The sequence below is a fragment of the Cannabis sativa genome, chromosome 9, assembly GCF_029168945.1.
Source record: "Cannabis sativa cultivar Pink pepper isolate KNU-18-1 chromosome 9, ASM2916894v1, whole genome shotgun sequence".
In the NCBI taxonomy this organism is placed as follows: Eukaryota; Viridiplantae; Streptophyta; class Magnoliopsida; order Rosales; family Cannabaceae; genus Cannabis; species Cannabis sativa.
The window spans coordinates 7659848-7731936 of NC_083609.1; the positions used below are offsets into that span (position 1 = coordinate 7659848).

General features: G+C 35.3%; 3 protein-coding genes and 1 non-coding gene across 11 annotated transcripts; 2 read left to right on the top strand and 2 right to left on the bottom strand.

The window, feature by feature from the left end:
• Nucleotides 1-7670: 7670 nt before the first annotated feature.
• LOC115722164 (vesicle-associated protein 2-1) lies at nucleotides 7671-10892 on the top strand. Of its 2 annotated transcripts, none has more exons than XM_030651296.2 (9): nucleotides 7671-8053; nucleotides 8978-9030; nucleotides 9137-9207; nucleotides 9358-9439; nucleotides 9589-9704; nucleotides 9790-9972; nucleotides 10093-10290; nucleotides 10411-10488; nucleotides 10587-10892. In XM_030651296.2, the coding sequence occupies exons 2-9, from the start codon at nucleotides 8982-8984 to the stop codon at nucleotides 10698-10700; spliced, it is 891 nt and encodes a 296-aa protein (XP_030507156.2). In that variant the 5' UTR covers nucleotides 7671-8053; nucleotides 8978-8981; the 3' UTR covers nucleotides 10701-10892. The 2 variants fall into 2 exon arrangements, with proteins under 2 accessions (XP_030507156.2, XP_060959555.1); XM_061103572.1 differs by having other exon boundaries at nucleotides 7733-8053; nucleotides 10590-10892.
• A 6904-nt stretch (nucleotides 10893-17796) lies between these two features.
• Nucleotides 17797-17903, bottom strand: LOC133031598 (small nucleolar RNA R71). The gene has a single exon (XR_009684701.1). It is a non-coding gene; the product is annotated as a small nucleolar RNA R71 (small nucleolar RNA).
• A 13673-nt stretch (nucleotides 17904-31576) lies between these two features.
• LOC115721964 (sodium/hydrogen exchanger 1) lies at nucleotides 31577-36723 on the bottom strand. Its single transcript, XM_030651086.2, has 14 exons — nucleotides 35624-36723; nucleotides 35403-35521; nucleotides 34992-35089; nucleotides 34849-34908; nucleotides 34715-34761; nucleotides 34438-34632; nucleotides 34308-34354; nucleotides 34144-34210; nucleotides 33934-34034; nucleotides 33724-33825; nucleotides 33064-33202; nucleotides 32924-32986; nucleotides 32730-32813; nucleotides 31577-32651 (listed from the first exon to the last, which is right to left on the bottom strand). The coding sequence occupies exons 1-14, from the start codon at nucleotides 35798-35800 to the stop codon at nucleotides 32343-32345; spliced, it is 1608 nt and encodes a 535-aa protein (XP_030506946.2). The 5' UTR covers nucleotides 35801-36723; the 3' UTR covers nucleotides 31577-32342.
• Nucleotides 36724-65173: 28450 nt separating this feature from the next.
• Nucleotides 65174-72053, top strand: LOC115722687 (uncharacterized). 7 transcript variants are annotated; one of them, XM_061104472.1, is made up of 13 exons: nucleotides 65174-65557; nucleotides 65945-66159; nucleotides 66343-66429; nucleotides 66682-66728; nucleotides 66948-67005; nucleotides 67513-67626; nucleotides 67843-67968; nucleotides 68342-68453; nucleotides 69118-69194; nucleotides 69877-69984; nucleotides 70227-70435; nucleotides 70811-71012; nucleotides 71658-72053. In XM_061104472.1, the coding sequence occupies exons 2-13, from the start codon at nucleotides 65961-65963 to the stop codon at nucleotides 71708-71710; spliced, it is 1392 nt and encodes a 463-aa protein (XP_060960455.1). In that variant the 5' UTR covers nucleotides 65174-65557; nucleotides 65945-65960; the 3' UTR covers nucleotides 71711-72053. The 7 variants fall into 7 exon arrangements, with proteins under 7 accessions (XP_060960455.1, XP_060960454.1, XP_060960453.1 ...); XM_061104471.1 differs by having other exon boundaries at nucleotides 65980-66159; XM_061104470.1 differs by having other exon boundaries at nucleotides 65174-65484.
• The last annotated feature ends 36 nt before the right edge of the window (nucleotides 72054-72089 follow it).

The following is a 72089-nucleotide window of genomic DNA, read 5'->3' on the forward strand; positions in this document are numbered from 1 at the left end:
TATAGGATACCTCAACTATAAAATATTAAATCATAATAATTGCAACAATCAAACAACTTTTTTTACAAAAAGAAAAAAAAAACACAATAAAAAAAACAATCAAACAACTTTTTTTAAGGAATACACACTATTTTATTTAAATTCAATATATATTAATTGAATTGAAAAGAAAAAACATGTATGTAATCAATTCCTAATAGTAATAAAAAATACAAATTTTTGGTTATAGACTTAGTTAAGTGATTTTACATTTCTTCTCATAAAGAAAAAGTCTCAAATTCAAATTTTCCTCCGATAAAGTCAAAGAAAAAAAATATAAATTACTGTAATAAATCCCTTAGTCCCATATGCATGACAATAAGTGAGACCACATATAAACAATTTTTTTTATTATTATTACAATATATCAAAGACATTTTGTTGCAGTAGAAAAAACAAATCTGCATTTTTTATTTTTTGTCAGAGATAAGTATATCAATAAATACCATGAGAAAATAAATAAACATAAAATTATTATTATTATTATTATTATTATTATATTGATTAAATCTGTAATAAACAAATAATATGTAACAAATGATAATATACATTAAGTTGTAAATATTTTATAAAATATTGAAATTTTGTATTTTATAATTACCTATTAATTAATTTAATTAATTGTGGAATAATAATATTGGTACTAAAATAATTATTCGGTAGCTACGTATAGAACACAACTCTGTAATTGAAGAATAAATTTGAAAACAAACAGTGTAGAAAAATAAAAACTCGCAAGGTTTTTATACGTAGTATCAACAATTCTTTCAGATTGTGTTACTAGCCCACGGGATCACGCCCAGAGATAAAATTCATTAAATAGGTCTCACAAATACAAAATAATTGACTTATGCATAAATAGACTCCCTCTTATTATATGCTGCAAAGCTTGATATATTACTAAATTTTGCTAAAATTTCAAGTGCTCGAACTCTCTTCAATCACCTTGAAGAGTGCTTCCTTATCCCGAGTCAACACTCTCCCGAAAGCTTGTAACCTTCTCCCAAAGGTAGCATTGTTGCTCTTCTTCTTTTGTAGAATTGAATACAGACTCAAGACAATACAAAATATATAAACATAGAGGAAGACAAACACCCTATCCTCTACACAACAAAGACTCTCTTTCTTACAAAATATGAGTGAAAGACAAAGATGTGAAAGAGATACAATACCTAGTTGTTATATAATGTGTATTTATAATCAATATACACATTATAGATAGCTCATACACGGTCTAAAAAAGACCACAACTCATAAGAACCCCATGGTTTATGACCAAGCACATTAAATTTTTTCTCATCAGTAAAACTCCTTCCCTTATAAAATTTCATATCTCTAGTATGATCAATATAATAAAAATAATGAGAATGTGGCATGAAGTTTTCAAGAAGAATACTAGTAGGCCTTTTTCTCTTCAGATGAGGAGCAGTTTTTGGAGGAACCATGGGACATTTGCCTTGGGCTTTTAATATATTTATTAAAATTACTAACTTAGAAATAAAATAATTATAAAATTAATTTTATATCCAATGTATAAATTTTAATCTATATTAATGAAAATTACTAACTTAGGTAGTTCTGAAAATAAATTTATCTTGGGTATAAATTTTTATTTTAAAATAAATTTCTATAAAAATTACTTAATTTAGGTAGGTTCAAAATTAATAAATTAACTTTCTACCCAATAATAAAATTTTCAATAAAATTAACACTTTAGTATCTTAAATATTAATTATCAAAATTAGCTTTCAATATTTAAGTATTAATTTCTATCAAAATAAATGTATAAAACAATTACTAACTTAAGTGGATCTAAAATTAATTAAGAATTAACTTACAACTTAAGTATTACTTTTCTATCTATTTACTTTAATGTATTTATTTTAATATTAATATATTTATTTAATTAAAATTACTAATTTAGATAAATCTAAATCTAAATTTTAATTTAATATTTATAAAATTATAACTTAGGTTGATCCAAAAATAAATAATAATTTATTTTCCATCCTTAGTTTAAATTTCAAATAAATATTATGAAAATTTCTTAATTTAAGTTGGTCCAAAATTAATTTTCAACTCAAATTTAATTTTTTATAAATATATTAATCAATTTCGAAATCCATACATATATATTTTGAAATTCATGTATTAAAATGAAATAAATTTTAAAAATTATTTTAATTTATCTTGATCTAAAATTAATAAAAAATTAATTTTCAATATAAGTATAATTTTTTCTTTTAATTAGATGTCTCAAAAATTATCTAATATTTAAGTATCTTGGATTTAAAAGAAAAAATTACTTAGTTATTTATTAGTATTTTTATCTACGTTAAATGAACTCTCACTTTTGTTTTCGTTGTCAATGTTATTAGTTTTTTAGTATGTAATGTTTTAATATTTCATATGAAATTTCTTTAGTATATTATTATGTTCTTTTATGTTAGTTCTATTAATATTTAATATAAAATTATTTTATAAAAAATAATTTAAAATCTAATTAATAATTTTTTTAAAAAATATATTTTTTTTAGTGAGAACAAATTTATCACTAATAGTGTTATCAGTGACGATAATAAATGACCTTATAATTAAAAAAAATAAACATTATCAGTTATGACAATGTCGTTACTAATGTTTATTTTTCAATCACTAATGGTCATCAATGACGAAAAAGACCTTCGTCAATGACGAAATCCTCATTGATATCTATTTTTGTTGTACGTAGTGACAATTGATTAAATTAATTAATTAATTAATAATTATAAAAACGAAATTTTAAATAATAATAATAATAATAATTATAATAATAATAATAATAATAATAATAATAATAATAATAATAATAATAATAACTGCAAGCTTCCAAAACAAGTAAATGATTTGAAACAATCATTTTTCAAGAGAAAAGCTTGAGTGGAATATTAGTTTACTCTACAACTAAATATCAAAATGACAATGTTTTTTAATCTATTCAATATTGCTATAATACAACTAAGAAAAAAATAATAATAATAATTAAAATATAAAATTTGAAGAGCATGAATGTTTTGATTAAGACAATAAATTATATTTTTGGTCAAAAAATTTCTGAACACTTTCTTTTTCCAACACATAATCAAAACTTTTGGGCTCTATTAGTTTTGCTCACTTTCTCTCTCTAACAATATATACTTCCTCTAATATTTTTTCATCATTGTTCATTTTCATCCTTAATTTGCTCTCTTTCTCTCTTGTATGGACTTATTCTTTACTTTCTCTCTCAACTTAAAGGAACTTTCTCTTATATGCTCTCTCTCAAATCAATTTTCTTATTAACAATCCCTAAACAATAAAAGAATAAATTTTTAATTTAATTTTATCAATTAATATTGCAATGACACATTAGTCCCATTAACATTTTGTTAGCCAACATAAAACTTAAAACTTAGCATAAATCTATATTTTAATTGTGTATAATTTGAGAGAAATTTTTAACAGATCATAAGAATTTAAAAGTTGGAAGATAACAATCTTAAATATATAACTTTTTTTTTTTTGTTTTCAAAATGAAAGTTTACACACATAAATCTTCTTGTTTCTATTAAAAAAACACTCACAATTTATATATCCATGAATTATTAAATAAAGTTCATTAGTGAAAGAGGTCAAATGCATAAAAGAAATAACTTTACACTACACGTTGATAATAAAGTGAGAAAAAAGGGATCCAAATAGACAAAGATAATGTTGTTATTGCCTTCACTTTGCTATCTTTTTTGCTTTGATTAGTAATTAATAATTAGTAAGAGATCCACAATTGATTTGGTTACTTCCTAATTATTTCTCATTTCTAATTCAAAACTTTAAGAACCCTAAGAAAGAAGAAAAAGTAAAGCAAAAAAGTTTAAAGAAGATGATATAATGGTTTGCCTTTGTACCTTCTTATAAAAATATTATATATTTTACTATTCTTTTCTCATATTTTCCCGCTTAATGAAAAATTAAAAAAAAATGTGTGCTATATATATATAAATATTATGATATAAAAATATCCAATTCAAAAATATATTATTACTATTTGGTGATGCACTTTCGGTGAATTATTAGTTAGAAATTTGCATGTGGTTTGCAGAAGTAGACCATACCATACCACCAGTTAGTCACTTAGTGTGACTGTTGAGCAGCTAATAAGCTGGCTAAGGCTAAGCCATCCAACTAAGTTCACCAGAAATATAATTAGACTTTTTTATAAAAATACTAAATTTTGGGTAATTTTTTTTTAATTTTACTGCAACACGATAGAAATTACATTTGTATTGTCCTTCTCTTTTTTTTTTTTCTTTTATATTGTAAAACCAAAGAAAAAAAAAGGTCTCCATCTTCCACATCCACAAATAAAACCATCACAGTAACACCAGAACAGTCAGAAAACAACAATTAATTTCGGTGAGATTGAACAAAAATATTGAAATCGACGTCAAATAAATAATCATGACAAAACAACACTAAAATAAATCAAAGAAAAAAGGAAAAAATGATTAAAAAAACTAACAATCTTTTGCACAGTTTTTACACCAGATGCAATAGTGGCTATATTTGCAAGTTCAGTCCTAAAAAATCGGAATAAAAAAACTACTAAAACAACACAAAAATAAATGTAAAATAATGAAGCAGATATAACCACTTAGAAAAACGTAAAAGAACCACACACCTAGATTACACTCTGTACCCACTTTTTATTTTTACCTTTATTTTATTACACTTTAATTTATACCCAGTTTTATAGGTCATATCCCTATTATGTGCATTAAAATTCTAATTTTAATAAGTTATGTAAGGTTATATTTGATACTTTGATTATAAAAGAGAGTATTTATTAATTAAAATTATTTTAGAGTTATATTTGGTTAATGTATAATAAAAAAGGATAGTTTTCAACTTATCCCTCAAAACTCTTTTACCAGTGAGCTCGTCAAATGTATTTATAGGAGAACTAAAATAAAAAATTATAAAAATAGCCAAAGTGAATGAAGAAGAAATGTATTTATTACCTCCATCTTCCACACCCACGGACATAATCACCACAGCAACACGAGAATACCCAGAAAATAATTATTAATTCTAGCGAGATAGAGCAAGAACAATGAAATTGACGTCAAATAAATAGATCATGGCAAACAACTGTAAAACAATCTTAAACAAATAAAAAAAATGAAAAAAAATGATTAAAAAAACTAACCATTTTCTGCACAGCCTCAATACTAGATGCAAGTGTAGATCATCTATAGAGGATTTTTGACTGTTAGGATTGTAACAATGGATAATCATAACGAATCTATATCGTTGTACATATAGAGCGTTCTATATAATTGAGAGTGTTATTCAATTCTAAATCTATAGTGGCAAGGCAGAATTAATAAGTTAGCGAATGTACTTGGTAAATTCTAGCTCTACTTATTGAAAGTTCGGTTATATAGGCCATGGTCCCCTTACTAGTTGAGATAAAACTGTTTGCAGACTCAGTCAATTGATTCTAGTTAATCAATTATAATTCTAAAATTAGACTATGTCTTATTTAAGAATTTTCACTAAGCAAGGGCTTAATTGTGAAGAAAAGAAGTTTTGGGGTCAATTTATTAATTAAAAGAATTTGTATGGTCTAATTAATAAATTAAATAAATGACAATTTTATTTGATAATTAATTATAATTATTAAATAAATAATTTTGGCATTTATAAGATTGAATTAGAAAATATGGTATTATTGAAAAAAGAATAAGTGGTTGAAAAAAGTGACAAAATTATAACTAGAGATTGATTCTTTATGGCCGACCCTTAGAGTGAATTTTTGCCCAATATTTTATTCTTTTTTAATCCATATAATTAAATGTGCTTGACTTGGAGTAATCTTGGGATGGGAGACCTCTTGTGAAGTTTTTTCAGAAAGCGTACAAGTGAGGACAAAGTACGCTGGAAACACTTATATTGATTTGCAAAGCCAGTCTTCATTCTAAGAAGCAAGTAGAGTGACGTATTGTATAAGAGCCATAATTTTATGGGTGTAAAGGTCCAATAAAAACTTAAAGTGAGGGCATTACACAACAATAAAGTAAGATAAGTTTGATACAGTTTATTTTTTTTTTTTATTATTATTTTGTAATGTTCTTGGTGGGACAAAAAAAAGTAAAATAAGAATTACCTTTTGAGATATTAAAATTTAAGCTTTTAGGGCATCTCTTTCTGATGTAGCAATAAATTAGCCAAACATACTTGAAATTATGTAACATTATTATATTTTTATTATAAAATAAATATGATTTTACTCTCGAACTATGACATTTGTCACAACATTCTTACATAAAGTTTTGCTCTTGAATTATTATAACTTCTTTTTTTTTTTTTTTGTAAAAAATTCCCCTCAAATTTTAGACATAATTGTAAATTTGCTCATTCGGTTGTATTTCTTTAATTTTTGCTAACATTTTTGTGATGTAAAACTAATCCCGAGCTAATCTACTATAATTTGAGACTCTTACAAAAAATAATTACATACATCTGGCTCATGACTATATTATTAAATTATTTTGAAAAATGAACAAAATACAACCGAAGGTTAAATTTTGTAATTATTTGGATAATTCGAGGGATTTTTATTACTTTTCTTAAAAAAAATAATTTAAGACGCAAATCATATGATTATCATAATTTAAAAAATAAAAATCCTATTTATTGGTTTACTTTTCTCCTATTTTTTTTATTAACTTCCCTTAAAAATACTTACCTCGCTATTTTTTTTTTTTGTAATAAAGAATACGTTTACTGAAAAAAGAAATCAAAATATCATACAAATTTCAAGTATTCTACCATACTAGTTCTCTATCTATCCGAAGAGCATGCCAAGCCAATCTATGTGCAGTTTCATTGGCTGTCCGATATACATAAATTATGGATACTTTAAGAAAACTAGACATTAAATTAACTAAATCCTCTAATAAAGAATCAAGTTCATTGAGGAAAGAAGAACATTTAGAATATTTACAACTGCTAAATAATTAGACTCAACAAAATGTAAAGAAAGACCCACAGTAAGAGTCCAATCTAATGCTACAACACTTTGTTTGGACAGCTAAAACCTGCAAATCATCAAAACTAACATCAATTTCCAAAAAACTAGTACAAGATAAATTAACAAAACATAATTGTTAGCTTATGCTAATAAAAACAATAAAAATAAAAATTATATACGTAAAAATGTAAACAAATAAGAATATATATACTTAATAGAATCATTTAAATTCCTTATTATAGCTTTTATTTCAATCCTTTGTGTATGATTATTTATTGTTGCATTAACATTTAATTTCAAACAACCTAAAAAATGACCATGTAGCAGTCGAAGAAGAAACAGACAGTTTCCCAACTTATACCAAAACACAAATACAAAATACTAAAATCAAATCATAAACATATATTTATTATTGTTGTGACTATACCAATTCTTTTTGATATCAAGAAATAGTTTGAAAACATATATTATTATTATTATTATTATTTTGAATAATGTAATCTTGTGAATTTTTTTTGAGAATAGTAATGTTGTGAAATTTGATAAAATGAAAAGCTGTCATTTTTCTAAAAATGGCTAGGTTGGGATTAGAGCCGAGCCGAATATTAAAATAGAAAGCCGTTGGCCACTCCTAAGAAAAGATGGCGAAACTGAAAGAGAGAGAGAGAGAGAGAGAGTGGAAGTAGTACAACGAAACGGTTCACAGACATAGACCCACCCCACCCCAACCCAACTCAACAACGTAAAGCAACCAACGACACTTTCTCTCTCTCTTGCTTTGTTTTCACTTCTCTGCTTCACAAACACATTATCATCTACACATTTTAGTGTTTTTAGATCACCAAACTCTCTCTCTTTCTCTCTCTTTCTCTCTCTGTTTTCCTTGGACTTCACTCTGTGTTCCTGTTCCAAGTTTGATTTACAACCTTTGCTTACTTTTAGATCTCTGTTCTCCCAATTCAGGTTTTTCTCCACCACCCTCTTGTTTAAATGTGTTTTTTTTTTCAAAAAAATTAAAATTTAATAAATAAGTAAAGCCCTGCACTTGAATATGTGTTTGATTTCCTGTTATGGTTTCTGGGTTTGAGCCCTTTTGTTATCTTGATGAGAAAGAAAGTTTACTTTTTTTTTTTTGGGTAGTCGTGCTGTACAGAATTTGGGGTTCAAAGATGTGGGTTTTGTGTGATTTGGTCAATGCTAAGTGAGATTTGGTTTGTTTAGTTGTTTAAGGCTCTAATATGGCATTTGTGAATTGGTTGAGTAAATATGGATGTTTTGGCATTGTACTATTTACCACTGCAGTGGGAATTTGGTTCATTGCAGTACTTGAGTTTGTCTTACAAGAATACAATTGAAGTACATTATAGGTCTATATTGTATAAAGTTGAATAGCCTCTTTCCAATTGGCTTGTGTGATTTTATTTATTTATTTGTTTTAAGAAATATGACCGTACACATTGTAAAGGTTGATTCTTTTTGAAGAATGCAAGCCATTACTAATAAAGATTTATTGAAGATTAAACCGGTTTTGAATCACTTGGCACTTGAATTTTATATTTTTGGTTGATTTGATTAGTTATTTTTGAGTGTCAGGCTTGTGTTTGTTAACATGTGATCTACAAGTTTTTGCCTTTTAACTTGGTCTGTATTTAGATTCTCATTTTAGTGTGAACTTTAAAATCTTTAAAGTGCAACTTTTATTCTAAAACACTTTATTTTGTGGCATATCATAACTAAAGTTTTGCTATATGAGTTGTTGAGTATTGACTGCAATTTCATCGGCTTTGGTATTAAGGTGGTTATAGCCATTAGTGCAATTAAAGTTTTGTAATAATTGTTATCATTCATTGACTTTAATTTGATTGGTTATGGTGATATGATGATTAGAGCCATGACTACAGAGCTCTTGGATATACAACCTAGTGAACTCAAGTTTACATGTAAGTGAAAGTTAATAAAAGTTCTTTCTTTCAATTATTTGTCATTATTTTCCTTACTAATTTCTCATTTTAAGCCATTGATCTTGACATCCATTTCTTTTGCCAGTTGAGTTGAAGAAACAAAGTTCTTGTGCAATCATTCTTGGCAACAAGTCTAATCAATATCTTGCTTTTAAGGTATAATGATTTGTAATGTTTTCTATATTGGAAAGTTCAGCATTGTTTTTCTTTATAATGACTGATATGTTTCCATCTAGAATTCACATGAAATTATAGGAAAATATGGTTGGTTGTGGTGTTTATATGAACTTCAAAATGTATTTGCAGGTGAAAACTACTTCTCCCAAGAAATATTGTGTAAGACCGAACACAGGCATCATAAAGCCCAATGCAACATGTGATTTTACAGGTTTTTATGGCACTGCATATCTTTTTCAATTTACATTCACAAAATCATATTATACAACCAAAATAAGTTTTGCTATAAATATGTGTAATTGCCTAATATCTGCTAAGAAAAAGAGGGACATAGTTTCACTCTTCATTTGGTTGGTGCAGTGACTATGCAAGCTCAGCGTGTAGCTCCGCCTGATTTGCAGTGTAAAGACAAGTTTCTGATTCAGTGCACGGATGTTTCGGCTGAAACTACAGAAGAGGATATTACATCTGAACTGGTAGGAGTTTGTTGTGATTATTTGCTTTGGAAATATTGATCTTATTTATGTACTTTTCCATACCAAATTGTTCTTCTTTGAACAGTTTTCAAAAGATGGGGGGAAATATGTTGAAGAGAGGAAGCTAAGAGTCGTGCTCATCAGCCCCGCACCTTCCCCAGTATTGCTACCAAAAAATGGAGAATCAAAGCAAGATCAATGTTATGAAACTTTAGTTTTAAAAGATAAAGTTCCTAGTGGACTTGAAAATGTACCACCACCTCACAAGGTAAGATAATTTTTTTGGTAGTTTATTATGTAGTCTTAAACAGTTACTAAAAATCCATTTTGTTAACTAACCATGCCGGTATTGATTCTGATCCTCCATTGTTCTTTTTCTTTTTGGAAGATTGTTAAAGATTTTGAAGAATTTGAACCAACTTCAGATCAGAGTGAGTTAAGAGCAGATAATGAAATGGAGGCCAGAACCACTAAAGAGGATGTGGAAGAACCAAAACCAGCAAAGGATGGTTCATTACTGAACCTAAACAAAGATTTCAAAGAGTTGACATCAAAGTTGAATATAGTGGATTCAAAGCTAAAAGAGGTCAGCTTTCTCCTCCTATAAACTCCCATCTGTTTACCTTATTATCTTTTTGTATACAACTGTATTGTTGGATGTCATTTTGAGCAAGTTTTGATTGAATATGATCATTCTTTCTCTCAGGCTGAACTTACTATCTTGAAGCTAACAGAAGAGAAAAGCAAGAACATCAAAGAGAGAGAAATGCTTAAGCATGAATTGGTAAGAATTATCTTGAGCGAGTCAAGTACTTTTAATAATAATGTGACATTTCTCCCATGTTTTCAAGTTTCTTAGTATATTGCTTCTTTTTTTGGCAGGAGATGTTGAAGAGGAAGAACAACAAGAAAGATGTTCAAGTAGGATTCCCCCTTTTCTTTGTTTTTATGGTTGCCCTCGTCGGTTTGGTGGCCGGGTACTTCGTTCATCCATAGGAGAATAACTAAGGTGTTGAGTGACTTGGTCTCTCATCCATAGGAGAATAACTAAGGTATTGAGTGACTTGGTCTCTCATTCATAGAGTTGTTTGGTTTTTAATTGTATTTGATCTTGTAATATATGGATTCTCTTCTAATTTGTAATGTGCAGCTAAAATAAAAGAAAAGTTTAGCCTATTTGTCACGGAATTGCTCTTTCTTTTTACTGATACTATCATGTTTTATATAATTTAGCAGGATTATAATATTTAGTATTGAATCAACATTTCATGATTACTGTCACTTAATTTTGAAATTGAATGTGGTATGTGAATTCTTAAAAACTAATTCTCCAAAAAAAGGGAACACCAAGAAAAAAGTTAAAACTATCTCATTCATTGAAGTTTTTTCTAAGACTCCTTGAAACTCTACAATTCTTTGCGGTATTAGAGCTATTTTGACCATGTTAATGGACTCGTCTTCTAACCCACCAACAACTGTAGTTTTGGTAGCGGTTCCTGCCCTTTCGGCAACCAACACAAATCAACAATAGAATCCCTTCTCAAACTCACTCACTTCATCTTTAACTATTAAACTCGATCAAGTAAATTTTTTCCCCTGGAAATCCCAAGTTGTTCCGACCGTGATCAGGCATGATCTTGATGAGATCTTATTTAGCAATGTATCTCCTCTTGAAAAATTAATCAATGGGCCAGATTAATTCTCTCTTCTCGCAATACAAACATTGTGATCAACTCTTTTTGTCTTGGCTTCGATCATCCATGATAGACAAATTATTGGTTTTGTTGCTGCATATTCCACTTCCTGTGAAGTTTGGAGAGCTCTTGAACAAATATTCGCAGGGCAATCAAATGCAAGGCTTCTTCAATTGAAGAGTCAACTCACCAACATCTAGAAAGATGACACATCCGCCTCATATTATGTTGATAAAATAAAATCTCCGTGATAATCTTGCTATAACTAAATGTACAATTAGTTATCGAAATGTGGAATTACAACTATTGAATGGACTTGGACCTAAATATGATCCAGTTGTGTTTGGTATTACTTCCAGTCTTGAGGAAAGCCAAGCTCTGTTAATGGCTCATGAATGCAGGCTTGAAAGGAATCATTCTATAGCTAATATTTGAAACAAAATGTCTTCTAATCTCACAACAAATGGTCCAATAACTTGGTTTAATCAGTATCAAAGCCCTTCTCAGTACTCAAGAAGACCAAATCAGAATGGTCAGTCCAAAAACTATGGCAGAAACTACTCAAGATACCCCTCCACCAAACAATTCAAGGCCTATCTGTCACACTGCTACAATTTGTCATTACATTTTTGCCAAATCCTTTACTCCATCCAAGAACAACTCTGCGATTGGTAATTATGCACCTCATTGAGCCTTCCTAACTAATAGGAACTAGCTGAGACACCAGATCCACAAGCATATTCATCCACATTTGTCCTTGGTTTTGGAGATGATTTTCTCTATTATGCTGACACAGGGGCAACAAATCATGTTGCAATTGAAATGGAACATCTAGATTATGCCACTCTGTGCACTTGATGTGAATCCCTAGCAGTTGGTGATGGTAAGAAAATCTTAATTTATCACATAGGCACTTCTACAATCCCTTCTAACCACTATACTTCTCTTAATCTTAATTATGTTTTAACTGTTCCTGTTATCAAGAAAAATCCAGTTAGTGTATCCAAATTAACTAATGGTAATGATGTATTTCTTGAATTTTACAAAAATTATTGTTTTGTTAAGGATAAGGAATCAGGGAAGGTTCTAGTCAAAGGAAAAATTAAACATGGCATATATGTGCTTGGGAAGGGATCATCTACTTCCACACTTCAGTGACATCTTGCCACAATCTCCAATTCTGCTAAGGATCAAAGTTATAGTTGTAGTACTAGATCTTCTTCAGTTGATTACAATGTTCAATGTAATACTTTGTTAGGATTTTGTGCCCTAAATAAAACTTATTTTCATTGTAATCTTATTTACTTTTAATAAAGATCATAAATCATACCATGACTTAGTCATATGTTTTGTTCACATATTTTATACATGATTATAGGTTTAATATATAAGATCTATTAAATCCCGAACATATAGTTATTCACAATTATAGTGATGCCATCATAGTGAAAAGTTATTATGATTATATGTCTCAAGTTATTTAGTCCCACGATTTATCAGTGCACTAAATTTACACTGAAGTGACAATCAATGATGGGGGTTTGCTTACACTTGGATAAAGTGGAATGTCTTTTCCAGTATATTAGTAAAGTAAACTAGCATTGGATGTATCGACTATACATTGAACTAGAACGATATTGACAGTAGTAAATATATCATAAACTTACCGTTGTATCTCTTTTAAGTCAATGTCACTTAGTTGATCATAGATCATTTGATCTCAATCTTGAGATGGTTAAGCTCTACCTTAATGTATTGTGCAAGTTCTTTGACTTGTTCGTTACCAGCTTACCAGTTGAACTAGCCCATACTTACATCGTAGGAACTCAGTAGTGAAATTGAGTGGAAGTATTTATTATAGATATGGAAATCTATTACTTTTATGTCTATTAGAAGTGAAATGCTAGTTTCCTTAGAGCTTGATGTAACGCGATAAATGATAGAGCACTCATTTCGGTAATTATATTAGTTTCCCAAAACATCATTTACAAGTAGCTAAGTGTTTTAAGGATAAAATACATTAAAGAATAAAACGATAATTTTGTTCCTACTCAATTTATACCATCTATAGAGGATCAATGATTATTGTAATTGAAACAATAGATAAATTATAGCGTATCTATACTTTGTGTATAAAGTGTTCAATGTAATTAGAAGTACAATTCTGAATCTATAGTGGAGTTAGGAGGAATTAGTAAGTTAGAAAATTCATTCGGTAAATTTCAAGATCTGATTATTAGGAGCTTGGTTATATGGGTCATATTCCTCACATTGTCTGAGATAATATCATCTTGTAGACTCAACTAATTGATTTAATAAGTCAATTAGAATTCAAAAATAGATTGCGTCTTATTTGAGAATTTCACCAAGTTTGGGCAATCTTGAGAAGAAAAGAAAAATAAGTGTTTATTTGTTAATTAGTACTCTTTGTGAGTCTAATTAATAAATGTATTGAAATTGTATTTTATTTGATAATTATTAAAATAAAATTGGTATGTAAATAATTAGATGAGAAAAGTACTAAAATTAGAAAAGACACTTTAGTTTTATTAGTTGAAATAAAGTGGCACAAATCTAACTCAAAAGCCCATAATATATTTGGCCCTAAGAGTTAGATATGAACCCAAGTTTTTACTTAAGTCATCTGATCTAACCTAGCCCTAAGTGAATGCGTAAATAAGGAAAGTGATGAGAAGAAAAAATTAACCTCTTAATTTTATGTTGGACAACTCTCTTCTCTTTTTTCTTTGTAGTTTTTGAAATTCACTAGTAATTCTCAATCTCTAAATTTTTCAAAGGTGATTTTAGTATCAACCCACATTATTCAAGTTGATACTCAAGCCTTTGTGGAAGACTGTGATGAGCACAATCGAATGAGGAGAAGATTCAAGTTCAGATCTTGAGTATACTCTCCTGCAGACAGGAATCAAGAGTTAAAGATTTAAATGGAAGGAGACATAATATTCTTTTGTACCCAATGTAAGGATTTCCGTATCTCTTTATGTGTTTCTTTATTGTATTAGAATTTTCTATATTAGGATGTTAGATTATAATTCTAATCTAACATGCATGAATAGTAAATTAAGATTCTGATTAAAGTTTTTCCAACATAATTACATTGTTGCTCAAACATGTGCAAATAAATGTAACTATAATCACTCATCAATAAAATAAAGATTCTAATTTTGCTATTAAAAATCCTCAACTGTTATTCTCTGCTACTAGTACTCATATAAATCTTTGGCATGTTAAACTTGGACATCTATTACCTCACACTCTTCATAAAACACCCTATTCCATGTTCTATAAAGAAATTAAATTTTTTTAATGCTTGTTAAAAAGGGAAAAGCCATAAACAACCTTTTCCACTCTCAACCAATCATTTTACTCAATCCTTACAACTTCTTCACATAGATGTGTGGGGACCCTCTCCACCCTCAATAAATTGCTTTAGGTACTACATTCATTTTATAGATGACTTTAGTAGGTTCACTTGGATTTTTCCTTTACACCTCAAGTCTAAATCCTATTCTGTGCTCTTAAAATTCAAGTGCCTAGTTGAGAAACAGTTTTCTTTACCTATCAAAACTGTGCAATCTAACTGGGGAGGAGAGTATAGAGTGTTTACTCCGTTTCTGCAGGCTCAAGGTATTCAGTTCCAACATCCTTGCCCTCACTCTCATGAGCACAATGGAAGGACCAAAAGAAAATATAAGTACATAACATAAACTTTTTTTAACACTTCTTGCACATTCTGGTTTGTACTTATCTTATTAGTGTCATGCCTTTCAATGTGGAGTGTACTCCATAAACAGATTTCTAACTAGGATTCTTGACAATATTAATCCATATTAATTCTTGTTTGGAAAATAACTAGACTATTCATCTTTGAAGCTTTTTGGTTGTATTCAATAGGGGTGTACATCGGTCGGTTTAGTCGGGTTATAGCATATTTTTATTAATCCAATATAAATATCGGGTTGCAAATATTTAATCGTAACCCGCCCAATGAAAATTTAGAAAAAGTTCAACCCGCCCAATGATTTTGTCAGTTTGGTCGGATTAACCTGTCCAAACCTTTCTTTTTTTTCTTTTATAATTGTTATTGTTAGTTTCTAGAATTCAAGTAATTAAATTTTAAAAAAATAAAAATATATTATTTATATTTCAAGCTAAAAAATGCTATAGTTTAAATTAATTTTAAGAACTTTAATATAAGATAAATATAATTGAGTAAACAAAAAATAATTGAATAAAATAATAATAAAAAAAAAGTGACAAATACACTAAAACTTATTAACTGTAAAATCTAAGTTTTAAGTTAAAAATTAAAATGTGCAAACTTTAAATACAAAATAGTTTAACTAATAAATGTAATTTATATAATATAAGATATACCCATTTATTAAAAAATATATAAATCGGTTTAATTCGGTTTTTTTGGGTTAATTGAGCGGTTTAGAATAATTTGTGTTAGGCTATTTTTAGCCTATGTTTTGGATCCAATTTATGTGCATTCTTAGCTGTGTTGGGACGGAATTACGCTTGTTTTCTATGTTTTCAGGTTCTTTGGAGAAAAAGAGGTCTCGGGTGCAGAAATTCATTGAAAGACGTGCTGAGCCGAAGAAAAACTTAATTTCTGAGTTTTTTGCATATCTGGCCGCGGCGATGAAGAGGCTCGCCGCGGCGAGATTCAACTTACAGAAAGTCCATAAATTTGGCACATTCTCGCCGCGGCGAGAGGAAGCATGGCCGCGGCGAGATCCCGTACGGACCGGGGGTATTTTCGTCCATCGAACCCTAAATTTCAAGTATAAATAGAAAACTGCGATTGGAAGTCAGAGGGAGCGATTTGGAACCCTAAAACACAGCTGAGAGCGCAGGAAGAGCATAGAGATTCAAGTGAAGATCCAGAATTCATCCTCAAACAGTTCTTTTCTTTATTCCTCTTTAATTTACTTATGTTGAATATTGTTATAGGAATGGTTATGGATTTATTTCTGAACTAAATTTCCCATTTAGGGAGGATGATGATTGTTGTTTAATGTTTTGCCTAGTTAATGTTTAATTACCATTCCTCAATTCTTGTGTGTGTGAAATTATCTTAATTTGTGTTTAATTTCATGTTTAAGATTGATCACCTTGTGCATGCTCTATGATCTCAATTCAAAATCTGAAAAGTGAGAATTGAGAATGTTAAAATTAAGATAATCGATGTTCTATGTGAAACGAAAGTATGCACATGACTTATGTGACGAGTAGATTATTGCTTAATGCTGATTTCATGTTAGTTTAATTAAGGAATTAATTAGATAACATGTGATTTAGAATCGAAAGATCCGAAAAGGAGAGCTAGGTTATTTTATAATCTGTCATTCACCTCAAGAATAGGATAGTAATTAATCATTAACAATTTGGGTAAACAACAACAGGATTCTCCTCCCTATTGTCTCATCTTGCTTAACTTTAAATTGTGTTATTAAGTTTTCTGAATTTCTTTCATAGTTTACTGCTTTTAAAATCGTAATTGCTTTTGATTTACCGAATAGAATCATAAGTATAATTTAGTAGTACTTAATCCAATTCCCTGTGGGATCGACCTCACCTGTGTGAGATTTACTACTTGATTGCGTATACTTGCGTAGCGCTTAAAAATATAGCAACAAGTTTTTGGCGCCGTTGCCGGGGAATTGTTTAAAGATTAATATTACATAAAATTATACTAACTTCTACTTTGGTATATTTTCTCTTGCTGATTTTTCTAACCTTTTTCTTGCAATATTTTCTTGATTTATTTCAGGAATCCTAAGTGCATGCGCCGTCAAGGACAATCAGTCATATTACCAGTTGATCCTGAAATTGAGAAAACTTGCGGGAAGAATCGAAAGAACAAGAGGCAAGAAAGAGTTTCGGCAAGAATCGCCGAAACATCAGAAATCATGGCTGCCAATGTGAACAATAATGTTGGGAACAATGGGCGTAATAATGGTAATAATGGAGGCGCTGTGGAAGATCAAGCTAATGGCCGAAGCTTGAGAGATTACATTCTCCCTACTCTGACGGGGTGCCATGTATTAGGCCACCGCAAAGTGGATGCAAACAACTTCGAGATCAAACCCTTGCCATCCTTCAAATGGTGCGGTCCTTGAGTTCCCGATTTGGTGGTCTCCCTTCTGAAGATCCTAATTTGCATCTCTCTAACTTCATGGAACTTTGTGAAACTTTTAAAGTTAATGGAGTTAGCGACGATGCCATTAGATTGAGGTTGTTTCCATTCTCTCTCAGAGAACGAGCCAAGAGTTGGTTGAATTCTTTGCCACCGAATTCTATTGCTACATGGAATGATCTGGCAACAAAATTCTTGTCAAAGTTCTTTCCTCCAAATGCGTAAGTACGCAAAGCTGAGAGGAGAAATTAATAATTTCTGCCAACAAGATAATGAATCTCTCCATGAGGCCTGGGAGAGGTTTAAAGATACGATCGGGAGGTGTCCCCATCATGGTATAGAGAAGTGGATGCTGGTTCACAACTTCTACAACGGGTTGGTTGGTAATACTAGAACTCTAATAGATGCAGCAGCTGGCGGAGCTTTTATGAGAAAGAGTGCTAATGAGGCATATGATCTATTGGAGGAGATGGCTCTAAACAACCAAGAAGTTGGCCAACTCGAAAGGAGTCAATCCAAGAAAGTAGGCCGGTGTGTTAGAAGTCGATGCCATCACAAAGTTAACAACAAAGTTGAGGCATTGACTAAAATCATTGCAGCAAGGCTAAGCAAGCCCAAATTGTTTTGTGAGCTATGTGGAGGAAGTCATCACTTTTCTGGAGTGCCAAGCGAGATGTGGATGATTTGCCAATGGATGAAGCTAAGGCCATTGGGAATTTTTCACGTAACAACAACAACAACAATTATGGGTTCAACCGGAATAACAACCGAAGAAATAGTGGGTTCTATCAACAAAGAAATCGAACCAACGGTTTAATCGACAACAATCCTGCGGTGGAAGTTCTAGTTTGAACCATTTATGCCCAATTCATGACCGAAACTAGATCTTCAATTAAAGACCAACGATTCAGATGGGCCAGCTAGCAACTCAGGTAGCAACCCGCCCTCAAGGAAATTTGCCTAGCACCACTGAAGTCAATCCTAAAGAAAACTGCAAGGCAATTACCCTGAGGAGCGGTAAGAAGTATGATGGGCCTGAGTTACCACAACCAGTTGAGGTAGATGTAGAAATAAATGCTCACCCAGTGCAGACACCAACACCGACAGCAGAGAAGGCTACTGATAGCCCATCACCACCACAACAGTCTCCACCGATTAGTATTGATCATCATGTAAAGATACCATATCCTCAGAGGCTGAGAAAGTCAAGCTTAGACAAGCAGTTCACCAAGTTTCTAGAAGTCTTCAAAAGACTTCACATTAACATTCCTTTTGCTTTGAAGCTCTAGAGCAACATGCCAAGTTATGTGAAGTTTATGAAGGAAATTTTGTCAAAGAAGAGGAAGATGGAAGACTATGAGACGGTGGCTCTAACCGAAGAGTGTAGCGCTATTCTACGAAGAAACTCCCTCCAAAACTCAGAGATCCAGGGAGCTTCACTATTCCTTGTACTATTGGTAAAATTGAAGGGATAAATGCACTATGTGATTTGGGAGCCCGGTATTAACTTAATGCCCTTGTCGTTGTTCAAAAGATTGCGGCTAGGTGAAGCAAAGCCAACTACCGTAACTCTTCAATTGGCGTATCGATCGCTAGCTCACCCTAGAGGAGTCATTGAGGATGTGTTAGTAAAGGTGGACAAGTTCATCTTCCCACTGATTTCATTGTTTCCGCAGATATGGAAGAAGACAGTAATGTTCCTATCATCCTGGGGAGACCTTTCTTGGCAACAGGGAAAGCACTAATTGATGTTCAGAAAGGAGAGTTAAAGCTAAGGGTACAAGGAGATGAAGTTGTATTTAATGTACTCAAAGCAATGACCTATCCTACAGCTAGTGACAACTGTTTTGCAATTGATGTGGTGGACCAGTTGGTGGAGACAAAGACACATGCTGAAGATCCTCTTAATCTGACTTTGGTACAAGAAGAGGTGGTAGAACAAGATGGTAAGGAAGCTTATGAATATGCTATGTGGCTCGATTCTTATGGACCGCTGAATAGAAAGTATTATGAAGAGTTAGGAGTCATACCAACAAAGCCTACCCCATCTACTGAAAAGCCTCCTCAACTAGAGTTAAAGGTCCTACCAGAGCATCTCAGGTATGAATATTTGGGTGAAAATAAGACACTTCCGTTATTGTGGCTTCTTCCCTATCTTCTGCGAGACAAACATAAGCTATTACGGGTTCTAAGGAAGCATTCAAAAGCCATTGGATGGACTTTAGCGGATATTAAAGGGATCGGCCACTTCAACCGTGATGCATAGAATCTTAATGGAGGAAGGAGTGAAACCAACCATTGATGCACAACGTAGATTAAATCCACCAATGAAGGAGGTTGTCAGAAAAGAAGTCTTGAAGTGGTTAGATGCAGGGGAGTAGCGTATCCTATTTCGGACAGAAATGGGTGAGCCCGAGTTCAAGTTGTTCCAAAGAAAGGAGGGATGACGGTGGTGAAGAATGAGAAGAATGAACTCATCCCAACTAGAATCGGCTATCACGGGATGGAGAATTTGCATTGACTACCGAAAACTCAACAAGGCCACAAGAAAAGATCACTTTCCACTCCCATTCATTGATCGGATGTTAGACAAGTTGGCGGTGACGAAGAGTACTATTGTTTCCTTGATGGATACTCGTGGTATCACCAAATAGCTATAGCAGGAGGATCAAGAGAAAACAACATTCACATGTCCATATGGTACTTTTGCTTTTCGACGAATGCCATTTGGGCTATGTAATGCTCCAAAGCAACATTTGAGAGGTGTATGATGGCTATATTTTCGATTTAATAGAAAAGTGCATCGAGGTGTTCATGGATGATTTTTCGAGTGTTTGGCTCATCGTTTGACCAATGTCCGAGTAACTTGGAGTTGGTTTTAGAAGATGTGAAGATTCTAATTTGGTGCAGGGGAAAAGTGCCATTTCATGGTTACGGAAGGGAATAGTGCTGGGACATAAAATCTCAAAAGAAGGTATTGAGGTTGACAGAGCCAAAGTATCTACAATTGAGAACTTGCCTCCTCCAATTTCAGTGAAGGGAGTTCGAAGCTTTTTGGGTCATGCCGGGTTTTATAGAAGATTTATCAAAGATTTCTCCAAAGTGGCCAAACCGCTATCCAATCTTCTTGCTAGTGGAGTACCTTTTGAATTTGGGAAAGATTGTCTTGAAGCATTCCAAATTCTCAAGGAGAAGTTAATCTCAAGACCGAGGTTGTGACTACACCAAACCGGGAATTACCTTTTGAAATCATGTGCGATGCCGTTGATTATGCTATTGGAGCGATCTTGGGACAACGGGTTGACAAGGTATTCGTAACCATTTATTATGCAAGCAAAACCTTGAATGATGCCCAACTAAACTACGCTACTACTGAAAAAAGAGATGCGGCTACATAGTGTTTGCATGTGACAAATTTCGACCCTACTTGAGTGGTAATAAAGTGATAGTGTATACAGGATCATTCGGCAATCAAATACTTGATGAAGAAGAAGGATGCCAAACCACGGCGATTCGATGGGTTCTTCTTTGCAAGAATTTGATCTAGACATAAAAGACAAGAAAGTGCGAGAACTTGGTGGCGTATCACTTGTCAAGACTAGAACTAGAAGAAAGTCGAATACAAAAGAGGTACAAATAAATGAACAATTTCCATGAACAACTCTTTAGTGTGAGGGAAAGTCCGATGGTACCATGGTATGCCGATTATGTTAACTTCTTGGTACCAATATCACTCCTCTACGAGCTATCTCGACAACAACTAAAGAAGTTCTTTTCGAGGTGAAACATTATTATTGGAAGAGCCAATCCTCTACAAGCCTTGTGCGGATCGATTAATAAGAAGGTGTGTGCTGAAGAGGAGATGTACTCTATTCTTAATCACCGTCATGCTTTACCATGTGGGGGACACTTCGGTGGAACTAGACAAATGCCAAGGTGTTGCAAAGTGGATTCTTTTGGCCAACGCTTTTCAAGGATGCTAGTACTTTTGTGAAGGCATGTGATCGTTGTCAGCGTACAGGAAACATCTCAAGGAGAAACGAAATGCCTTTGACAGGAATCTTGGAAGTAGAGTTGTTTGATGTATGGGGGATAGACTTTATGGGTCCTTTTCCTTCATCGTTTAGCAATCTATACATCCTATTAGCTGTGGATTATGTGTCAAAATGGGTGGAAGCTGCAGCCACACCAGCTAATGATGGTAAAACAGTCCTTCGGTTCCTTCAAAAGAACATATTCACTCGGTTTGGAACTCCCCGAGCAATCATAAGCGATGAAGGGAGTCACTTTTGCAACAAACAATTCGAAGCACTCCTTTTGAGATATGGTGTTCGTCATAGAACAGCTCTACCTTATCATCCGCAAAGTAATGGCCAAGCTGAGATTTCTAACCGTGAAATAAAGATGATTCTGGAGAAAACGGTGCAGAGATCAAGGAAAGATTGGTCAAGAAAGTTGGATGACGCATTGTGGGCTTATAGAACAGCGTTCAAAACACCAATCGGGATGTCACCATATCGGTTGGTGTTTGGAAAGGCGTGTCATTTACCGGTGGAACTAGAACACAAGGCTTATTGGGCAATGAGAACTCTGAACATGGACTTAAAAGGCTGCTCACTGCGTAAAAGACTACTACAGTTGGATGAGTTGGAAGAATTTCGAAATGAAGCTTATGAGAACGCCAAGATTTACAAGGAAAGAACTAAGAGATGGCATGACAGAAATCTAGTCAGAAAAGAGTTTCAACCTGGTCAACAAGTTCTACTCTTTAACTCAAGACTAAAGTTGTTTCCTGGTAAATTAAAATCAAGGTGGTCAGGGCCATTTACGGTGATCAAAGTGTTTCCCTACGGAGCAGTGGAACTAAAAGGTGAAAGTCCTAATACTTTCAAAGTGAATGGACAGCGATTAAAGCTCTACTTGGGAGGTCAATTTGATCAAACTAAGTCCGCCATGATTTTGGCGCCACTTTAAAGATCTCGATCAACGTCTAGCTAAGCGACGATAAAGTTAGCGCTAATTGGGAGGCAACCCAAGTTTTCTTTTGATTTAGTTGAACTCTCTTTAAGTTTACTGTTATTTTTTCTTGATGTTCATTCTGTTTCGTTACTGAAAAAAAAAAAATAAAATAAAAAAATAATTTTGGGTCAGTGGCCGCGGCCATGAGATGTCTGGCCGCGGCCATGAGATGTCTGGCCGCGGCCAGAATAGTCTTACAGAAACAGGCCAATTTTGGAGATTTTTGGCCGCGGCGAGGGAACATGCCGCCGCGGCGAGATAAGACTTACAGAATCCTCTGTATTTTCACGGATTCTCGCCGCGGCGAGGCTACAGGTCGCCGCGGCGAGATGGTCAGTTTCCCTTTTTAAATCCCAAAAACCCTAACATTTCAAAATCACACCTCATTCACACCCTCTCTTCTCCACGCCGAAAACACCCCTTTTCACCATTTTTTTCTTCATCTAATCCCATTCTAAACTCTTTTCCACCAAATCTAACCATAAACTTTCATCAACAATCATCCTAAACCCTTATTTTTCACATTAAACACTATTTTCCACTCAAAATCAACCCCAAATCCCTAAAACCTCACCCAAATACCTTATTCATTTTTTTTTTCTCAAAAGCTTCAAGATGTCAACAATGGAGGATGAGTAAAGGAACATTGTCATTGAGGTATTGATTCTAAGACTTCCATTCCAATTTTTATTGAAAAATTTGTGAATTTGTTGGATAGTTTTGAATTATTTGGTGGATATTTGGGATTTTTGCTATATACATTGTTGAAATTGATTGTGTGAATAGAATTGGGTTAAATTGAAAGGGATTTTAATCCCGGGAAGTCAATTTTTAAGGGGAAGTGCTGTCAAAATTTTGAAAAATCTTGAGAGTTAGAAAAAAAATTTGGGAGTTATGGGTCCAAAGAGGTCAAGGGTTAATGAAGAGGGAGCTTCATCATCCAACCCATCTAGGGGACGCCCTAACCTTGATAGAGTTAGGTTTGCCAACATGGAGGCTCAAGGGAGGTTTTTAAAATTGAAAGATAGGGCGTTCATTGAAGATAGAGGGATAGACATTGTCAACCTAAGCCAAACTGCCAACATTCCCCCTGCTTTTGCATCTATTAGGGATCAAATCCTACAGAGGCAGTGGACTAAGTTCGTAGATGTCACTGAGCGTGGTAATCAAACTCTAGCTTTGGAATTTTTAGCCAACTGGCCTGAAAGAGAAGAGGGCAAAGTTAAAGTTAGGGGGGTTAGAGTGCCTGCTACCGCAGACGCTATTCATGCCCTTTATGATCTCCAAACTTTCACTTATGAAGAACAACAATTGAAACAACAATTCTATGAGAGAAGTACGAATTATGTGGATATGGCTGAGACTCTAGGGTATCCTGGCCTTAGGTTCCATGAGCTTAGTGGAGTACCATACCAATTGTACCGATGTGAACTCAACCCAGTGGCCAAGGCTTGGCTTTACTTTGTTAGTGCGAGGATGCTCCCCAACAAGCATTTTTCTGATGCTCAAATGGACAGACTTAAATGGGTTTACGGCATTATGAAAGGGTATAATTTGAATGTGGGGGATATTGTTCGAACGACCTTTGACATCATGGTTGAGGGATCTTCCGGTGGAGGACTAGGGTTGGCTGGAATAATCACTGACCTATGTGAGAAACATGGAGTACCACAGTACTCATATGATACAAAGGTACCGCCCCAGCGCCCTATTAACTTGGCGGCGTTTCGCGCTTCAAACCTCCTCATCCTCATGGTCAACCGCCGGATTCAAGGAGGTCCTCCGGCAAGAGAAGAAGAGGCACGTGAGGACATCGAACCACCACGTCTTGTCGGGCCTCTTGACCCCCGCCATGCGGTACACTCACAATGTCCGAATTATCGATTCGTAACACATGCATATGCAAAATTACATGGCCCAGCGGAGTATCTTCGATGAGCAGCAGGTGGCTCAATTGAACACCCTTGTCACGAGGATGAATATCGGTGTGGATGATCCAAACTATTTCCCTATGCCACCCCGTTTCAACCCTTATGACCAGCCACCGCCGCCAAACCCCTTTTAAGGGGCTCAGGTAAGTTTCTCTCACCCTGGTTTATTTTCCCACATTGGGGACAATGTGCATTTTAGTTTGGGGGGGGAACTTAATTTATCTTTTCGCATTTATTTGTTTTAGTTTAGTTTGTTTTAGTTTTTTTTTAGTCTTGCGTGATAGCTAAATTGAAAAATGGATTGAATTGTTGTTATTCACTTGTGCAATGGATTGAAACATAACTGTGTGCTTGACTTGCAACTGTTTGAAGTAAATTGGATGTGTGCTAGGAAGTGATTCATGTAGGTTTAAAACATTTGCTATTCTCACATATCACTTGTGTTCTATTTGGATTGTGGAATGACTGATTGAACATGGAATAGAATTTGTTTGACATACTCTCTTGAAGCGAAATCCTTGATGATTTTTGTTTGGAAAATGATTTAGGCAAATTTTCTTTGGATCGATTGAGCCTTTCAAGCCCACCTAGAAATTTTTACCATAGTATACCCAAAGTTGAGCCTTAGCCTGTTTGAAAAATTTTTTTCACCACTTAACTGAGCTAAATTCGTTATCTTCAACTCTTTTCACCCTGAACATATCTTATTATGCCATGAGCCTTGAAGCAAGTTTGGGGGGGAATAAGTGCTGTAAGTGAAAAAATATAAAGTGTAGGAATGAGAGATTGAAAAAAAAAGAAAAGGAAAAAAAAGAATAATATTGTGTGTTGTGCCTATAAAAAAAATGTGTCTTCTTGGAAAAAAAGTTAAGAAAATTATGAGGTACACACATAAGAAAAAAATTTGAAGAAAAAATTGCAATCTCTTATTTCTGTTTTTGGGATATATGGAAAGTAAGCAAAATAAATGTCTAGGCTTGCTTGGTTAATTGTGCTTATGGTATAGTATAGCCTAAATGACTTTTTACCTACCCATGTACCTAAGCCATGTGATTTTAACCGAAAAAGACCTATTGATTCCGAATAGAAATTTGTCAACATTAGTGGAGAGGAGTATGTCATTCAAACTTATTGATCATGTGTTAGTGGGAAGTTGGAAAGTTAGAACAGTTGTGATATTGATGGGAATTGCGATGCTTTGTGTTTGTATGAATTACTTACTTGTAAATTGCACATTCAACTTAGTTCTTAGAGTTGGCAGGTTGAAATTCTGGTTATTGATGGATTGAAGTTGTGCAGGTGGTGGTAACAATTAAATTGTTGGAAAGTTCAGCTATCATTGTCAGTTTTCTTAGTTTAGTCTTAGTTTACTCGGGGACGAGTAAAGAGTCAGTTTGGGGGAGTTTGTTAGGCTATTTTTAGCCTATGTTTTGGATCCAATTTATGTGCATTCTTAGCTGTGTTGGGACGGAATTACGCTTGTTTTCTATGTTTTCAGGTTCTTTGGAGAAAAAGAGGTCTCGGGTGCAGAAATTCATTGAAAGACGTGCTGAGCCGAAGAAAAACTTAATTTCTGAGTTTTTTGCATATCTGGCCGCGGCGATGAAGAGGCTCGCCGCGGCGAGATTCAACTTACAGAAAGTCCATAAATTTGGCACATTCTCGCCGCGGCGAGAGGAAGCATGGCCGCGGCGAGATCCCGTACGGACCGGGGGTATTTTCGTCCATCGAACCCTAAATTTCAAGTATAAATAGAAAACTGCGATTGGAAGTCAGAGGGAGCGATTTGGAACCCTAAAACACAGCTGAGAGCGGCAGGAAGAGCATAGAGATTCAAGTGAAGATCCAGAATTCATCCTCAAACAGTTCTTTTCTTTATTCCTCTTTAATTTACTTATGTTGAATATTGTTATAGGAATGGTTATGGATTTATTTCTGAACTAAATTTCCCATTTAGGGAGGATGATGATTGTTGTTTAATGTTTTGCCTAGTTAATGTTTAATTACCATTCCTCAATTCTTGTGTGTGTGAAATTATCTTAATTTGTGTTTAATTTCATGTTTAAGATTGATCACCTTGTGCATGCTCTATGATCTCAATTCAAAATCTGAAAAGTGAGAATTGAGAATGCTAAAATTAAGATAATCGATGTTCTATGTGAAACGAAAGTATTCACATGACTTATGTGACGAGTAGATTATTGCTTAATGCTGATTTCATGTTAGTTTAATTAAGGAATTAATTAGATAACATGTGATTTAGAATCTAGAAGATCTGAAAGGAGCTAGGTTATTTTATAATCTGTCATTCACCCCAAGAATAGGATAGTAATTAATCATTAACAATTTGGGTAAACAACAACAGGATTCTCCTCTCTATTGTCTCATCTTGCTTAACTTTAAATTGTGTTATTAAGTTTTCTGAATTTCTTTCATAGTTTACTGCTTTTAAAACCGTAATTGCTTTTGATTTACCGAATAGAATCATAAGTATAATTTAGTAGTACTTAATCCAATTCCCTGTGGGATCGACCTCACCTGTGTGAGATTTACTACTTGATTGCGTATACTTGCGTAGCGCTTAAAAATATAGCAACAATTTGTAAACCACCCAATATATTCATTGGGCGGTTTGGATTTTCATTGTATTATTTCGGGTTGTATTTTTTGTCGGTTTATTCGGGTTTGGCGGTTTGTAAATTTTATTGAAGACCCCTAGTATTCAATGTCCTCACTTGAGTCCATATAATTCTCACAAGTTGGATTTCAAGTCTCAACCTTGTAGATTTTTGGGCTATTCTCCTAACAGGGAAAGGTAATTGTGATTATATGCTTCAAAAGATTATGTCCCATGATTCATCAGTGTACTGGACTTACACTGATGTGATAGTCAGCGATAAAGTTTACTTACACCTTGGATAAGTGTTATGTCATTTCCAGGGTATTGGTAAAGTATGCTAGTATCGTATGTATGGAGTATACATTGGACTGGACCGATATTGAACTTGGTAAAGATATTATAAACTTACCGTTGTATCTTTCTAAGTCAACATTACTGGTTGATCTTAGATCAAAAGATCTTAATCCTGATATGGTTAGGTTCGATCTCAAGAGTGTTATTTATGTTCTTAGAGTTGTTCGTTAAAACCTACCAATTGGTTCGGGTAACACATACATCTTGGGAATATGATAGTATAATTGAGTAGGAGCACAAATCATAAATAAGGAATATATAACTTCTATCTGGACATAAAAGTAAAATGATGATTTCCTTCGAGCTTGGCTTAATAGAGATAATTGGAAGAACTCTTATTTCAATAATTATATTAGTTTACTAAAATATTATTTATTGGAAGGTAAGTATTTTAAGTATGAAATACATTAAGGGGTAGAACGGTAAATTTGTCTCTACTCGATATAAATCATATATAGAGGATCTTTGATTATTTGGATTAGAACGAAGAATAATTCATAACGTATCTATATCTTGGAACATGTAGAGTGTTCTATATAATTAACAGTGCAATTCTGAATCTATGTGGCACAAGGAGAAATTAATAAGTTAGAGAATTTACTTGGTAAATTTTAAATCTGCTTATTGGAAGCCTGATTATATAGCCCCATGATCCCCACACTAGTTGAGATAAGACTGCTTCTAGACTTAGTTGATTGATTTTAATTAATCAATTATAATTCTAAAATTAGTGAGTGCACCGGAAAAGAGCGGGAACTGGGTCGATCTATTCTATGGCAAAGCATCAGAAGCATAATTGCACACTCACACGATCTTTGCCAAGAGATAGGAGCATTCGGTGGAATCGATGAACTACACTTGCTTCTGGGTAGATGTGTGGGATAGAGAGCTCGTGGTACCAGCTGCCCACGCTTTCTTCTCTACTTTGAGAACCGTGTGAACGGAGAGTGGGCAGAAGGGAAGGAGGTCCTCATACGTTAGACTATGTCTTATTTATGAATTTTCACTAAACAATAGCTTAATTGTGAAGAAAAGAGGTTTTATGATTTATTTGTTAATTAAGAGACTTTATTAAGTCTAATTAATAAATAAGTTAAATGGCAATTTTATTTGATAATTAATTATAATTATTAAATAAATAGTTTTGACATTTAAAGGATTAAATTTGAAAATATGACTATTAGTGAAAGAAAAGATAAATTGTTGAATAAAATGACAAAATTATAACTAGTGAGGCCCATTGTATGGTCGGCCACTTAAGGAGAATTTTAGCCAATTTTTATCTTGTTTTTTTTTTTTTTAATTTCATATACTTTAAATCTAACCCTAGGAGAAATCCTATATAAGGAATAAGATGGCACTCATTCTTATCCAACCTAATAACCTAGTTTTTAAACTTAGCCAAACAACTAGAATTTGAGAGTCTCCTTCTATAGAATTCGAATCCCCTTCTCTCTTTTTCTTCATATTTTTCGAGCCTATAATGAAAGAGTACATGCCAACCCATAGCAAGTCAAGTACTCAATCATAGTGCGGAAGACTGTGAAGAATCCAACACTTGAAGGAGAATCGGGCTTAGATCTTGATAATACTCTGCGACTGAATGGAACAAGGGTTAGAAATCTGAGTGGAAGGAGACATATTATTCCGCTGCTACCAATGTAAGGTTTCCTAAACTTTATATGTGTTTAATTCTATTGTTTTAGAGAATTCATATTTAGGGTGTTAATCAACATACATGTTAGTAAATCTAGATCCTAGTAAAATAATCTCCAACAATTAGTATGTTGTCATCACGACACATGGAGTTCCTCTGAGTAGAACGTTACAATATAGAATTATATTTACAGAATTCTTACTTATAATCTATTGATATAATCAATATATAAATAGCTCGGCCTCCAATTCTTAGTTCATAATTAGAGATAGTCAAAATTATCGTTTTACCCTTCTAATTATCTCTTGATTCCTTATGTACCATTAGTTTAATGTAAACAGTTAATCTATAATCTAATGATAGACTTGGATCCAACTGTTAGCACTCAACACTATAAGGGAACTAATATTCAATCCTTTTGGAAAGCTTGGATTCTATTATTGTGTAACATGTTCTTAGCCACTCATGTCATTAAGCTCTCAAAACAGAAATTGTAAGAATCATTTTCTCTGAGAAACTTTAAAGAGTGAATAAAAAAACTCAATGAACACAAATAGGATTTCATATATACTCGGGATTCAGACTCATCTACTAATGATCATCGTTGTGATATGAATAACTCTTTCATGGTAAACGACATGTTAATGAAAGATGTTATTTCATATCGGTCTAGTCATGTATAATCAAATTATACACAATACATTTATTATATGTCTATCCACATATGTGATCCGAATCAAAATCACACACACTAAAGTACAGTGTATAGTAAATCGTACTTGATAATTCTATATTAAAGATCCATTTAATACACTATCAATTTGTTTTATTCATATTGTATAATCTTGATTCTCTTGTACAACCTTACAAGATTATACCATCTCTAATAATAATTTATGTATTTATTTATCTTATAATTGTGTTTTATATATTCTATAATATATTATCCATTAAATGCTTGCTATTAGGACACAAATTTTAATACTGGATTCTCTAATGCAGATTGGGCATCTTGTTAAAATAACAACAAATTAATTACAGGGTATTATGTGTGTTCATGAGAGACTCTTTGGTCCTCTAAAAAGCAAACAGTAGTGGAACGATCGAGCACTGAGTCAGAATATAAAGCTCTAGCTCAACTTGCCGCCGAACGATTATGGTTGCAGGGTTTACTCAAAGAGATGAAAGTCAATCTTCCAAGTGCACCTATTATTTGGTGTGATAACATGAGTGCAAGTACTTTAGCAGCAAACCATGTATCTCAACATGCTAGGACTAACACATCGAATTAGATGTAAACTTCATAAGGGACAAAGTTATGCAAAAGGCAATTGGAAATTTGATATATTCTATCACATGACCAAGTGGCAAACTGCTTAAATAAAGGATTGACACCTACCAGCTTTCACTTTCTTATAGACAAACTTCAGTTGATGGAATCTCCCTGTCGTTTGAGAGGTGTGCTAAGAAATGATAGGTGACCTTACAGTCTAAGCTGGCACTCCCAATGGGGATTGTCTATCCGAATATTCTAGGCTCAGTACAATTATGTTAGTATATAATTCAGCAATTTGTCAGCCTAGTTTTCTGTGTAATTCCTTTTGTGTAATCAGCCTACACATATCAGTTTTTAATGGCTGAGATCAATGCATTCATTCATTCATGCTTAATGAGTTGAGATTTAATCATTCAATACTTTCCACAATCTTTATTTTTAACTCTTAGGAATGTTCGTTTGGTACGCCGTATTCAAGACTGGCCCTGAAAATATATGGGCCCAAGACGAAATAAATTGTATTATAGGATTTGAACCCATGACAGACATTATGCAATCTACCTCAACCAATTAAGCTATAAATATTTGTTGTTTATAATACACTTAAATTTTACTTAAATAAAAGCCTAATAATTTTTTTAATTTTTTTATTTTGGGCCCCCGAAAAGCTAGGCCCGTGCCTAGGACCGGCCCTGGCCGTATTGTAATGTATTGTATTGTGTTGGATTGTGCCATGTTCTATTGTATTAGTATTATTTAATACAATACAATATTTAGTATTGACTTGTATTAATTGATTGTGTAAAGTTATAATATATTTTTAATACACTCGATTTCAACACTAACTATGGGTTCGGGTCCCGTGTACTGGGTCTGAGTTCGGGTCCCGTGTACTGGGTCTGAGTTCGGGTCCCGAGTTGGGTCCACGTCCTATGTTCGAGATCCAGGTTCGGGGTCCGGGGGCCGGGTCCTGAGTCTGAGGTCCAAGTCCTGGGTCCGGGGCCCGGGTCCGGGTTGAAGATTGGTGTTGACCTCAAATCCTTTGTAAATATTGTAATACAAGCTAATACAGACATTAAATAATATAACATAACATACATTGTATTAAAAAATTTGGTCGTAATAATTAATACAATACATTGTTTAATCTAAACATAGTGTTATTTATTATTTAATACAATACGACCCTTATACGGCGTACCAAATGAGCCCTTAAGGAGTGGAAGTGCTAGTATTTTAATTCTTGTTAGTTGGTAATTGATTGAAGTTAAAATTAAGAGAAATGCTGAAGAAAATTATTTGAGTGGTCACATAGAGTTGACAATAGTTTGGTCATTACTTCAAAATCTCTTTGTCTCAGGCTGAACTTACTAAATCATGATGAACAACAAAGAGAGAGAAATGCTTAAGCATGAACTGGTAGCAATTCATAACTATGTACTTTTAATTAGTAATAATTTTCTTCCTACACTTCCTTTTTGGAAGACATGAATGATTACTCTTTGTAGTCATCTTCTTTTCTTTACTGACACTAACATGTCAAATTCCTAAAAGCTAATCCTCTCAATTAAATGTCAAATTCTCCATTCTCTCATATTAGAATATATGTCAATCAACCTTTTGCAAAACCAATAACACAAAACTAAAAAAAAAATACATGAAAGACTACTAACTCCTCACAAAACTATATATCACACACCAAAAATAACAACAAAAAACTCAAACAAATCATCACTCCAAACAAAAACTTTTTCTTTCTCTTTTTTCGTATAGAATTATACCCACTCCACCCTATATTAACATCTATACACAAACCAAAAATTAGTGCTTTTCTTCTATTCAGAGTTGTTTTGTTCTTGAAAATTTCTTCAACTTGTGAGTTGGTGAGTAAAACTGTACTGATGAAATGCACTGAACACACTTAATGAGGATCAGTAGGCGAACCAGGGAATAAAGGAACAAAACCACGGCCACCGAAAATCGGACGCATATAAGAATTGTCAAATTTTCTCCAGTAACGGTGGACAGTGTGAGATGGTATGCTTAGAAGCATCCTTAAACTGGTGGGACGAGGTATGTTAAAACTGGAAGTTTGATAGTCGGCTTCTAGATCATCAACAGCATAGCCCAGCAGCGGTACTCCTAAAGATTTTGAGCTAGGAGAGGAGGGTTCATGTATTGAACACTGGAGAAAAATCTTCACAATTGGTTTTGTCATCAAACCAAACACCTGCATACATAAAACTTCAATTGTTATAACTCTAATTCTTCTATTGATTTCTTGTTACCATAAGAAAATGTGTCTTACCACTGTGCTGAAAAGAACTACTATTATGGTACTGGTGATCATGAATGCATTCTCACGCAAATGAGTGTGGCCTGATCTGGTAAACTGCACGAATAAAAGTTTAGAATTATTTTGTTGTCTTAGGTTGACAACAGAAGTACTCACACCAAAATATGTTAAGACAGAGTAAATAACCAAAAAAAAAAACAATCTACCTGATTATAGGCTAGTGCCATAGAAACAGCACCACGCATAAGACCTGACCACCAAATGGTAATCTGCAACAAAAAGAGAATTGCAAATCAGATTTTAAATAGTTTTGGAATATGAGAAGCCAAATGTTAGAGACTTATACCTGTTGTTTGAAGTCCAGTTTGTCATCTGGAGAGTCCTTAGTTAAGTTGGATAAGAAAGAGAGGGGGAAAACAAAGGCTGCTCTTCCAACTAGAATTAGTCCCAAAAGTATTGAACTCACACCAATTGATGTCCCAGGACTAAAAGCAAAGAAAAAACAAAAATTAACCCCGTGCTAATTGAAGAACATTGCTATAAGATACAGTAGTGATACCCAACACCACTATATATTGATTGGTGTATTTGAGTAGCAAGTCTCGTAGATTCTGTTTTAAATCAAGGCTAATTATGATTTTTGCACCTAAACTTTGACATGTATCAAATCATAAATTTCAGTGATTTTTTATGTACTAAACCATGTTCCCTAGATTTTGATATATACCAAATCATGCTCCTCGAACTTTGAAATATACTAAATCATACCCCTAAATTTTCATCCATGTTAGATTTTTTTACTAAATTGAACAAAAGTCTTTAAATTCAACAATCTCAATAGTTAGGGGGCATTTTTAACGACCTTAAAAGTTTAAGGGTATAATTTAGTACATATCAAAGTTCAAGGAGCAAAATTTCTAATTAGCCTTAAATTAATAAATCAAAGTACAATATGGAACTTGATAGTAAGGTGGTGTTGGTAGAAGATTGGCTTATGAAAACGTACCTGTCGCTTACAATTTTCCATTTTTCTATGTCCAAGGCATCTATACCAACATACACAAAGATAAATATCTCTGCAGCAAATGATAGAATAGCAAAAATATGTCTGCATTAATTTGTTCAAAGGATTGAGATGTCAGATGAAAGAACAAAAACTGGCTAAACATGAAGATATGACAGTTGTTTTATGAGGTGTTTGTGAATATTAACGTACTTGGTTGTCACTCTTGAGCTTTCAGTCACGTTATGCCATGCGTAATGAGACATAACAATTCCACAGAAGAATACAGTGAGGATGGCACTTAGATCAAATAGCTTCAAAGTATATATCACATTTTAAAATTCTTTGTTAGATATCTTTTCATGTATAATAAGCAAGAAAAGAGAAAAATAATTGCCCTACTAGTAGTGTGAAGACTCTTACTTGAGCTGTCATGTATGATAGATAAGGCATGAGTATCATAAGAGCAATCTCACGATCAGTAGAGTGCCTGGTTTACCAAAAAAATGACACCAAAATAGTTTTTGACATAAACTTAGAATTTTGCTCTAATAAAATGTATTTGATAAGAGTTTTAATTCACAAACCTGCCTATATAGAGCTTTTTGATAATATATGCGGTTAGTAATCCAACCTGCAATAATAATATCAATCAAAGTTATTGATTTGGTAAATGGTAACCTATGTTACATTATAGGCACAAAGAGTGATACTTACAAATACTCCCAGCACTGTACTGGCTACAAATAAATACATAAAATTTTCAATAAACTTTAAGGCAATGGCTGTATTTATATTAGTGAGGTCAAAGCTTTGGATTGCATTGAAAAGCACCACTGACGTGGCATCATTTACTACGCCTTCTCCAAAAACTAGGCTGTATAATAAGGGCGTCTCATCTTGATTAAGCACCTAAAATAATGACAAAATGATATTATTATTAATTATTAGAAAGGAGAGGACCACAGAATATACGAAAAATGCCCACAAGTACCTGCAAGGTGCAAACAGAATCTGTAGCAGAAAATATGGCTCCAAGGGCTGCAATAAAAAGGAGAAGATAAAATTAAAAACATGTTAAATTAAATTAAAACAAAAATGTTCACATTAAATCAAAATTTAACATACCAAGATAATCTGCAATTTTGAGAGGACCCACGTTCATTTTTCCAAAGAAGTGTATAGAACCTATGTGGAGAAAACAAAGTACTTGATGAATAGTACTATTCATAATTTATGCACATAAGTTAAAGCAAATAAAACTTGTGTACCTAAAGAGATTATGGCGGATGATACGATTGTACCAACAGCTCCATTTAGCATTATGGTCAAGAAATTACGAAAAAATTGCTTTTTCTTCACCCGGAACCTATTAAGTTGGCAAGTCAGTCAAAACTAATTGCTTATGGTACGAAAAAAGAAGCATAATATGAATCACCAAAGGGAATATATAACTGAATAATACACATTAAAGCTTAATAAAGAAAAGCTAATTGACCGTTGAAATTGCAACCAGACCCATTCCCTATATTTACTCATATTTCTATTAGTAAAGTTGTTTGTGTGAAAGTGAAAGTTAATGTCAATTTTGGAAGGATTAAATAAATAGAAGCATTTTTTAACTCAATATATACCAATTCAAATAATAATAAGAAGAAGAAGATGGCAAAAAATTTTCGTACCCAGCATTAAAAATAATTGGTGGAAGAAGAAAATTAAAGAAAAGCTCTCCATTAAATACTAATAAGTGTGAACTTCTTCCTCCAGTTGTATACAGTATCAAACATCCAGTACAAAGTCCCTGCATTCATCATAATTATACATTCCTATTATTCATAATTATACAGTATATATTTATATATTTATATATTTATATGAAGGCATGAAGAAAGAATAATCTTACGATGGTAAGTGCAGAAATAGATTCATTGAGCCACCGATTTCCTTCGAGCAAATGACCAATGACAATGCAAGCAAGAAAAAGAACCACGAACAAAGGAATCACATAAGAATGGTGATCATCACTACCACTGCTCTTCAACAAACTCACCGATTCTGCAAAAAACCAACTCACTTCCATCGCTTTACTTAATTTCAAAAACGAATCAGCTTCTCTTTCTCTTTCTTTCTTCTGTTTGGTTGCTGAGAAAGTTGATAAAACAAAATTCAACTAAATATATTGTATATTAATCAAAAAACATACTTCGTTCGTTATGAAACCTCAAGTTTATATATAAACACTAATACATATATATATATAGTTTATATAATAACATAGAGGAAGATGAAGAGACTGAAACATATTTATAGGGGTGTTAAAACTCAGTAAGAAACTTTTTTCGATCAGAAAAATTACTGACCGTTGATTTATGGTGATGATGGAATAGGAGCTGGTTTTGAGTGTAGAGGATTAGCCACCCAATGTTGGAGGGAGAGGTCTACCTTTATGATTATGTCGTTCAATAGAATCTTTTGGAATTTATTACTTAATTAAAAGTGGTTTCAAATAAAATTAAGTAATTAAAAGTGTTGAAAAAGCTCTAAACAATAAAAGCTATGTGGAATGAGTGTAGGAGTAGGTACTTTTCATGCATATAAAGGAAAACCAAAGACAAAAAGATAAATAAATGAAATTAAATAAAAAAAAAAGATAAAAAAAAATTATCTTCTCGAGTTTGAGCTTTTAACAAACATATTATGTTTAGAAACAAAGAAAGAGGAGGTTATATACTTATTTCTAACTCTGAAAAAGGAATGTTACATCATTCCTAATCCTATTCTTAACTGAAATTTATATAAATTCAAAAATAAAATATTATAAAAGCTATGTGGAATGAGTGTAGGAGTAGGTACTTTTCATGTATATAAAGGAAAACCAAAGACAAAAAGATAAATAAATGAAATTACAAAAAAAAAAAAGATAAAAAAAAATTATCTTTTCGAGTTTGAGCTTTTAACAAACATATTATGTTTAGAAACAAAGAAATAGGAGGTTATATACTTATTTCTAACTCTGAAAAAGGAATGTTACATCATTCCTAATCCTATTCTTAACTGAAATTTATATAAATTCAAAAATAAAATATTATAAATATCTTTATTTTTTTTAATATCAAAATATTTAAAAAAAATAAAAACCATTACGTTTTAAATATATATATTTTCATAAATTTATATTTACTCTATAATTTATACTCTACTTTAGGGGCGGAGTCAGGACTTAATTATTAGAAGGACCAAGCGGCTAATTATTAATTTTTTAAAGAAAAAAATCTATAGTGCACCTCTTAAAAGACTATTTCGGTTCACTTTTATTTATTTTACCATTTAGGATATGATCACATATGTTATAGTATTTTAAGACCACTTATAAATTTTTAAAGAATTATGAATAGTTTATAGTGTGAAAATAAAGTTCAAATAGTTACTAACCATACTTAAAAAATAATCACGAGTGTAATAAAATATTTAAATCTTATTTTCAACATTATAAATTATTCTAATTTTTTAAAAAATTTACATGTGATTCTAGAAAAATACAACGTACATAATCATGAACTAAAAAGTTCTTCTGAATGCAATACAATATGAAAAATAGATCAAAATGACCCTTTTAAAGGATGTACAATAGAATTAACCAATAACTTTTGTAACATGTAATACATATAAAAATATATTTTATAATATACACACTCCTAAAAAGGTTGGTTTGGTACACATTTTAGCATCTAGAAGAATTTTTAGTCAATTTTGTTTTCATGATCGTGCATGTTTGTAGTTATTTAAGACCATCGATTGATTTTTTTTTTTAAAAAAAGAAAAAAAGTAAATACCATTTTAGACCATTTGTTTTGCAAAAGTTATCGATTGGACCATCTGATTTGTTAAATGATAAAATGGATCCTGTATTTTCCAAAATGGTAAAAATAGGACCCTGAACTGATTTTTTGTCAAAATAAAATTTAATAATAATCCAATCTAAAAGTGTTATGACAAAATTGTTTACATATTCTATATTTGTTCGTATTTTTAAGTTGGTTGTATTTAAAAAAAAAATTGTCAAAAATTAAGTTAAGGATTTTATTTGTACCATTTTAGAAAATACAGGATCTATTTTGTCATTTAACAAAACAGATGGTCCAATTGGTAACTTTTGTAAAACACAGAGTCCAAAATACAATGCCAAAAATAAAATACAAATAGTTTGTTGTAGTCATAATTATTTTTTATTCTATGTGTGGTAAACAGTTGTTTGAACTTTATTTTCGTCATTGTAAACTATTTAGGATTTTTTTGAAATTTACCGATAATATTAATAAAGTACAACAGACACAATTATAAAATAAAAAAATTGTAATTATAATAAAGATTACAGAATAAAATTATAATCTCCATAAAATTTGAATATATTATTTAAATGATTTATTTTTAATTATATTTAGAAATATCTATTCATCATAATTATATTTACACTAATAAAGTAATCACACAAAAAGATAATGATAATAGTACATAATGATTTTATTATATGTCTTATAAATATTTCCTTATATGTTAATATTTTGATAATTATTAGCTTTTTCTTTGATTGGAATATATGTGATTAACTACACATATATTATACATAATTTTTAACAAATTAAGGGGGTCAGGGCCACCTCACCCTATTAAGTACATCCATCCGTGCTACTTTATCATTATATTACTTGATTCGATTGTGTATATTTGCGTATCAATTTTACAATAATTATCTATTTTTTTGGCAATACATACTTAATTTTGCTTTTTTTTTATTATGTAAATTTAAGACGTCGGTTAAATTTTATTATTATATGCCAACTTTTTAGAATACTTTTTATAATATTTAAACAATTAAAATTACTTAGAGACCAATAAAAATATATGCTACGTACGTACATAAAATGGCATAGTCATTGATATTTAATGGTAAAATTTAACTAATGCCTTAAATTTGTATATAGAAGTGAAGTTAAGGGGTATTGTGACAAAAAAAAAAATCATAGAGTTAATTGTATACGAATTAAAATATATGGGCACTTAACCGCAATTACTTATAATAATTAATCTAATTAATTAACAGGTAGGGAATATTACTTATATTAGATGCTCTATAATAGAGAAACTTTAAAATATTTACAGAATTAAACTAAGCACACACTACATCACATGCTCTAGCACACCCAAAAATTTCTCTACTCCATCCTTCAAAATACATCACTAAAATCTAACTTTTTTTTTTATTTTACATCAAAATTTTACAGCACACCATACAACTTTATTTTTTTTTTTCTCTAAATCCTTTAAATGTAATATTTTTATATGCATGTATATTAATTATAATAATTAAATAATTAAATAAAGAGAAAATGAGAAAGGGAAAGAGAAAATGAGAAAAGAAAAGAGAGAGAAGGAGAGAGAAATGAATAAAAAGAAATAAAATGAAGAAGCTTTTAAAGCTTCTCTACATGTAAAGTAAAGATTTCGTTTCTCTAAAATAGAGAACCATATGAAGGAGGTGTATTTTTTACATAATTCTTTAAATTTTTATAGAATATACTCTTTTAAAGGAATTGTTGTGAGTACTACTCTTTTAAAAGAATCCAAATTTAGGAGAAAAAGTAGAATTTTTCATTTCTAAATTTATAGCTATCGAAGGTTAGTTTTTTTCTCCAGTCAAACTCGTCAGCCTTCCTTGAGCTTAGGGGTGTTCATTGGACCACATCCAATGTTGTTATGCCTATCCAAATTTGATCCAATTATATATTGGAAGTTAGATTTTACCATCCGATCTGATCCAGTCATCCAATCAATCCAACATCCATTTGGATTAGTTTTATCCATTAGATGTATTTTATATATATTTATTGGTTCAATTTGAGTTTATTCAATATTTTATACTTAATATTTTTTGGATCGGATCGGATCCATTGAATATTTTAGGTCCAGTATGTATTGGATTAGATTGGATCCATCCAATCCAAGAAAAAAAAGAGTAAAATTTTAATGTTAATTTTTATATATGCATATATATTTTATGTATAACAATATAAAATCTAATTACTCATTCAAACTAAATGAAACTACTAATTAGTTTAATTGGATGTTGGATGTATTGGATTTTTGGACACCCCATCCAACATCTGATCTGATCCAATTAGATATTCAAAAATAACATCCAATCAGATCTGATCACAATTGGATATCCAATGTTTAGCGGTCGGTTGTCATTGGATTGGGTGATTTATTGAGCTTAGATGCGGCTTGGTCGAGATTGCATTTTGCTACTGCCATTTGATTTTTCTACTGCAATTAGTTTTGTCTCTGTGACATGCTTTTGAGTATTTTAGTTTTGTCTGTGTGATATGGTTTTGAGTGTTTTAGTCTTGTCTATGTGTGACATAGTTTTATTTTGTATTGTTTCGTTATTGGTTTTTTTTTATGTTTTAATGACTCACCATTATATCGTTGTTATAAAGTGATTGAAAATAACAAGTTTTTTGCGATTGAATGAGTTATTAGTAGTGCAGTTACGTACTTTACATAATATGAGTGTTCAAGCTACAAGGTTGAACCTATTGCAACAGTTTCTACTGTTGTGTCTTCTGAGTGGTGGATGAAACAAAATATAGGAGTTCTTAAAATTAATTGTGATGCTGCAACATTTTTTATCTAATTTTATTTTAATTCTTTTGTCAAACGATCGATATAAGAATTAGACGACTGATTATTTGATTTGTTTTTTTTTTTTAATTTTAATCCTAGTCGTGTCTTTAACGGAGGTGATATCCTAATTGGATGGTAGGCTATTATTTTAACTCATTGCTATTAATAAAATTCTATGATTTATTAAAAAAAAAAAAGTTGTTGTGAATGCTCTAAATTGGTTTTTTATTTATGTTCTATATTTATAAAATATTATTTATTGCTATAAATATATTTTATTAATTATTTTGAGTTTGAATAATTTTTTTATATGAGAATATATGTATATTAATATTATATATTTGAAATAAATAAAATATATTAAAATTTGAGAAAGAAAATTATAGTGATATATTTTTTAAAAAAAATATATAAATTATAGTGGACTGTAAAAGTTTGATGTAAAATAAAGAAAATAAAATTTTAGTAGATTATTTTTAAAATAAATTAGAGAAAGGTATTTGGTTGGGAGAAATGAAAATATAGGAATATGAATATAATATAATAAAATTAATGCATAAAAAAATTAATAAAAAAAAATCATTAAATTTTTTTTCTTGTTACATTAGAATGATCTCTCCTTTTTTTTTAAAATGGAATAGTCATTTCAATATTTTAATACAACTAAACAAAAAAATAGAATAAAAATTATTTTTTTCTATTCCATTCTATTTCATTACCTCTAACCAAACGCGGGAACATGGTTTTTGGAATTGGAAGAAGCAGTGTGTTTGTCCATATTGTAGGGTGCAATGACATGATTGCTGCTAACCTTAATCCCGACAAATCTATAACATAATACAACAGTGACCATCATCATGATCATCCTCATGTGTTCTGCATCTCACGGTCCACATCATCACCATTCTGTCTTGTACCACGTACCTTTAATTAACATTAAACTAAATAAAAAAGAACAATAATTTATCTTCTTTTTTGTTTTTTGCTCACTAATTACAATCATGAATCTTACTATAGGACACACTCTTCTCTACTATTTATATCATAATATATTATATTATACTATTTTAGGAAATGTATAATGGTTTTTATTAGTTGTTAGACGACTTTAGTAATTAAGAGGAGATAAATTTAAGAGAATATTTTAAAATATTGAGATTATGTTTTAGAGAAAAAATTAAGATTACTCTCAAAATATAATTAACAAGAAAATCCACACAAACATAAATTTTTCACTAAAATCATATAAAATTATTAGTGCATATATTAATTTAATCTAATTTCAACTGACAGATTCAATTATAGCCGATTATCAAATATTAAATATCCAATTGTAATTGAATTGAATTAGATATTATTTTTGAATATCTAATTGGATTAAATTAGATATTGGATACGATTTCTAAAAATTCAATACATCGAATATCTATTCACTACAACAAATATTGGTATTACCGGCGGAGCCACCCGCCGGTAATAATAGAGGAGACCGCCGGCATTAATTAATACCGGCGGATTCCGCTGGTAATTATCCGCCGGTATTAATTGGTCGCTATAAGTTACTATTAGCGACGAAAATGGTATTCCGCCGGTAATAATATTAATACCGGCGGATTAATAGCGGTGGGGTCCGCCGGTATTAATATCTGCACTTTTCCACGCAGATGCATTAATACCGGCGGACCACAATCAATTTCCGCCGGTATTAATGTTTATAAATTAAAAAATATATATATATTATCTTAAATATAATATATATTGTTGCTCCAAAATTCGCCCAAAATACGTGGACCAGTCAAGAGGGGACACGTGGATCAGATAACTTGGAAAGATTTGCTAAGTCTTTTTATGCCACCAGGAAGCGCTATTAACATGGGTCCCGGAGGAGACACCCGGAGTACAAGTTACTCCTGGAAGCCAATATAGCGTAAAGGCTCTCGAGGATGTGTCGTCTCTCCCGAGAAATCAAGTCGCATTTAATGCCGTACGGGAGGAAGCGTGTTGGGACCGTAACACGCAATAAAGTCCGACGGCACAACCCCCAAACAAGCGGCGCTACGGTAATGATCATTTAAGTCGACGGCTACTCGCGAAGAGTCACGTCAATCATAAGACAAAAAGGACATTCTCCATAAAAGCCCTACAAGACCTGGGATTTGACCATGCATCACCCATGGTATATTCATCGGAAATGCCCAACTTTATGGATACTTACAGATACATGTGTAAGAACAATTCTAGGGATTACCCCACCAAAACACTATAAATACCCCCTCAAAGCTCATTTAATGGGGTCCTGGGAATCTTGCCGCAAAAGAGCAAGAAGAAAAAACTCACCAAGAACAGTCTCTGTATTAAAGAGAAAAACATTCTCTCAAGTGTAGAATCTGTATTAAATACATCCATTAATAGCAGTGGCTCGTGGACTAAGGCTCATTAACGCCCCAACCACGTAAAAAGTCTTCATCTCGCTTTCTTACAGTTCATTATTATAATTATATTTTAATAGTTGCCGAAAACCTCGGTCAACATTTTGGTGCTTTCATTGAGAGCTGAGGAAAGCTGCTTCACAACAAGCATTTAACTTCACGATAATGGTGGAGACAAGAGCTACACGTCATCCTCGCCCTCTAGAAGACGCTCAAGATCCCAATGAGGAAGATGTAGCCTCGAGGCGGCACAGAGGAGTCCGAGGAAGAAGAAGAAGGAATAGTTCCCGATGAAAACCACGAGGAACACCTCGACGAGTACGCTTATGATGATGGAAGCTACCAAGAAGGCGGGTGCTCCTCGTACAAAAAGCTATCGATCATGAAGCCGAGATCGAAGCTCGAAAGTGCAAAATCAAAAAATGCATGAAGTGATGCTAGCCATGCGAGAAAGCCATGGAAGCAGGTATTCACGTGCATCCCAGGCGATGGCCGCCGGACTCGACGGGGAGCCGCCGACGTCTTCGCCTAATTCCCGGCCAAAGGCCTAGGGAACCTAGCCACTATAAGGCACCCCGCCGAGAAAAACCAAACAAAAAACCCTACTTCCCGCCCCGGTCGAAAGAAAGGGTACGGGATCCGCGAAAGGTCCGCTCGGATTCCTGGGGAAAGGTACGCAGAGGGCAAGCCCCAAAAAGTGGAGTCTTGGCCCTCGGGATCGAGGAGACCGAAAGCGTTTCCGTGCACCGGGAGCCGGGGGCAGAGGAAGAGGAGGACAGAGATGTCCACCCATTGATCCGAGAAATCAAATCAATGGGAACCAAGGTGACCTCCGGGATCACCCAAAAAAGATACCCGTAGCCTCCTCGGGCATCAGAAACGAAGGGATTATGGCGGAGCTTGCCATACTTCGAAAAGATATTGCCCGAGTCTCCCGAGGCGGAAGGGGGATGACTCCGACTCGGACAGGTGAGGATCGGAGCCCCGTGCCAAGCATATCCCTGGAGGCGAGCTCCCTAAAACTTCAAGATGCCCGAGATGGCGGCATACACCGGGAACTCCGACCCGGTGATCACCTGTCACGATTCAACCGAGTCATGATCCATGCGGCGGCAATGACGCCAAATGCCTATGCTTCCCCCTCACTCGAGCGGATCGGCGAGAGGAATGGTTCAAGAAATTGGAACCGGGATCGGTGGGATGTTGGAACAAACTCCAAACCAACTTCCGGAGACAATTTGTCGCCGCGGGAAGGTCAACTTGGAGGTTAGTGCCTTGACCAACATCAAGCAACCGCCCACCGAGACCTTGAAGAATTACATCAAGAGGTTCCGAGAGGAAGCCTCGAAGACCAAGAAGGTCGACGACGGACAACGGCTCTGCACTTCTCCAAGCCGGAATCCGCACCGGGACTCCCTTTCACGGGCAATTACGCAAGAAGGCGCCGCTAGCCTTCGTGACTTCGAAGCGAGTCCAAAAATATATTAACCTCGAAGAAGCCCGCATCGTGGCTTACGGAGGCTATTATCCCACCGGGATAGCGGGATACATGCCGGGAGTATCGCCCTCGGCCGTCCCGACCGCGACCCCTCCGATAAGTGGCATACGCTTCGCTACTCGATACGAGGCCAAGCTTTTGCCCCGGCATCTTCCCATTACGGCAACCCGTCCGGGGTGAATGGACGGACTCCTTCACAGGCTGCCTCAACCGCTAGCTTAATGTGCCCTACCCAAGGGTCGAGAAGCAAAAGGTCTTCCAAGGGCGCACCCGAACGGAGAGAAGCGCCAAAAGAAGGGGTACACACCCCAATACACCCGCACACAGAGCTCACGGACTCTCGGGAACGTGTATATTTTGCCACAAGGCAGAATACGCACTACGGAGACCCCACGGCCATTGTACGAGACGGCTCCCCGGAGAGATCCGAGTAAAAGGTGCGAGTACCACAACGACATTGGCCACAAGCACCAACGAGTGTAAAAATCTCAAAGATGAGATTGAGAATCCGATCCGTCGGGCCACCTCTGCATGAGTGGATCAAAAATAGAGTTGCCCCACCTTAACCCGGCAGGTGGCGGTGGGCTATGCCTTCGGGAACACCGGGGGTACGGCAGAGTATTGCCTACCGCTCCCGCAGGTGACACCCAAGGCATATACCGGACTACCGCCCCGCCTAATGGACGGGTAGCTATGATCTCCTGAGGTCCCCATATCGGAGGAAACACTCGAAAGGAGCGAAAAAGATATGCCGAGGCCGCAAGACACGATGAGGTGTGGGAGGTCACTCAACTCCCGGCTCAAAGGCCTCGCTAATGGACCACCAACCCATAACGTTCACGGAGGAAGACGCCAAGACGGTGCGCTTTCCTCATCACGACCCGTAGTCGCCAGAGACCCCCATCGCAAATAAAGTGGTGGCTAGGGTCCCGATTGACAATGGAAGTTCCGTGAACTTGCTCTTCAAAGAAGCCTTCACCGCGATAGGGTTGACCGAGGCGGGACCTCTCTCCCGGCGGATCGCGGCTCACGGGGTTTAACGGGACAACGCTAATCCCGATGGGAAAAGTCAGCTCCCGGCTTACCCCGTGCCCGGATACCCCCAAAGACGTTCAAGTATCGCACCTTCGTGGTGGTGGGCGTCCAACCGGCCTACAACGCAATCTTAGGCCCGGCCGGCCCTCATCGACTTTGGTGCAATAACTTCAATCCGACACCTATGCCTAAAATTCCCTACCCAGAAGCCGAGTCGGAACGCAGTGAGGGGAAATCAAGGAGAGGCCGTGCAATGTTACAACGTTGCCACCCACTTGCCGCACTCATGGTCCGGGGCCCCACGAAGTAGAAGGCCGAAGAAGACGAGCCGGATCCTCGCATAGGATCACGAAAGGGTCGTAGAACCAATGGAGGACGTCGAAGAGATACCAGTGTGCGACGACGACTCCACCAAAGTACTCCGGATAGGGAGAAGCCTAGATCCGGAGGAAAAAAATAAAATAATAAAAACACTGAAGGGCGCCATCGACATTTTTGCATGGCGCCAAGAAGACATGACCGTCATCAGCCCTCATGTCATCACCCATGTACTCAATGTCAACCCGGACATGCCCTCAGACAAAGAAAAGAGATGCCCGCTCGACTCGGTGAAAGCCAGGCCTTAGAGAAGAGGTGGATAAACTTTTGTCCAATAGCATGATCCGCGACGTATACTATCCGAATGGCTGGCCAATCCGGTCCTGGTGCCCAAGCCAAACGGGACTTGGCGGGTTTGCATAGATTTCACAGATCTAAACAAAGCCTACCCAAAGGACTGCTTTCCGCTGCCCAGGATCGACCAGATGGTGGACGCCACGTCCGGGTTTAAGCTCGCTATCTTTCATGGATGCCTATGCTTGGGTACAACCAAATAAAAATGCATACGGCGGACAGAGTGCACTAGCTTCGGGACCGATAAGGGGTATACCGTTACCTAGTCATGCCTTTCTGACCGAAAAATGCGAGCAACCTATCAAAGAATGGTTAACCGGATGTTTAAAAGCCTCCTGGGACGAAACATGAAAGTATATGTAGACGACATGCTCGTCAAATCCAAAGCATGCAACAGCCATGCAAGCGACTTAGAGGAATGTTTCGATGTCGTCCGGAGATACGGCATGAAACTCAACCCGAAAAAATGCACCTTCGGGGTCAAGTCGGGAAAATTCCTGGGCTTCATAGTCGAAAGGGGGATCGAGGCAAACCCGGAGAAAATCCAAGCTCTCCTGGACATGCCATCCCCCAAGAAACATAAGGACGTGCAAAGTTTGACCGGAAAGGTAGCCGCACTGAGCCGCTTTATCTCACGGTCCACGGACAAGTGCATACCCTTCTTCAACATACTGAAGAAATGCCAAAAGTTCGAATGGACAGACGAATGCGAGGAGGCATTCAAAAGGTTAAAAGACCACATGGCTAAGCCTCCTATCCTGTCAAAACCCGTCCTTGGAGAAGACTTGTTCCTCTACCTGGCCGTCTCCGAGCAGGCGGTCGGTCCGCACTAGTCCCGGGAGGAAGAAAAATTCGGCACCCCGTGTACTATGTTAGTAAACGCATGATGGGGGCCGAGACAAGGTACCCGGTTATTGAAAAGTTAGTATTCGCCTCCCCGATAAAGCATCACCGGAAGTTGAGACCATACTTCCAAGCCCATCCGATCGAATTTTGACCAATCACCCACTCGGCAAGTTCTCCGTGGCTTTGAAGCATCCCAGGAAGACTCCTCGAAGTGGGCAATGGAGCCGAGTCAGGTTCGACTTACATTACGTGCCCGGATTTCCATAAAAGGCCAAGCCTTGGCGGACTTCATCACCGAATGTAACGAAGCCGAGGCAACGACCAATACACGAGCCACCCATCCCCACTTGGAGAGTATTTGTGGATGGAGCTTCTAATGAAAACGGTTCAGAGGCGGAGTGGCTATGATATCACCTGCGGGTTGCGTGTGCGAAAGACTTCCGATTCGGCCTTCACGGCTTCGAATAATGAAGCCGCGAGAGGCCCCGATGCGCGGGGCTAAAATTGGCTAAAGCTGTAGGAGCCAAGAGGGTGGAAGTCTACAGCGATTCTCAGCTGGTCGTAACCCAAGTTTCCGGAGAATACCAAACTCGCGGCGAAAGGATGGCGCGTACGTAACAATAGTCCCGAGAACCGCTCCACGAGTTCACGGGACTATAAAATAGAAAGAATCCCCCGAGAAAAGAACGCCCACGCGGACTGTCTGGCTAAGTTAGTCTCGGATAGCGAAATCGAAGAGCTGGGGGTAGTACCAGTGGAACGCTTGGCAGAGCCAAGCATCAAAATAAAAGAGACCACACAAACGGTTGGGCAAGAACCCAGCCGGATGGTCCCCATCATGAAATACATAACCACGGGTGAGTTGCCCCAAGAGAGGGCACCTTTGTCTCGAAAGATTCGAAAGACGGGCTCATCGTTATGTAATGATGGATCAAATTCTCTACGGAGAGGACTCGCATGCCTTATTTAAGGTGTGTATCGGACCTGAAGCTAGACAAATCATCCGGAGGTCCATGAAGGGTTCTGTGGAGATCATACGGGAGGACCCGGCCTCTCAAAGAAAATATTGAGGCAGGGATACTTCTGGCCAACAATGAAAAAAGATTGTATAGACTATGTCCAAAAGTGTGACTCGTGCCAAAGGTACGCGAACATACCGAGAGCTCCTCCAAATGAGATCACTTTGATGACCAGCCCCTGGCCCTTCGCTGCCCTGGGCAGGGCATAGATCTCATCGGGGTCTCTACCTACGGGAAAAGGAGGAGTAAAGTATGCAATAGTAGCAGGTGGACTACTTCACCAAGTGGACGCAGGCCGAGCCTATGAAGACAATAACCGCTAAGAAGGCGTTGGACTTTGTTATTAAAAACATAGTATGTCGATACGGCTTGCCTCACAAAATAGTCTCGTACAATGGAAAGCAATTTGATCGCGAGGAATTTACCGACTTTGCAACCCGGCACGGAGTAGTGAAAAGCTTCTCCGCGGTTGCCGACTACTCAAACAAATGGCCGGGCGGAAGCGATCAATAAAATCCTAAAGGTCACCTTGAAAAAGAAGTCGCTAGCCTCGTAAAAATAACGGCCGGAAGAATTGCCAAGGGTATTGTGGGCTACGGACGACCCCCGGAACCACAACCGGCCACTCGCCGTTCTCAATGGCGTACGGTTGTGAAGAATGGTCCCGGTGGAAACATTATTCCCGTCCCACGGGAGGACGACTTACGATCCGGCCACTAATCGTGCCCCTGCTCCAAGAAGCTCTGGATCAAGTCGAAGAACTCCGGGACGAGTCCCAAATACGGATGGCCGCTTATCAAAAGAAGGTGACCAAGTATTTTAACTCCAAGGTTAAAAACAGAAAATTCGCTATTGGGGATATGGTCCTAGAAGGGCTCCCGGCCACACCCAAGAACCGGAGTGGGGGTACTTGGACCAAATTGGGAAGGACCATATGAAATCGAGGACGAAATCGGTTACGGCACTTACAACCGAAAAGAATGGACGGAACTACTGTCCCAAGAGCCTGGAATGCCGATCACCTCAGAAAATATTACCAGTAGCGAATTAAACTTAGATTTGTTCAAAGGGTTTGTACCGTCCAAATGTATGCCTCCTCTATATTAAATAAAGCGAGTGCCTTAAAAACAAAGTTTCTATGCCACTCGTGGGGTACTAGTGGTATACCGTACCTGCACGGACAAACAAAAACAATCTAAGTAAAATATCCTGACCCAAAGGGCAGGTCAAGCTAAGTAAAATATCCTGGCCCAAAGGGCAGGTCAAGCTAAGTAAAATATCCTGGCCCAAAGGGCAGGTCAAGCTAAGTAAAATATCCCGACCCAAAGGGCGAGGTCAAGCTAAGTAATATATCCCGACCCAAAGGGCGAGGTCAAGCTAAGTAAAATATCCCGACCCAAAGTATGGTGTCAAAAAATATGCGCAAAAATAAAAAAACATAAGTATAAAAACCCTGAGCCAAAGGGCAGGTTGAAATATATAAGTGTGAAAAAAAAGATCGCATATATATATATAAATAAAAAAATATCCTAGCCCAAAGGGTAGGTCATACACATGTAAATGGCCGGGGACAGCCTTAAATTGTCTCCTTCAAATAAAAGCCGCCGCCCGTATGTAAATTGTTCTAAGGCAAGCGACGAAATATGTACAAATAAAAAAAAAAAAGAGTTATAAGAAGAACGGGTAAAACTGGTCAATAATATGGCGGCTTAGTCGGCCCGCGGTGGAAGACGAGGTCCAATCCGTGCCTCAGCTTCCGCATCAAGCCTCTTCTTCTTTTCCCGAAATTTGGCAATCATGTCCTCGGGTTTGGGATAAAAAGTGAGCTTGATACTCGATCGTTGGTGGCCCAAGCCATGTAGACACCATCGTCAAAGCGCTCGGGCACCCGGGGCACAGGAGACGAGGAGAAAGGAGCTCGACCCTCTTGGCCTTCCCGGTAGACCGATCTTTGTAGTCCGAAGCTCCTTCAACTCCGCCATTGCTTGAACGCCTCGGGATTCGATATCCGACCGGTGAGTCTCCTCCGGCAGGCCTCACCTTGGCGGCCATTTCATCCAAAGCCTCCACCGGCCTCCCGAAGATCTCGCCCGGCCTTCTCGACTGCCCTTTGGGCTCGAGCCCTGGTTCCTCCCGATGGTGGGCCTCCATCCTCGCTCTCCGCCGGGGCCTCGGCACCGGATCATGGCCTCCGCTTCGAGCCTCCCTCCGGGTGGCCTCCTCTTCCTTAGCCTTGGCTTTCTCTTCCTTGGCCTTGGCCGCGTTCGCTCGGCGCTCTACAGCCTCCCGGTAGATCCGCTCTCCGCCGTAAGGTCTTGGAGGACCTTCGACGTCGTTCATGTCCCCAAAGTCGGACGAACGAAGCCATGGTTTATAATGTTCCCGGAGAGGCGACCCTCGGCAGCAAGCCGAACCATAACGGGTATAAGGAAGAATTTCTCAAAGGAAGAAAACAAAATACCAACAACAAAAAGGAAACGCAAGAAATTGCAAGGTACTTACCACCGTGAGGGAATGGGCCGAGGTCCTGGACTGGAAGATGGAGTTCAGTGGAAGCGCAGTGGCAAACCGCTCGGCGCACAGCCGTGTAGCCGGGAAGCAAACTCACCGGTCATTTCCGCGGCAAAGGGAGCCAAAGTGGGCCCTAGGAGGGGACGGAACCAGTCCGTTAAAGGGTCCAGGTTGAGCTTCCACGGATCATGATAATCCGAATGGTTGATGCTCGCCTCAACCTCAGCTCGCAGAATCCTCCTAAGGGCCTCCACCTCGGCATATCCCCGGGAGTACTCGTCCATAGCGTAGTTGTGTTTGGCTATGCGAAGCTCCTGCCTCACCTCATCCCCCGGAATCGGGTAAGATCAATGTGGGGAGGAGCGGGATTTTCCTCCATCGGAGAGACCCCGCCATCTAGGCCATGAGCGGGAGTGTCGGCCTCCGGGGCCTCTTCGGCTCGTCCCGGGCAATCATCTTGCCCTTACGCTTGCGAATCGAGCCACTTCGGGCTCCTCCTCGTCCTCCTCTCGCTACCACTTTGGAAGGGCTTGAGGCTCTCCAGCACCCTCGGCGGCTTCCTCCGAGAAGTCCCACCCCTTTCCTGGCCTTCTCCGGGAAGCACCTCCTCGTCATCCACTAAGTCAATGGTTTTCGGGAGGAGCGCGGAAGAAACCTTCAAGGAAGGAGCCTGGGAGAGGGGTGAAAGCGGAGGAGCCACGGGAGTGTGAACCCCGCAAGGCTGTTCCGGGATGGCATCCATGGAGGTACCGTTCCAATAAAATAAGCAAGTGTTAGAAGTTCATGAGAAACTGCTTATAAAAGGTGCATCAAATAAACTACTCCTACCCGAACTTCCTAATTCGGCCCAGCAAAGTCCCGAACTTTAATGCCGGGCAAAGATCATCTCCGAGATAACCGTCCGAGGGCCGTAACAGTGGACGCTATGTAAGCCGACGGACCTGGCGGAATAGGTTCGGAGGGCGGAGAGCTCCATCCGGGACCGACCTAGGTAATCTCCTAAGTTCGTAAAATAAAATTCCTTCAAATGATCCCCCCACCCGGTCGACGGCATCTTAAACCTACGGAGACGCTCGTCAAACCCTATGGGCCTATGACGGTATATTCATCAACGGAAGGAACATAGGCGAATTATCAAGGGAGACTTACCACCAAAGACCGGCAAGACCGGGAGCACCCGAGTTTGGTTCGAAGTGAAGGCCGAGGCCGGGAAGTCCGGTTCTCGAAGAACCTTCAAGACGAAGGGGCCCCCGGCGGAAGGACCCCCCAATCTCTTCTTGAAGAATCTTGTCAAAAATTTTGCCTCGGACTTCCCGCCGATGGTAAACTGGCTCCTTCGCACCACGGGACTCCCCACGCGAAGCCCTCTCCCGCAGGCGACTGGGCCTTAGAATACGCCTTCTCCCGGGGCCTTCCGCAGAGATAATCTTGGTACTTCTTCTGCCGTAGCAATGAGCTCATCCCGGAAGGCCTTCTCCGCAACCGGCGCCCTCACGTTAGGGCAGATGACCTTGGAGAGGTTGGAGTCATCCACGGATTGGTGAGAAAGGATAAGTTTAGCCTTCCTACAATTCTCCGTGGTGACCCGGAGCCCCGACATCAGATCGGCATGGTCGTAGGAGGCGAAGGCTTGGGCCACTTCGAAGGAAAGCCTGAGTGGGGAGCGTCCGTGGTAAGGTGGGATCCGCACCCACTCCGTGAGAAGCTCCGGTGGTCCACGGCCCCGAACCCGTGAGGAGAAGAAAAATCGGTGGCGGTACTCCTTAACATGAGTCCGCCTATTATATGGAACCATCCCCTCGTTAGCGGTGGTGGATCCAACCCATAAAAACCATCCTTAAGTTTGTCCCCTTTCTCGGGGACGGATACAAGTTCATAAAAATATAAAATTTCCGCCGGCCGAGCCCTACAGCCCGGCGCGCGCGTGTAAAAAAATAAATAAGCCCGAGAGCGGGCGGTAAGCTTGAGGAATAAGTTGGTGTGGCGCAAGGCCGACAAAAACAAGAAAATTCACAAAGTAATCTTGAAGCGGGAGCATGGCACCGGCCATCAAGTGGGTCTGACTCCAAGCCCCGAAGCCGTCATAGTTGTGATTAGGCGTCTCCTCGAGTCACGAGGAGGCCGGGTGGAAGGTCACGAGGTAGAAGGTTTGATCCCGAAGCCCACATTAATGATGTTCTCCAACCGGGTGAGGGCAAGTCGTGTCGATCGAAGCTCGGCCGCTTCCCGGCCTGGCACGGACTTGTACCCTTCCCGGGCAACGGAGTCCCGGAGAAACCTCCTCCCGGGGTGGCTATGTTTTTCCCTTTCTTCTTCGAAGACTTCGAGCTGTGGCGTACATTTTACGTTCGAGAAAGACAAAAAGAAAAAAAAAACCAGCAAGATTAGGGCCCCATACCAAACCCTAAATCGAAAAAAGGGAGTGGGGGTCCCCTAACCGCATTGGAAAGAGGCTCCTCCGGACACGTGTCGCCCGGGAAACTCGAGAGAATCCCCGAACAAGTGTCGGGTGCAAAAAATCGCGAAAAGTGGTTTTGCAAAAAGGAAAAGAAAAGAGAAAAGTCTTCCTATGCCCTAAGCAATTGCTAATCGAAGAACACATGGCCTTCTTCAAACAAAGTTGTACGCCTACAACAGAGGCATGACAATGGCGACTCTACAACTAACACAGTAAACATAAAGCAGAACTCGAAGAACTTAAACAATCACACACCCAGAAATCTCTAAGTGCGAACCTTAAAACAAACAAAGTAAATGTAAGCATGTTATTATCTAAAGATGCAAGAAACTTACGGATTGATTGTTGAAGGCGGGAGTGCGGGCATGGTTGAGTGAGAGTTGAGAAGACCGGCAAAACCGAACACCGGAAAATTAAAGGAAGTGTTTAAGTGTTAAAACGGTTGTTACTTCGAGAAATTTTCTCTACGAGAAATTCGAGCGTAAAATGGCAAGGAATGGAAAGTAACCAAAATGAAGGAAAGGTGGTGGCTTTTATAGGCAAAAGTGCATGAGGAACAGGCGTCCTCACCTACCAATCGTACGGTGGGGGAAACGCACGATTCGAATTCCCAAAAGATCGACGGACCAGATCAATCTACCATTAAGGCGGTGGAAACGTTTGAGTATCCGTCTGACACCATCAATGCGCCGCATCAATCATGGGGCGTGAAACGAATCGACCTCTGCAAAAGTGAATCGCCGCATTTAATGCCATTATTAGACACACCTTCACGCGCCCCCAAGTCGTATCATAAGACCGAGGAGGCTACTGGAAACATTCCCGCGAACGGGCATATTGCTGCATTAAATAACATCATTTAATGTGCCCCCACGCGCTCGAGGCTCGAGCTAGGGAAACGAGGGGTCAACCGGAGACACTCGAACAAGCCTTGGTTTATTTTTACTAAGTAAACAAGGCTTGGGGGGTAAATGTTGCTCCAAAATTCGCCCAAAATACGTGGACCCGCCAAGAGGGGACACGTGGATCGTATAACTTGGAAAGATTTGCTAAGTCTTTTTATGCCACCAGAAGCGCTATTAACATGGGTCCGGAGGAGACACCCGAGTACAAGTTACTCCGGAAGCCAATATAGCGTGAAGGCTCTCCGGGATGTGTCAGGTCTCTCCCGAGAAATCAAGTCGCATTTAATGCTGCATGGGAGGAAGCGTGTTGGGAATTTGTAACACGCAATAAAGTCCGACTAAGACAACCCCCAAAATGCGTGACATTACGTAATGATCATTTAAGTCTAGCGACGGCTACTCTGCGAAGAGTCACGTCAATCATAAGACAAAAAGGACATTCTCCATAAAAGCCCTACAGCACCTAGGGATTTGACCATGCATCACCCATGGTATATTCATCGGAAATGCCCAACTTTATGGATACTTACAGATACATGTGTAAGAACAATTCTAGGGATTACCCCACCAAAACACTATAAATACCCCCTCAAAGCTCATTTAATGGGGTCGGGGAATCTTGGTTGCAAAAGAGCAAGAAGAGAAAAAACTCACCAAGAACATTCTCTGTATTAAAGAGAAAAACATTCTCTCAAGTGTAGAATCTGTATTAAATACATCCATTAATAGCAGTGGCTCGTGGACTAAGGCTCATTAACGCCCCAACCACGTAAAAAGTCTTCATCTCGCTTTCTTACAGTTCATTATTATAATTATATTTTAATAGTTGCCGAAAACCTCGGTCAACATATATAATAAAATTAATTATAATTAAATTAATATATATAATAATTAATATATTTTATAATTAAATTAATTATAATTATATATAATAATTATTTCATAAATATATTATTAATTAAATATAAAACATTAATATTAAGAAATTAAGCATTAATATTAATTTGTCCATTACAAAATAAACTTTATTATCTTAAATAAAATTAGATGAAGTTTAAAACATAAAAATTGACATAATTAAAAACACCTAACTATCATTGTTCAAATCAGTATATTCTAAAAATTCATCTGCATTCGAGCTAAGTCTTGAACCATCAAGATTATCACGGGATTGAGCTGGCGGGGCAGATAATAAGGTTGTCCAGTCTGCGGTGTAGGTAAGATCTCCATAAACTGTCGAGGATGCGGGCGAACCAAAATAGGTTGTTGTTGTTGTTGCTGGCTCTGCGCACTGAAAATCTGATCATACATAGGCTATTGTGGAGATCCTCCCATTAAATTTTCAAATTTATGACATAAATTTTCAAATTTATGACATATTAAATTTTCAGGATTTTTTTTTAAAAAATAAATTATTATATTTAATAATACGTATTTAATAATTTAAAAATTATTTTACTATTAATTAATTAAATTAATTTTTCATATTTATACTTCTAAGTAAGTATTACTTTATATATATATATTACATTTTTTTATTTAAAAAATTTATAACTAATTTAATTTATTTTTATTTTATTTTTAAAAATTTATTATTTCAAATTTTTTATATTTATTATTTATGATTTTTTATATTACTCTACTTAGTTATATTTTTGTATATTTATTTGTCAAAGTACTTTTAATTTATAATTTTTTTCATGTTAAATCTTTATTATTTATATACTACAATATTACATAATTATTTTAAAATATTATTTTATTATAATAAACTTTTTAAGTAATTAATATATTCTTATTCTAATTTTTTTTAAAAAAATAAAAAACATTACAAAATTAATTATTTAACAAGCTTATAATTTTTTAACTATTCAAAATTCTAAATGTTAAACAAAAATACACATTTACTATTATAAAATACATTTATTACTATATAAACTTAAAATCTAAAGTTTTACAAATTTACACATTTAAAAGTAGCATATATATATAATATATATTATATTTATTATTATATAAAAATTTACATATGTAAAATTTTTAAACAATACATTATATATATTACTATATATACACACTAAAATCTAAACTTTTATAAATTTACATATTCATAATTTTTAACAATATATTATATATACATATAATATAATATATACACTGTTTAAAAATTATATATGTATATACATATATACATATCATATATATAATATAATATATTGTTTAAAAATTATGCATTCATATAACACATATATCAGACATACACAAAATTATATATTTACTCATACACAAAAAAAAATTACTAAACAGTTGCATAAAAATTACTAAACACAAAATTATATATTTACACATACATTTGCATAAAAATTTACACATACACAGATATATAAATGTAATATACTAATTACTAAACATTCAAAGATTGAAAAAAAAAAAAACAAAAACAAACTCGTAAATTTTTTCTGCCAAGCTTTTACTCCTCCCTCGTTTTCACTTTCCGTTACTGTTTCGAGCAAAATATCTCCCCCAAAACTTCAAACATGGAGAAAAAACTAATAACTGTCAAAGAAAAATAAAAATAAGATGAAAAAAATGAAAAAACCATAATGAAAAACACATTACCTGTGAAAAAAAATGATGGTGCAATGGCGCTTCACGGTGGCAAACAAGCGGACTATGGCGGAGGAGGACGACTCGGAGAAGGGGACTATGGCAGAGGAGGGTCGAGCTTAGGGAGGAGGAGGAGGAGGAGAGAGTCGGAGTGGGGTGGTGTGAAATGGAGTGGGAAAATAGAAAATGTTTTCTGAGTTATGGGGGGGATTATATAGATATTTATTACCGGCGGGACCCGCCGGTATTAACTGGGGGTTAAAACGCCGTATTAATAAAACTACGTAATCACGACTAATACCGGCGGAACCCGCCGGCAATAATCCGCCGGTATTAGTCTTTTCAAAAATTTGGGCGGTAAAAATCCCGCCCAAACTATTAGAGGCGGATTTTCCTCCGGTAATACTAAAGTTCCGCCGGGAATACTAAATTTAAATAAATATTTAATTAATTTTTAATTATTCAAAAGTAATACCGGCGGAATGCCTTTTCCGCCGGTAATAACCCCATTAATACCGGCGGTTTGGCTCCGCCGGTATTACTTCCGCCGGTACTGAGTAAAAATGTTGTAGTGATTTGAACTAATTATTATTTTTATTTTATTTAGATGAGTAATTATATTTGATGTTGTTATACTAAATATATATATATATGAAAATTAAAATTAATATTTTTTTAGATTGAATAGATCCAGTCCAATCCAATAAATATTGGATCTTAAAATATTAGATGGATCCAATCCGATCTAAAAAAATACTAGGTCTAAAATATTGGATAAATCTGAACCAATATATTAGTTTTGTATTATTTAAAGTAAGTAACTAGAGGGACTCATGAAATTTATAGTACTTCACTCCTTGTGTTGCGACCGTAATTGAGCTACGTCTACTTCGACTTTTTATTACTTACAAAAATTATAGAAAAACTAGCTATGACAAGAACTCTAACTTCTAAAGAAAGAAAGTAGATAGAGATGCTCTGACCTTATGGAGACTTAGAAGAATGTGTAAAATAAACTAGAGGGGCTCTCCTTTTATAGGGAATGAGGTCCTATTAAAATACTAATAAAATAATACAAAACTATGAAAACAAAAAATACACTTTGGGCTGATCTTGGCAATTGATGATGATCTAATGGTGAAAATTGACTATTGATGAAAATTGTCAATTTTCAGAGCTTAATTTTCGTCCGTTGGATCGTTTTCAGATAATTTGTGGAAAAAATCTTACTTGTCTTGGGCACAAATTTTGGACTCAAAATCTTCAAAATTGTGATATGTGTGAGACATGACTTGGAAGATCATTGAAAGAGTTTTAAAACTTAAGTTGAATCATGTCAATCTAATCAATATTGAGAGAGTTATGTCTGTTTTACTGAAGGATATTTAGCACCCAACGCCTAGGTTGACAATCCAACGCCTAGGTTGACATCTTGACATCAACCTGGACGCTAGGTAAGTGCAAAAAATGTCCCAAACTTGTATTTTTTGATGCCTAAGTGATATGTTGATATCACTTAGCCCTTTTTTTTAGTTATTTGTGATAACGGAGAATATGACCGAAAAACTTCTCAAAAAAGTTGATTGGAAATAGCTCAGGTTGAAAAAAGATTAACCTAGATGCTGGGCCCAGCTCAAAGGTCAACTTCGGCGTTGGGCCCAGCGCCCAAGTTGACATTGGCGTTGGGCCCAGTGCCTAGGTCAACTTGGGTGTTCGGTCATAGTTTTGGCTCCCAAATGACTCTGTTTGTTTCACTAAAGCACCCAAATCTTAATCACTAAAACGGAGAGCATGTCCAGAAGACTTCTTCTGAACTACTATTGGAAATGGCCCAGATTGACAAAGTGTCAACCCAGGCGTTAGGCCCAATGCCCAAGTCAACCTGGGAGTTGGGTCCTAGTTTTGGCCTCCAAGTCAATCCATTTCTTTCCCAAAAGTAGTTTGATTCTTCGTTTTGGATGGAAACAAAGAAAATGCTCGGGATAATTCTTCAATATTATGGTTGAAAGTGCTCCCAAGTTGACAATATGTCAACCTGGGTGTTGGGTGCACTAGGTGCCTTAGGCGCCTAGTGCCTTAGGTGCTCAAAATAGAAAGTGCTCTGATTCTGATTTTGGTACCTCAAATATGTTCGTGACAGGTCTTATTCATGTCAAAGTATAAAGTTTAAGCCATTTGCACTAAGACAAACCCAAAAATTAAAATCCTAGTTGGAATGTCAACTTGGGAGTTAGGTGAAATCCTAGGTGCCCGAGTTGACTTCCGAAATATTGTTTTATCTCTTTTCAGTTTTCCAAGTCTGGGACTTGTATTCTTCTTGTCTTCTTGGTTCTAAATTTTAAAAGATGGTGAGTTGGAAACAACTTGGCAGGATCCAAATATCCATTTCGGAGTTCTCTAATGTCAACCTAGGCGTAGGGCTAGGGAACCCTCCCAGGTCAACTGCTATGACTCGGGATTACTCAACTCTGGGATATTTTCTTTCTTGTCACATGTCAAAACATTGATGTCCATATCACTGGGATCAGTTTCTAGGTAAACAACATGAAATACATCTAATGGATATAACCAATCTAATCCAACATCTATTGGATAGAACCGATCTAATCCAACATCCTATAAATGTTGGATCAATAATTAATTAGATCAGATAGGATGGCAAATTCTAACATTTAATATATAAGTGGATTAAATCTGAATAGACCTAAAAATATTAGATGTGTTCTAATAAACACTCCTATATGGAACATAGATTTTGTTTTATACATTCTCATTATTCTTATTGTCTCAAAACATCATAACAAATAGAAAAATACTAAAAGACACACCAAAAGTATCTAACACTACTAAGAGATGTTATGTGATAATATTAATATAATTAAGTCTCGAGTCTCACAGTTTAATAATTGTGATAAACAATTACTAACTATTTCTAAGACGTTACTTTATAGTAATGCTAAAAAGTATTAGTAACATCGGATAATAATGCTTTAACAAATACTACTATGGAGTTTTACAAGGTTTTCTAACTAAGCAAAGCAAAATCACAATATTGATTTTGTTTGCCAACCTCTACTCGTGATCGCATGGATGTGTATTCCATTATGATCTTTGTCCATCTTATGTTGGACCATTTTTTCACTTTTTATGTACGTCATTTTTCAACATGTAGTGTGTGTCTCCTCAATTCTCTATAATATTATGTCTTCTTTATTCTTTCTTTTATTTATTTTGAAGAGCTAATAACAGTAGTTGTTGTCTATGTTTTGTTGGTTCAATTTACAATTCTATGGGACCCAAAATGTACACCAAACTACATAGTAATTCATTGATCAATTGAAATATATATATATATATATATAAATATATCGATCCAAGTTGAAATATCATGAAAAAGAGAATATTATTATTACTTACGTACACAACTAATTGACTAGAATAGTATTAGTGGGTTTGTTCAATATTTGTAATCATGAAATATTACGTAAAGAGTCCTAAAGAGGAATCATCATGTATTTCGATTTTGACAAAATTTGATCGTTGACTTTGTTTGTAACTTGTCGTCACTACTTGTGGACTATATATGTTATGTCCATAATGAAAAAAGAATGTTTCTATAATATTTGTATTAGTAGCCCATCCAGAATATACTACGAGATACTTGAGTTTCATGTCATATGTCACTTTATACTTTATATTATAATTTTTCATTTAAATTATAAGACAATATTTACATATTCTATGGTACCTAATAATAATTACTTTTACTAATAGTTTAATTGATAAATTAGAGTAAAATGTATTAGTTATCGCTGAGAAATACATGTTCTTAGTTTGTGAATTTCGATAAAATATCCATTTACTAGGTTTAAATTTTTCTCCTAAACTAAAGCTAACTAATATGGACTAACTAGGTCAATTTTTGTCTATTTCTTAAATCACCCCTCATATTTTTCAACACATCCCCATCTCTTTCTTCCTCTTCTCTCTCACTCTCTTCTACGATCGAAGGACTACTCTACCACTAATCTAATCTCTGACCACTACAAAAATCATATGCTTCGATAAGGACAAATTTCGTCAGTGAAGGGTGTGTTTTTCATCAGTAATGATTATTAATAGCGACATGTTGCTGGTGAAAAGTCATTGGTGATAGCTCGTCGGCAAAATATAATATGAATGATGACATTTTAAGTTGTCGGAGGAAATGAGTAATGACGACATTGTCGTCATTGATAATGTGCTATTTTTATTTTTTTTAAATTGTTGGGCTATCAATGACGACAATATCGTCAATGATAGACTCGGTTTTAAAAAAATTATTTTGATTTCTTTTATAAAATTAAAATTGTATTAAATATTCATTTTTTAATTAATTAATATATAAAAATGTGTTTGGTAATGCTTTTCTAATTTATTTTTTGTTTTTTTAATTAAAAAAGTAAAAATATTTTCAAAAAGCATGTTCTATAAAATTGTTTTTACTTTTTTAATTTTTTAATTGAGAATCAAAATTTTAAAAAATTTTAAAACAAAACAAAAATCACTTTCACAATTTTTTTAATATTTTTTTCTTAATCAATATTTTGGACTCCAACCCCAACCTGTACATGACCCGAACTCCGACCCAGCCCCAGTCCCAGACTCGAACCACGACCCTAACCCTAGATCCAGACCTAGAACCGACTTAAATAAAATAAAAAAAATGAAAGTTATAGAACACACTTTTATTTTCTATTTTTAAATTAAAAAACAAAAATAATGGTTATAGAACACGTTTTTATTTTTTTAAAACACAAAATTTACTTTTATTTTTTGTGATTAAAAAATTTAAAACAAAAGTGTTACCAAACGCCCTCAAAATAATTTAATTAAGAGTAAAAAAAACTAAATATTTTCATATATAATATTAAGAGTCACAAATATTACAATATCGTTAAATTAAGAGTACTTACTAAAAGTGAGTGTTCATAAAACATAAATAAATATAAAATCGATAGTTCATAAAATGAAAATAAAAATTTTAAAAGAAATTTGTAGTAGCATTGTCATCATCACTATCATCTCTCGGAACATCTGTTATTTGTGGATAGTATGGCGGCATCTACGAACTCGTCATCATCTGAGATGTCTGCGGTCCATGTGGTGTCGGCATCATCTGAGATGTATATTGTCCATGTTGTGTCGCAACATTTGCAATGTCTACTCTCCATATTGCTGCCCTTGTGGTGTCGGCATCATCTGAACAATTTACAACATCTGTGATATTTGATGTGTTGGCATCATTTGTGGCATCCAAGACTGTGAGATCTGAGACGTCTGAGGTGACTATGTCATTCATCTGCATCATTACTTGCGAACTGTTTAGCGACTGTGACATCATCTGCAAGAATGACTGGAACATCTGACTTTGAAACATTTGTTCAGGGGTTAAAGGTGCAGATGAAGGAACATGAGGCTGGTGTAGTAGTTGCTGAAATGAAATAGGAGTCTGTTGCGAATGCTGTGCTGAAAACCCATTAGCTGAAAAGATGGACCAGATCCATCTCTAGGCATATGAGAGTGAGATGGTTGTGGATGCATTGGTTGTGTTGGAGATGCATCGGTTATCTCAATATCTATTTGTGCACGGTCTTCAAGTGACAATTTTTGAGTCAATATCTGAATTTGTCTTTGCATTTGAGCAACTGTTTGTTGTAAGTCGGGTTGATCAGTAGTTGCATGTTGTGTGTGTCATCTTGATGATTTCCCTTTCAATTTGTGACCCACTTGTAATATTCAGAAATTATGATTATATTAATTTGCGCATATTTTATTAAATATGTGATTAAATGAATAATTAAGTATAATTTATTAATTACAGAGATTTTATCAGATTATGTGGGTATTGTATATACCATTTTTAAAATAAAATATTTTTGAGTTTGACGGTCGTGAAAACTCGGTAGAGTGGTCAGAAATGTCACATCGATAAAAATTGAGTTATATTGGAATTATACCGGACTAGTTTAGAATGTTGAGAAGTCGGTTTAGTCGGGATAGTTAGAAAATGACCAAAATATCGTTAGGCTTTATTTAACCTAAGTGATTGGTGGATGGGTAGAATATTATTTTGTCTTTTATGGGTTATTTAGGCTGAAAACTTAGGGTTTAATGTTAGGTTATATCATTAAATTAATATTTATTTATTTAGTTAAATTAAAGATAGAACCAAAACTAAGAAAAAAAATAAAAAAACATTGCTCTTTCTCTCTCTTCTCTACGGCTTAAGAGAAAACTAGGAGTGTTCATCAAACCGCTCAAATCGTCTACACCACAAAAAAATACGGTTTGAAATTCTTTGTGGTGCGGTTGCAGTTTGAATTTTCCTAAATCGCGCAGTGCGGTGCGGTTTGCGGTTTTGAATTGTTAATATGCGGTTCAAATTCCACCGCACCGCACATTATAAAAAATTAATTCTTATATTTATTTAGGTCCAATATGTGAGTATCCAACCCAAAGCCCACTAATTATTGTATTATTTAAACTTAATTTTTTCATATTTATTTTCAAGCCTTATGGTATTTTTGACAAGTGTTGCTCAAGCTTTATTGTATTTGTAATATTTTAACTATTAGTGATAGTCCAAACCGTAAAAATTGCAAAAATCGCAAAAACCGCACTGCACTACACCATTTTTTACGGTTTGATTTCTGTGGTTTTTTAGTTTCGTGATGCGGGTGCGGTTTGGGAAATTAGAAAAACTGAATGTGCGGCTTGGTTTGAAAAAATGGTCAAAAACCGCACCACTCGCACCGCGAACACCCCTAGAGAAAACCCAGAAGAAACCAGGTGTTCTCTTCAAATCTTTGACCAATTCTTACAAATTTCAACCTTAAGCTCGGTTTAGAACTTTGAGGTAAGCTCTCTCCATGTGTTCTTGATGATTTTTAAGGTTTTAAGCTAGGTTTTGCTAGTTTTTTTTTTAGATTTCGGGGCTGTGATGTGAAATTGAGAATATGTTTCTATGTTTGATTTAAGGTTTGATTGTGTGTGAATTGATTATCTTCTTCATTACTAGGTTTTGAATTGAGTTTGAAAACCCAAATTCCACTCAATTATGGTGTATTGGGTATTTTGATGTGTTTCTGGATTTTGAATGTTTAAATATGTTGATTTTATGTTATTACACTGTTCTAGGAAGTTTAAGCAAGATTGGTGAAGCTTGGGTTTGGTTTTGGGGTGTAAAACTAGATTTTTCCCAACCTGCCAGAACCGGTCGACCATTCTACAGGTCACTGGTGAACCGGTCAACCAGTAAGGAAAAATTCCAATTTTCTTCGAATTTAGTTTTTGGCTCAGGTTGAACCTAGTTTAGGGTATTTTAGGGATGTCTAAGCTATTTTTGAACCAATAGGGGTTAGGGTTTGTTCGATTATGGAATTAGGGTTTGTTTCGGAGTTTGGTTAACTTGTTCACCGAGTTTTTTTGCCGTGACATAGGACCCGAGATCATCGAGCGTAGTTTCACTCAGGTCGTCCCGCACACCTGATATTGGATTGAGGTAAGAAAAGCTACTTCCAATGCTAAACATGTCAAGTGAGAAACAATTGTTATCGTTTGTGACTCGATTATGATCGGGGTAATGATACAGTCATTACCGTTGCTGAAATGAGTAATTACTCACCTTGAAATCGTAGATAGATTTCTTACTTATCGATTGCTTTATCAGGAAACGATAGTGATATTTGTAGCTCGTGGGTAAGGAGTGGTAAGGATGCTTTATGAGGCATCAAAGTTGGTTCGTCTTATAAGAAGAATAATTGTTTATGTAATGTTTGAATACGCATCGAATAAATGTTTGTATCGGCTTTTAATGGACAAGATCCACCTTTTGATTATGTTTTGGAAATGTAACGCCATTTTGTAATGCCGATTTTGAAACCTGTTGTAAAAGTTTATAGACAAAGGATCCCCAAATTCAGCAGTACTTTGAATGAAACGTTATGTTTTTAATTTAATTAAAAGTTTTAATTAAACCACACTTTTCTTAAACTGTTAAATTATAATTATAAATTAATTTATAAAACCACACACACGTGGCGTCCCTGTGGGACAGGGCGTTACAACATGGTATCAGAGCGACTAAAGTTTAAAGATCTTAAAGTCTGGTTTGATATCTCTCGAGCTTGATGACATATCTTAGATAGCATGACATACTTCAGACATGATGACATAAATATAAACAAGATGGATGACTTACATCTAGGATAGAAGATACATCCAAAATTGGTGATTTACGTCCAAGATTGAAAATATATCTAAAATGGATGACTTACATTCAAAATAGAAGACATATACAAGACAACAGACTTAAATATCCTACTTAAGAAAGTTACACGTCTTGAATAGAAGAGATAAAACATGAACACTTAAGATAAAATAAATGACACTTGTCAAAGTATGTAAAAACAACTCGTAAGAAATAATGGGCATATGTCAAAGTACACAAGAAAATTATATAAATAGAATAGAGGTCTTTTGGGGCTAAGAAGAAAAATCAAGAATGAACCGGAATAAAAAGTTCCAAAAAAATAATACAAATTAATTGAGATTTGCCAAAAATTGTCAAAACACTCGTAGTATTAGGAACAATGTTCTTGGTTTTCTACTTTTCTTGCTATGGAGGAGGTGGTGGAGCCTATTGTCTCCACCATCAACCTTGTTTTCTATTCCTCTTTGATTGTTTTATAATTTGAAAAAAATAAAAAAAAGAAACATTATCTTGTACGAGGTGTAAGGATACCATTGAACATAAATTGAAAAGGTAGTTACGTTGTAACAAGGTGATTGAGTGGGTCACGTGCCCCTCGCGTGGGAAAATTGCAGACACGACAATGGAAACGCATTTTTATATTCAGAAAGAATCAAATTAGGAGACCCATTGTTTTCTTCTTCTTCTTCTTCTTCTTCTTCCCATTCTAAGTTTTTTCTCTTTTCTCTCTCGGAGGAGAGAGAGAGAGAAGAGAGAGAAACCAAACTCGCGAAATAGATATTATCAAGATTACACCACTTCTCTCCCTCTAGGGTTTCATTCTCAGTCTTCTTCTATTACCGTGAGGCAATTGCTTTCTCCAATTTCTATCTTTCTTCGTTTTTTTCCGATTCCACTTTTAGGTTTCGTAGATATTGAGGTCAGACTATCTTCTGCTGATTTTGATTCTTATTGCTTGGTTTAATTTAGGTTCGCATTGTGTGTGTGTGGCTGCATTGCTTTAGGCACAAATTTTGATGAGTTCTTATGCTTTTCTTCTCTTTTCTTTACAATGGAGTTTGGACAGTAGCGAGGAATTTGTACTTTTTTTTTGGAAATTCATGGAGAATGTCTACTTATCCAGTTAGTTAACATGTTGCTACTTAGCTATAGCTTTATTGAGATGAAGATTTTGTTTTCTTTCGTAAATTCAAAACCAAATCAGAAGAGGTGACATTGTCTTGCCAACTTCACTCGACTCGACCCTTTTGTGTTGTATAACGATATTTATTTGTTTTGTCATAGTTGAATTTTCAATTTTGTGTAGGCTCTTGCCCCATTGTATGTTAACTTATGGTGCAGAGTACTTTTTTGCTTCCCAACACCATAATGGGTGTAGCGTTATGACCATAGAAGGTAATTTTGCTGGTGTTAGCTTAACAAATATACGGCTTTCAATGGTATTCTCACTTGGAAGTGGGAGGATGGCGGTGATGGCTAGGCTTTTAGCAGCGGGGAGTTTTTCACGAAGTGTAGCAGCAGGTACATTTGGCATACATGTATACATATATATTATTTATATATACATGCACATATACTTTTTCTTCTTTTGTCACTTGTGTGGCCTTTTGTAAAGAGACGAGAATTGAGAATTTTATAGTCCGCTTATTGTACAATCATGCTCGTCATCATTTTTTTCTAAATATTATATTATTGTTTTGGCAGAGGAAGCTGGACATCAGAAACTAGCTGCTACGTTGCTATATAAGGAATTAAGAGAGGCAGATGAGCCAAATTTTCTTGATGAAGAAGGTAATTTGTTTATTTCTTTATACTTTCCGCATTTTAATTCATTAGCTATATTCTTTACTAGGAAGCTAAACTTCCACAATAGTTTGATAAAATTAGATGGTGTGGTCAATACTAAGTAGAAAATATGTTAATAAATTATTTGGCTTTTCAAAATGCAAGCCAATACTAAGTTGTGATTTCTAACTTTGTTCTATTAACTTTGTTCTTTTTGGGTGCTTAATTAGACTTTTATTGATTTCTGCCTGGTTTTAGATATGCATGTCTTTGGTTTGAAGCCCATGTCTGATCCTTTGCATTTGGTAAGTCTGCAGTTTATATTTTACCAAATTACCATGTACTAAGAATTCTTCTCAACTAGAAGAGAAATTCGCTATTATCGGAAAAGATAGATGCTTTTTAGGTTTTTTTTTTCAATGAAATTTAACAATTCTAAGATTTTGCTTTCTTAACATGCTTTCATTTGCATGCATGGACAAATAATCTATTTCAGTCTCTGATTGCTTAATATTGATTTGAAGGTATGCTGCAATACTTGTAAGAGACCAGTCCAGGCTAGTCAATATGTAGCTCATGCAGGTTTGGAGGGGATTAATTATTTTTTGTTTGTATTATTCCATCAAATTTCGTGATTCCATGATATATTCAAGAAACGTACTCCTTTGCAACTCAAAACACAATGAAGAAGTGTGTATCTCATAAACACAGTGACACAAACACAAAGAAGAAGCATTTAGAGTTTATTATATAAGCTTTTTAGCTTCAAATCTGGATTCATATAAGCTTCTGTGGCATTTTATTTTATCATATATCAATATATTATCGGCCCAACTTTAATTCAAGATATCATGCCTATTTTAGGGCCTTTTTAAAAGAAAAAGAAAAGTAAAAATAGGGCCTGAATTTAATCCAAGATATCATGCCTATTGTAAGGTCTGCCTTTTTTTTTTGAAAGAATTTTAAGGCCTGACTTTAATTCCCAATGACTTGTCTCATGTATTACCCATTCCACTTCTATGTTTTCCTTGTCTGCTTATGCTTCTACTGAAATAGTTTTTCTTTTTCCTCTCTTATGGATCTCTGCAGAATTTTGTAGAGTGGTAAGTTCTATAGAAGAATCCATGTTGGATGTTACTGGCAGTGTGGGGCATAGAAAGGCCATGAGAAAAGAGAAGAGAAAGCCACTCAATGCTTATGCTAGTATCCTTTTTCTTTTTCTTCATGACTTACAACATAGTTGTGAAAGCCATGGCTAGCTTCAGCAATTGGGTGTGTGAGCGTGTGTTGTGGTGTTGGGTATAAGTTCCTGCAGTTGTCTCTTATCCAAAAATAGAAATAATAAAATATTTCTGGAAGCAGACTGTTCTTAAATATTTATTACAAAGTCTTTTCATTTTTGTCCATAACCTATTTTAGACCAGGCTATTTTAGTTCGGGAAGTGGAAAGGTCTAAATCTATCATAGTAGGTGATACTGTTACTGCAGAATCTCGGTTGAATGGGAAACCTGGGACAAATTCTTCCTTCACTTTTGACAGAAAAAGTAATTTCATCTTGCCCTTAGTTTGTCTATCTTATTTTGTATAGTTTCTTGTCATGTGATAATTTAATATATCATTGTTTTAATCTGCTAAATTTCTTGGTAATGAAACGATTACGATGCATTGCTTCTTTAAAGGAGTGTTCATCACTTATCTGTGGTTGTTTTAGGCAGGATGAAGTGTGTTATATGAGGGTGACATTGTTTTCTAATTCCCCCAATTGCTATCATACATTTTTCAAGTTTATTTATATAACATCAGGAGGCAATAAAAATCATACAGGGATAGCCTTCCCCGATTGATTTTGTTAGACTACCATTACGACAAGTATTAATATTTATATTGCTTGCTTGATTGTCTTGCTGTCTCTTCTAGGAAATTCAGCCTATGGAGATGCCGAACATTTGATGCATGGTTCAGCAGTTAGTCCCGGAGATGATGATAACTCAGCTGGCGTAATGACTCGTGCACTAAAGCGTTCTAAATTGTATGTTTTCTTTCCCTAGAATTTTTATTTACACTGATTTGAGAATGTTGATTTCGTGCACATTGTTTCAATTACACATTGTGCCTTATAAATGTACCCAGCCGTTAATATTTTTCTTAATGCAATTGCTATATTTATTGCCTCTGTTTTTAACTTTTTATGTCCACTCCAATGAGATACTTTATTCTACTCTCGTTTTGGAAGTTTTATATGACAGATATTATATAACTTTGGGTTGCAGATGTAGTAATTTGGGTTGCAGATGTAGTAATTTGGGTTGCAGATGTTATATAACTTTTGGATAGTTGTGCATATTGAAATGAATCAAATTTCATACTTCTTAAGGTTGGAAAATCCTTATATAAGTGTTTTAGGCTTTTGAGTAATGTGGATGGATCTCTATCATCAATTGTCCCTACTCCCTATGGATATATGCCACATGGCTTCTTATCTTGAAGAAGAGGGTTGTAGGTGCCAAGCTTGTTAAATGCCTTGAGTGAAAAGTAGCTAATCTAGAAATATTTTCCGAAATTTAATGCACTGCTGATAGTAATATACCATTCAATGAAACACAACCTGTCAAGCTTTCTATAGTAATAAATTCCCTTGCCTTATTTTGTTATTGGCTTCTTTATATGTATTTATTTATATTTCTGTTTTGTAGGATGGCAGGTGAGTGGCTGCCATTGTCTGATGCATCTGTTGTCTCAAATATATTAAGTACTCACGATGACTATAACTGTGAGGCCTGAGTACAAGTTTAATTTTATTTAATATTGTTATGTTTTCTGATAACTCTGTATGTAGAATGTTGGTAGCATTCAGCTTATGGATAAACTACAGTGAAAATCATAGTACAATGGAACCAGAGTTACTTTTGTTTTCTCAAATGTATCCACAACCTAAAATTTGAGGAGAGTGATTCTTGAGTTTTGACAAAAATTCTGACTTTGAAGGAGAGTCAAATTTTGTTTTGCACTATGATTAATGTAATTGAGGGAAATCCTGTGTCGTAGTTGATTGGCAATAAGCTCTCTCTTATCTGGATTAGTTGATGAAGAAACAAATGGAATGAGTATTCATGTTGATGTGCTGACATCAACTAAAGCTTTTATAATAGTTCCTGTTTAATTCTATACTTTGGCAATTAATTTACCACCTCAATGAATCTGATTGAGAGGTAGAGACTAGTAAAGTTGGGATTACTAATAGATGCTATCTCCTGGCTAAGAATTTGATGTCTTAATTAATATTAAATAACTAGTTTTATAGAAAGAAAAGGGTCAGCCTGAAATTATATTATTTATCAGTAAATTAAATCTTATATTAAAAATTAAATAATGGCATTTTTTATTATATTATTTAGTACTTCTGTTGAGTAGTGAATTATTAATGTATACTTGTGCTTACTGCATATCTTTAGGTGACATCTCTCCCAAACAAACTATTGCTGAGAGTGGAAGTCCTAATGATTCTATTTTTGGAAATAAGAAGCCTGATCAGTTCAATGGATGCTGCCTGCCAATAAAAGGTATTTTACAGTTGTGTATGTGATAAAATGTTGGGACCCGTTATCAAAATCCATTGAAGTGGGTAGAAACATAAGATTTACAATATATCTTCTTTATTGAAGTGGGTAGAAAATCCATTGACCGTCGGTTTATGAAAGTTTGTCCTGTACCTTATTTTCCAATTTATTTTCATCGATAGTGTCTTGGTTGGTCTCACAGTAATAAGATTGCTTGTCTTGATTCATTAAAGCAAATATGTCAGTTCCCCTTGCAACCAAAATTTATTACTCTCAAAGAAACAACCGTCTTCGCTCTGCATTTTGTCATCTTTACTATGAGACAGTGGCATCGACTGAGGAGGTTTGCAGTGGCACTGCAAACAAGAAAATAAATGATAATGTGTACCAATCACAGACTTCATCTCAGAAGGACGAGTCATTGAGACAAATAAATACAGGGTTAAACAGCAAGGTTTGCCTTCACAAATTCTTTCTACTCATTATTGGTGGCTGTATGTGTTCATCTAGGTTTTGTTGTAGAGTGGTCTTTCTCTGATCTTATTAGGATTGCCCTAGTTTTGATTTGGCTTTCCAGTGCTGATGTTGTAAACGATAAAGGATTTTGAATTATGAAGAAAGGGATCACATGTCTCTCCAATAAATTTCTTACAGTGGCATATGCTCTGAGGCGATATTTCATTTTCTGCATGATTATAGGCACTATGGCTAGTTTAGGTTGTGTGTTTGTCAAAGGTTACACTAATGATTAAGTACGCGTGAATATATGATTTCTGTTGCATTATTTGGGGATAGCTGATTTGAATTTATCATTGTTCCATTGAAACAGGACTCACTTTCTCTGGTTTCCCCGCAAAGTCCTGACCAGTGCCTTGCACAAAGCTCAGAAATGTGTTTGGGCTCATCTGAAGTTTCTTTGCCTATCTCAATGCAGTTTCCTGTTGATAATGCTTCGAGATCTCTGGTTGCTCCTGTTGGTTTATCAAGAAGCAAATACGTTTCAAAGCCTTTCTCATATCCAGGAAATTCAGGTATTTCTTCAAGACTACATGGTAGTTTTATTTGTGAGTTCACAATTTTGGAATGGAATCAAGTTTATACAAGGCTTTGTATAAACTTAATTAAACGACGTGTTTGCAAGTCATGTGATCACTACAGTATCCCATTAGTGTATACAATTTTTCTTTATCTTGCATTCTTAAGTGTGGTGTTTGTTCTATAGCGATCATCTCACCAACCATATGTTGTTACCTTTTTCTACGGAGGCCTAAGAAAAAATGTTCTGAGGGCTGTTTCTGCTTGAATAATGTCAGACCTGTCACCTGTTTGTAAACCCTAAACCCATTAGTTTTTCTAACTTGTAAAAATTCAGCACAAAATAAATTATTAAGGGTGCACAAAATTTAGCTTTGGTACGTATAATTTTTGAAGAGAGCATCTATAGGTGCTTTTCCATAGAATTTCTACAGTTCCATTGTTTGATTATATTTGGCTTTAAAAACATGACTTGGTTTTTAATACCAATTTATCACTGACTAGAAATATTTTAGTGGTTCAGTTTTTTTAATTTTCTTTTCATCTTGGCAGCATTTATATATTTATGTGTTTTTTTAATCCACTCACTTCGTTAAATACCTTCAAGATGGAAATAATCGGGTTTGTCTTGGGTTTTGTAGGACAACCTCTGCAAGCAGTGCAGCAGCAAAATGGCAGCGTTCCTGTTTTATAGGACCTCAAATGGGGCCTTTTTTGTATAGCTAGAGGAAGATGTAATTAACCAAATACTTGAGGTTAGGTCCTAGGAACCCTTTTTGATACCGACCAAGAAATCCATCAAAGCTTGTTCATTCTGCCTTGTTTTCATTATAGCCGAGTACCAGCTAGTGTTTATAGTCATTCAAGAATCAAAAACGAACCAATGGCTGATCTCAGACTGCCATTCTTTACATAACATGTGACTTTTTATTGTGACGTAACGTTATGTATCTTTACTTTAGATCAGTTTAGAATGCATAACATCTGTCCAGAGAGGAAGTAAATGGGATATGATATGTGAGACCTGTGTTTTCCAACTATGCACATTTATAATAGTAGTAATATTACAGTTA

Bases quoted from the DNA above. Each gene is read 5' to 3' on its own strand.
- LOC115722164 (XM_030651296.2), top strand. From the start codon at position 8,982: ATGACTACAGAGCTCTTGGATATACAACCTAGTGAACTCAAGTTTACA. The intron at 9,705-9,789 runs GTAGGAGTTTGT...TTCTTTGAACAG, and splicing joins AGGATATTACATCTGAACTG to TTTTCAAAAGATGGGGGGAA. The intron at 10,489-10,586 runs GTAAGAATTATC...TTTTTTTGGCAG, and splicing joins AAATGCTTAAGCATGAATTG to GAGATGTTGAAGAGGAAGAA.
- LOC115721964 (XM_030651086.2), bottom strand. From the start codon at position 35,800: ATGGAAGTGAGTTGGTTTTTTGCAGAATCGGTGAGTTTGTTGAAGAGC. The intron at 32,987-33,063 runs GTATAAGTCTCT...TTTTTGTTGCAG, and splicing joins AACTGGACTTCAAACAACAG to ATTACCATTTGGTGGTCAGG. The intron at 32,652-32,729 runs GTAAGACACATT...TTATGTATGCAG, and splicing joins TAGTTCTTTTCAGCACAGTG to GTGTTTGGTTTGATGACAAA.
- LOC115722687 (XM_030651956.2), top strand. From the start codon at position 65,961: ATGTTAACTTATGGTGCAGAGTACTTTTTTGCTTCCCAACACCATAAT. The intron at 67,627-67,842 runs GTATCCTTTTTC...AACCTATTTTAG, and splicing joins GCCACTCAATGCTTATGCTA to ACCAGGCTATTTTAGTTCGG. The intron at 69,985-70,214 runs GTATTTTACAGT...GATTCATTAAAG, and splicing joins ATGCTGCCTGCCAATAAAAG to CAAATATGTCAGTTCCCCTT.